At 38.5% G+C, this 72089-nt stretch overlaps 3 protein-coding genes across 3 annotated transcripts; 2 read left to right on the top strand and 1 right to left on the bottom strand.

Annotated features, from left to right (window-relative positions):
• The first annotated feature begins 16030 nt into the window (after positions 1-16030).
• LOC311070015 (ladderlectin-like) lies at positions 16031-17609 on the top strand. The gene is made up of 6 exons (XM_084093644.1): positions 16031-16099; positions 16234-16301; positions 16515-16594; positions 16871-16996; positions 17135-17246; positions 17418-17609. The coding sequence occupies exons 2-6, from the start codon at positions 16238-16240 to the stop codon at positions 17510-17512; spliced, it is 477 nt and encodes a 158-aa protein (XP_083949770.1). The 5' UTR covers positions 16031-16099; positions 16234-16237; the 3' UTR covers positions 17513-17609.
• A 10949-nt stretch (positions 17610-28558) lies between these two features.
• Positions 28559-31470, top strand: LOC311069477 (ladderlectin-like; the record flags this gene model as incomplete). Its single annotated transcript, XM_084092656.1, has 5 exons — positions 28559-28589; positions 30436-30530; positions 30814-30936; positions 31067-31172; positions 31330-31470. Coding segments are annotated over 5 exons (369 nt in total), but the record flags the coding sequence as incomplete, so codon positions are not given.
• Positions 31471-37071: 5601 nt separating this feature from the next.
• On the bottom strand, positions 37072-71426 carry ptpn20 (protein tyrosine phosphatase non-receptor type 20). The gene is made up of 47 exons (XM_084093266.1): positions 71360-71426; positions 68364-68511; positions 68107-68267; positions 66810-66875; positions 66461-66640; positions 66297-66372; positions 63513-63602; positions 62839-62914; positions 62613-62757; positions 62444-62515; positions 62116-62290; positions 61870-62005; positions 61246-61384; positions 61007-61159; positions 60657-60842; positions 60349-60508; positions 59703-59946; positions 59507-59607; positions 59279-59356; positions 59078-59185; positions 58880-58996; positions 57823-58022; positions 57629-57730; positions 57451-57544; positions 56661-56746; positions 55583-55772; positions 54240-54445; positions 53369-53464; positions 52850-53292; positions 51595-51913; positions 50693-50863; positions 50372-50546; positions 50021-50231; positions 49775-49812; positions 48947-49033; positions 48338-48402; positions 47302-47463; positions 47053-47227; positions 45832-45917; positions 45449-45522; positions 44789-44937; positions 44458-44603; positions 44152-44242; positions 40306-40640; positions 39796-40011; positions 39258-39320; positions 37072-38965 (listed from the first exon to the last, which is right to left on the bottom strand). Exons 2-47 carry the CDS (start codon positions 68485-68487, stop codon positions 38849-38851), a joined length of 6684 nt encoding a protein of 2227 aa, XP_083949392.1. The 5' UTR covers positions 68488-68511; positions 71360-71426; the 3' UTR covers positions 37072-38848.
• Positions 71427-72089: the final 663 nt, after the last annotated feature.

The following is a 72089-nucleotide window of genomic DNA, read 5'->3' as shown; positions in this document are numbered from 1 at the left end:
TTACAGAATACTGCTGACAAAACGACACTAACAACACAAAGTCAAATACACAACCAGTCAGTAGCTACTGATTGAATTCGGTATGAAAATGCAAAAAGTTCTGTATACTCTAAAAATACTTTTAGGTTCAAAACGGAGATAAAAATAGAACAAACGTTCTACAAAAGTGTCGAATTCAGTAAAAATAACCTGTTCTTATATAAGCCATTCTTCCAGGAACTTAAATGACTTTAAACTGACTTGTTGAAACTTGTACAACTTTGAAAAGTTGAAAATTGCTTAAGTTATTTTGATGAGTTAAAGCAATGTAAAAACATATGTTCTCATAACTTAATTATACATTTTTTTTTTTTTTTTACAGTGGTCACACTATAAAATCTGTATCTTTTTGAAACAGTACAAAGAACATGCTCTTTAATAATCAGCTGTCTACTTTGGTCGCGCTGTATGGTTTTGATTCACTAAAAGAACCGAGAGTCATTCGTTTAAAAATCTGACTACACTCTAAAAACTAATTCAGAGGACCTTTAGTCATTACTTAAATATATATATATATATTGTTGTGAAATAAAAAATCAGGTTCTGAGATACCTACTGTTAGACTTTTTACTTGTAATTGTTATTTTACTGAGCTGGGATGACACACAAATTATGCCTATTGATTAAATATACTATCATGACTTGTCAGAGTTTAACATTTTCAGTTAATCAAAAATGTATTTAATTTTAAGTTCTGTTAATGTAAACAAGTAATAAAAACTCAGTGAGTGTTTTAGCGCAATTTTCTGACGTCATGGGATCACAACACTAAGAGATAGTAAATCTTTTTATGTTTTTTTTTTTTTTTTTTTTTTTTTTTTTTTTGTGCGTTCCCGAGATTAGACCTTCCTTAACATAATGCCGAAAACCCGAAGTCTCTAGGTGGTCTGGTTGAGGAGGAGATAGAAGTGCAAGATTGGTGCGCACAGACAGAACAGAAATCATGAGTTAACAATCGCAATTTTGTCCGTTGGAAAATTGCGCTAAAAACAATTTGATGACGTGTAAACGGCCCCCAGTTTCCTTGCGCATATTTAAGGCCAGACGAGTGTGGCCACAGCTGAAACTCGCTAAATATATATACTCGCTATGGTAAGTAATTTTATGCTTACACATATTCGCATTCGCACAGGATTCTGTTGATGATAGCCTACTGTAACCAAATACCGAAATCTGGAAGTCCTTACTCTTACTAAATTTGAGCTGTATTGATAGTAGGCCTAGGCTATACGTTAGTCTGTGTACCGAGGTAAAATTAGCTAGTAGGCCTACCTGTAGCCTGTCACTGATTGAGTAGCTACACTATTTGTTCAGATACTTTGCTCAAAACCAGTCGGAGTTATGTAGGGCCCTATGAATTCCGTTTTAGTTTTCCAAATTTCGTTTTTATTGTTTTATTGCCCGCGCATGTTACACAAGCAGAGAGAGAGAGAGAGACCTCCGGCCGCGCGCGCGCGCACTCTCACAGTCTTCAAACTGTCTTGCTCTCCCTCCCTCCCTCGCGCATATTAACGTTAATCAAAATTGATATTACCATCAAAATTAATAGAGAATTGACACGATGGTAATGGGTCGGAAGACCCAAGTTTCACGTGAAGCATTCAGAGATTTTTTTAGTTACCGCTGCGCTGGGTGTGAATTGTACTAAAATAATAATGTATAATGTATGCTTTACGTTGTATTAGAAAGGACAGTAATTGTAATACAGTTCATTTAAATGTTTTGAAAGGGAAATATATTAAAAGATGAATGTTACATGTAGCCTATGTTTAAAAGAGTAATCAACTTCAAATCAAATCAAAAGGGCTCAACTTAACTCTTGCAGAGATCAACTTAATTATTAAGTTCATGTTACTTAGAAATGTGTTTTATTGTGGCCAAAAAACTTCACCTAACTGAAAACATTATGTTGGATCAACTTAATTACTTGCATTCATGTTGAAAATTATTAAGTTCATGTTACTTAGAAATGCGTTTTATTTTATTACCTAAAAGGTAATTCACCGTACTCAAAACATCGCTTTGAATTAATGTAATTCTGCCAGCAGTCTTAATGTAAAAATTCTAGTGGAAAACGTTAACATATTTTTTTTTGTTGACCCAATGTTTTATTTTTTATAGTGTACACTAATTGCGCTATATGTTTTTAATTCACTAAAATAGTGAATTGTTTTATGTTTCTTCACTTTATTAGGTTTCCATCACTGAAAATGTGGAGTTCCTTTCTCAGAGATGGTGGTGAGTCTTTGTTTGGCTCAACTGTAGAGCAAGATCATGATATAGACTAATAAAATATTTTTTATTCTACATTTCCCCCCATGGATCAGATTCTCCTTTTTTATGTTTTGTATAAAATTGCTAAACCAAAAGAGCTTCTTATCCTATTAATACTTCTTGTCTCCCCAAGCGATATTTTTGAAAACAAAGCAGAACAAGTGCGGCTTCACGTAATGGCAGTTGTTGCTTGTTTTGCTAACCCACTAAGATGGTTAAGGTCTCTGAAATGGCAGACTTTGCTTTAGGGTTGAATAAGACGTAGCAAGGCTGATGTGGTCGGTTACAATGCCTGTCGTTTCTTCCCGCTGTGCCACCCATGAGCTAAAATTGCTAATGGCCCTGCCATGTATAAATACCATTCTCTAGCTAATTAGTCACAGTCACCCGCTGAGGGCTGCGGTTGCAGCTCAGACTGTAGGTGAGGCCAAAGGCCCACGTTTTAAATTCTCTCCTGCAAACAATACATGTCAGAAAGCTTTATCATGATCATTCTTCTGCGGTGTTAGAGAAGTTGGTTGGAGCTGAAAATAGGGAAGCAAAAGTCGGAGAATTCATAAAATTGGAAAGTGTACAACTCAAGCTATTATAAGGCAAGAAATTAGGCCTCATTTGAAGAATAAATGCGGAGGAAGGACATTTTCTTTCTCGAAATGTGTAAAGCATAAGTAAACAAAGTGCATTGAATTATATCAGTTGTCACATTTTTGTTTTGTGGGTCAAGGCAATCACGAGTTCTGTGCTGCAATATCCTGCAACATTCATCTTTTACAGATTGCGATCTCATTGCGTATATTCATGAACCTGTAAGAGAAGCAAATGCATAATTCGTAGTTTTTTTCTTTCTTTAAAAAAATTCTAAAGTTTTTTCAAGCGATGGATGAAGGAAGCGAAGTCATTCAATTAATTCAGAAGGAAACTGGCATAATAGTCATAACTTCATCAGTGTCGCACCTTCAGTTGGATCTGCATTAGTTGCAGCAAATGCAAACACATTAGTCCCTGGCATATACAGAATATGGCAATGCAAATGGAAAGTGAGAATATTGTCAATGTTTTACAAAGAGAATAGTAGATGGCCTGGATCTTGCCTCTGGCATTTGTGCCCTCTCCCGCTTCTGCTATTAAAACATGATGGGTGGAGGAGGGAAACTTAATATTTCAACTCCGGCTAACAATTTGTGAGCTTCACACTTCACAACAAAGGCGACTGAAAGTTCTTTGTTGGATGGCATTAATCATGGCATTGAACCTCAGTGTTAACAGCAGTAAAAGGCAGCCATAAAAAACAGGGGTGCTTTCATTTAGTTTTTCGTTAAGATCTGTGGTCTCGGGGATTCTAGGCATTTTCTTTCGGTGATATTTCATGTCATCCCTGTTGTTTGCAGCGTCTCGGTTTTCAACGCCGATCGTGACTTTCTTTACTTTTGATACCTTGCTAATGTACTATCAACAAAAACTTATTTTGTGATTTAGTAGCCAGTCCAGTCCAGTCCAGTATCAAAACTTTACCATTAACAAACAACAATCAGCCATTTGAATTTGTTTTTTTGTTTTTTCATGTATAAAAATGTAAAACAGTCAATTTAATCAGTTCATTATTTCAAATTGTCAATAATCATAATATAATTTGAATTTGTGGTGGAATTTTTTTAATTTAATTAATGGATTTTTTTTTTCTTCTGTGGAATTTTTGACCCGTGCCCCCTTTAATTTCTTACCCTGCTCCAGAAAATTTTTCTTTTCTTTTTATGGGGCATAGAGACAAATCAGTTCTGACAGTCCAACTGATTTGAGAGAAAAAAGAGCCAAGCTTTGAATGTCTTCCTCTCAAATGGAAGGGGAGCCTCTCATGAAATGCCTGTTGTTTTTAGAAGCTTGGAAAAAGTAACAGACTGGCCTCAGACGCAGGGGGATTCCATATGTGAAAACACGTCACCTGGGCTTCCCTCGTCATCTTTTTCCTCTCTTTTGCTTAATTCTCTAATTTGTGCTGTTTTTGGACAAAGAAAAGGCAGCAGATTTTTACCAAGTTGTTATGAATCAATCAGTTGTTACTGAGGTAAATTGCTGGCAAAATGTAGAATACACAACATTCTAACCCGTTTGAAGTGCCTTTTCTTAGCTCTCCTTCCAAGTTGAGTTTGGTCAGATCAGAGGGGCTGATATGCCTGATTATTGACCAATATTTGGATGAAACCCGAGCTTTGGACTGGGGGCGACAGCTCTTCCTTTTGATTGGGTGAGTGATGAATTACAAGGAAGTGCAGTAACTGGAGCCGAATCTACCACACGATGAGAGGCAACTGTGTGTGTTTTATGTAGGGACAGACAAGCTCCCGTTTCCCATTGTCTCTGTCTGAGACTTCCATCAAACAGAGGGTTAATGTTACAAAAGTCTGAAACACTTGAGCAGTGTGTGTGTCTGCTAGTGACCATCACTTATTATTAATGAAGTGTCAACAGTGAAAGATGTGTGAGAAACATGCCGTCATAGTCTATATGTAATAAACTCCAGACACCTCATGCACTTCCTCTTCCTCCGCACACATAACACCACCCACTTAGAGAACTCTTGTTTATTTTTGTGCTGCTTATGGTATAAACAAAAAAATTGAAGTAGCCTAGTTCTAATATGGGCAAAAACATACAAAAGACAAAACCAATCAATCAGCTTGAGTTTCCAAAAGCACAATGTTCATGCTGTATATGAAAGCTGTGCAGCTTTCTAATTTAAGTAGATATTTTATGGAAAATGGTTTTAAGTCATTTCCTATCCACACTTCATTACACTCGAGAGTTGTCCATGGAAAACAGCACTGCAGTATTTTAAAGATGTTATTTCTACAAGCTCCTTAAAGTAAATCCTTAGGTCATTCTAATATGCATTTGCACGTACAAATCTCTTTCTGAAGCTCAGAAATTAATGCACAAAAGAGAAAAAAAGATCTTATCAAACTCATGCTGCTGCCTAAGTGCCAATGAGTCCTCTTGCGCCACCTACAGGTGCACATTAGTTTACCTTCATTTATCGATCCTTTTTTTTTTTTTTTTTTTAATTCATAATTTTCATTTTTGCTTTCATTTCTTATTTTTTTTGTATATTATACTACTCTGTCATCAAACAGGATGAAAAAAGCATCATAAAAGTAGTCCATGCCGCTAAATCTTCTTAAGTCATACGATAGCTTATTTCGTTAATCTTTATTCTGCTAAATCTCAAATAAAGAAGTGATTTTGTTAGTGATGCTGCTCAAATGACCCATGGCAGAACACATCTAATAAAGTCACTCACAGTCCATTGTGCAATAATTAGTTAACGCTCATTCACAACTATCAGAGCCTAAAACTGTCACCACTCGTGACAGAAACTGCTCAGCATCATTTGATTTCTGATCTTTGTCTCTCTATATGTCACAGAGATTTTAAAATGAAGAGTAAATGCCTGGCCCCTTTTGATACTGTAACTATTTTTTGCCTTTGTCTTCACTGATCCAATTAGCTGAAACAGGCTCTTTAATGACCGGGGAGATCCATCGCACACTTTGTGGCCATCACTTTTAATGCCTCAAATCAAATCAAATGGCAAATGAAGGCAGCAAGGAAAGGCAGCGCTCTCCCGTTTTTCGGGCGGAAAACAAATGACCCGAATTAAGGGTCTCATCAGTCCTGTCTCCCGGATCAGAGCTCCTCTGCCTGTCAAAGTCACATTTTAATCGCCAAGGTAATTTGAATTCACATTAATGAAAACAAATGGCTCCCTGAGCTCCTGGTGCTCAGTGTAATAAATTATTATTGCTCCCAACAATCACATCTCCTTGCATTTTTCAATTACACACCCCCTGTTGAGTTGCTCAAGGATAGCCCACTTTGATGAAGATAAACGATCTTCCCGGGACGTCGGAGTGTCTGCTACCTCATTGTAATAGTTTTCTAATTTAGGCACATCTTGCATGATGTGAGACATGATTTATCTGTCTATATCTCTGGCTTGACATCACAGTAATGTAATTGAAAGCAGGTGCTAATTACACCTTTGATTGGGCAGGAACATTAACAAACAGAGGACGGTGGCTTTATCAGGAAACCTATTTTCCACACAGCGATTTAACAGTAATTAACATCATGTCGGCAAGTTTTATTTATAAAAGTCAAAGTGTGGGATTTACTTTTTGCGAATGGAGTCTTTAGATTAATCAAGCCACTGCTGTTTCAAAGTGTCGTTGATGCCCTCTCCATCTGGCATTGTGGTTAATTGGCATCCCAGATTGCCCTACAAGCCAAGTAATCTGTTGTCCAATGTCACCATCCCCCTGTCTGTCACCGCGAGTGGCTTAGGTTTCCTGATCCAAGCTGCTCTCGGTCACTGACGCAAACCGGATCCCTGGGTGTATGGTGCACTGTAAAACAACTTTCAGATTTATCACCTTTGAAATAATATTTCTCATTCTTTATCTACAATAAAAATGATCGACTGGGCCAATATAAACAATAGCGATAGGAAAAAACATACAGAGTCCTGTGAATTGTTTAAACACGCCTACATCACACACTTGTGTCGGTGATTTATAATCCAAATACACGCAACACAGTGTACCTCTCAGAATCTCTGGAGAGCCGTATTAGTCCTGTCATCTATTCAACAAAGAACATGAAGTTCTGCAGGCTCGGATTGCAAGGGAACATCATTAAGATGTAATTGCTGAATGGTTAACATTGCAGGGCACTGGATTTAACTGCACTTTGAATAAAGGTGTTCATTCTAACAGAGCAGCCTTTGGGAACACGTTGCCAACCCACAGTGGTGTTAATGACAGGCACTCATTCAATGTCTCTCACTCCCTGGAAGAACTTACGATAATTGTTCTGGTCCCGTGGAAAAGCGAGTTTTTGAAGATGGGCCGAGACAGGGCCAGCCAGTGGGTCTAAAACCAGATGGTTTCTACCACTTAAGCTCACAAGCAGTTTTTGTCCACACAAAAATACCATATATGTTGTAATTTTAAAAGTGTTCATTTTTTATAATAGAAAAATTAAATATCAACTTCTTGTCTCCCTGTAGCACTGTCTCAGGCGTCTAACATTACAGGCGTTGCAGTTTATTTATCCGGCTACATCTGCAGTCCTCATGTCTCCTGCAAAAGGAGCATGGCATGTTCAGGCAAGTGATCAGGGACCCTGGGCATCTTTCTTTTGTTGTTTTTCAGAGTCAAAGGTCTCTTTAGTGTCCTAAGTTATTGTATATGTAATTTGTATGTAATTTTTTTTGCTTGTACTATAGCATAAAAATACCATAATATGTTTGCAGATATTTAGGAAACAGCACTTTTAGGAAAGTTCACATATTTGTTTCTCTGAAAAACAATGCTACAGCCAGTTATTTTACTTTGAAATGTACGTTCCGTGACGGAATGTCTGTTTTTGTTTTGGTCTGTGTGATTCCACCCACTGCCAGTTTACCCAATAGTACACCCAGGGTTGCCAGTTGGCGGAAAACAGTGTATTGCAGCCATGGAATAGCAAACAGACTAGGTCAGAGATTGCAGATTCCACCCGACCTAAAAAGCCTTGGCAACCATCTAAAAATCTCTTTAAACGGGGGCATATGAAAATGCATATATATAAACCCATCAACCCAAATGTCCTCGCCTTCCATTGTCAATTGTGCTCGCTCTTGTTGCGTCTTCAATCTGGCAACCCGCGTGAGCATCGAGTTTAAGGAGGAGGGGGCCAGGTAGGGGGCCAACTTAACCCAGTAGGGCCATCTTACCCCTCTTTTAATATTTTAGATTTTGTACTATAACAGCTAAATTTGCAAATGTTTCCGTTTATTTCCTATAATAACAAATTGTCTGCTGCATCATCTTCATGCTATTGCTAAACCTATATCTAAATATGTTACAATTTAAAAGTAAATCCACGTTTTTCTTAAGGCACCCCCATTCCCATATATAACTGTCAATTCTCAGTGTCAATCAACAATATCTGTCAATCACGGAACAGACAGGTCAGGTTAACAGGGGGTCAATTTGCTCTGTATCCTGCTCACTCAAAATGAAACACCATAACCACAGCTGCAACGACATTCACTTTTCACAAGCTTGGCCTCTTCTCCGCTGGCAAGCTTAATGCTGAAAAATAACACCAAATGCTCTTCCATTCAACATACAGACAGACGGTTATGTCTTCAGAGCATTCTCATTGAGTGACATGAAAAGGTCTAATCACCACAGAGGTCCTCCAGTGAGCACTTTTCAGAAACATTTTGGTTATTCCATTGACTTTACATGTCCTTGGAGAACCACTGAACCCTTTAATATGATGTAGATAAGGGTTGGCTTGCAGATGTACAATTCGTTCTACCTCCCAAGTCATCATGCTGGTAATGACTATTCTTCCATATTAGACTCTTGGCACAGCACAATATAAAGGGATTGATTTACCCATCTGAGGTCTAAAAAGTTTTTTTCAGTATTTATAAGGGTAGGTTTGTACATTTATGAGTAGTACCTCTGTTGGGACTGTTTTTAGAAAGGCTGGAGCAACAAAACAGTGTTGACAAAAAGGGTTATGCAAATGTTAAAGAAATGTTCAGATATTTAATCATGAATCAATATCAATAATTTATTCATATTGTTCATATATATGAGTATATCCCTGTTTATTTCCATTGTCTGTTATTGTTTGCTGTCAAAGTATAACCAATAGGATTCTATTAAAGTCATGAAGTCAGAATAACGGACCCTCAATTGAGTATATTTAAAAGAAAAGAGGGACTCGCCAGCAGTGCATCTCCTCCTCCCCAAACAGAGGAATTTGCTGGAGTATTTGGGCTGAGTACTCCAGCAAGTGTTTTTCATCACAGGCTGCAACCCAGAGCCCAGCTTACCATCACCCTGCTGCACAGAGCGTATGCCGGAGCCCACCGCAGATGGAGGGATTAAGCCTGCCACAATACCTAAGCCTGAGTGAGAGAAGAGGGCTGAGCCAGCCAGACCCCCAGAGCCTGAGTCCTACTGTCCAGCACAAAGTCTCCTGTACCCACACCGGTCATGTTCAGTCACAAAGTTCCCGCCCAGCCTCCCTCTTCCACCTTCTCGTTCAAACTCAGCCAGTCCGTCAGCCCTGCCTCCACTGGTTCCCTTCCAGCCCCTCGGCTCTTCTTCTGATGCCATTCCATTGTGTGGATCCACCTCGAGCCCTCAGTTCTTCAGCATCACCCAGGCATGAGGATCCCCCAGCTTCCTCCCTTGGCTCCACCAGATACCATCGTCCTTGCGGCTCCACTGGGCACTGTTGTCCCTCCGGCTCAGCCTTGGTCAGATGTCACCCTGCATGCTCCGTCTCTCCGCCTTTCCTCTGGCTCCACCTCGGTCCTCAGTCCTACTGGCTTCGCCTCAGTCCTCAGGCACCCTGGCTCCAACTCAGACGCTCATTGCTGCGGCTCCACCAGATACCATCGTCCTTGCGGCTCCACTGCGTACTATCGTCCTTCCGGCTCTGCCTTGGTCAGATGTCACTCTGTCTGCTCCGTCTCTCCACCCCACCCCGTCGCTCCGCCTTTCCTCTGGCTCCACCTCGGTCCTCAGTCATACCGGCTGCGCCTCAGTCCTCAGGCACCCTGGCTCCACCTCGGACGCTCGTTGCTGCGGCTCCACCAGATACCATCGTCCTTGCGGCTCCACTGGGCACTGTCCTCCCTCCGGCTCTGCCTTGGTGAGATGTCACCCTGCCTGCTCTGTCTCTCCACCCCACCCAGTCGCTACGCTGAACAAGATGCAGCCGAACACCTACATAGGTGTTAGTCTATCAATGTCATTCACGGAATTCTGTGAGACCAGGTTGCAACCTATACTGTACTGTAAACATGGACCATGTTACATACTGCAGTGAATTAAAACAACAGAGAACTGTCAGTCTTGTTTATTAAAGACACTTTACAAAAGAAAACATTGTATAACTTGTTGTTAGTGTTTTTTAGGTTGTTGTTTTATGAGTAACAACGTGTGTTTGTTGGGTTAAAACCTTTGCCAGTGTTCTGGAAGAATAAGTTGATTTGAGACATTTATGAAGTGTTTTGTTTTAGTGCATTTTGAATGTACAATTAACTGCTGTGCCAAGATGAAAATTGGTTAGGAGTGTGTGAAGAGTTTTGATAAAATGACCCAAGTATTGAGAAATGTGTCAAAAGTGATTGTAAAAAAAAAAAGTAGAGGCTCTGTTCTTTCTTTTGATATGATGCATAATGAAAGTTTTGTGAAAATGATCAAAAAAAGCTGCCGAGGAAAGAGTTAAAGTACAGTTAATAGTATATTTCAAGTATAAAAAATAATACTAAATGGGAACAGATTAGTATACTTAAAGTGCAAAAATAATGTATAACTACTAAACTACAGTAGTTTACTTAGAGCAATGGTTTACAAACTAAGGTACGCTTACCCCTGGGGGTACGTGAGGACAGAGGGGGAACGCGAACAAAATGTTTTGCCTTTCAAGTCAAATACATGACATCCAATCAAATTACCTCATCTTTTGCAGTCAAAACTGACTGCATCCACACAAGCAGCATGCATATGATAGGTAGTGTGCAGAGTATACTGGCTTAGCAAATTACGCTACATTACTGCCGTTCTCCACAATGTATTTTTGTAAAAGTGAGGTTTTAGCACTTACTAGCATGCAGAACATATAGCCTCTAGTATACTTCAAAGTGTACTTTCTTAAACTAAAAAAATTGTGCTATAAGTATTTAACTAGTAAACTATCAGTATATGTAGTATAGTCGCAGTACAAACCAAAAACGTAGTTGTACTCAAAGTTCACCTCTGTTACACTTAAAGTAATTAAAAGTATACTCTTATACTCTAAAAAGTGGGCCAATTTAGTCCCAATTAGTATTGAAATTGTGATGGACTAGCCATCTGTCCAGGCCAGGGTGCTTTCCCCTGCCTCAGGCCTAAGAAACTGGGATAGGCTCCAGCTCTATGACCTTACATCATCAATACACGACAAGGAACAATGCGAATAAGACTGCTATATATATATATATATATATATACACATGGATTGAACCCGAAATCTCCCCCTATACCTTCAAATAGGGCGCTATTTGAGGGGACAGCCATTTGTAGTGGTGTCCGAAACCATAGTGGACGTTATTGAGTGCACTCATTCAATACCACAATGTACCACACTAATGAGTGTACAACCTATGTATGCTCAACGGCTGTCCCAATTCACTCACTCATTTTCAAGTGAACAGTATTAGTGGACTAACGTAGGGAATAGTGAATGAGGGTTTAGGGGCCAATTTCGGAATCAGCCATGGACTAATCAGGGCTGGACTGGGACAAAAAATCGGCCCGGGCATTTTGGCCCAGACTGGCCCACTATATGATCATAAACACCACCCATCTTTGCACGCCCTTAATTATATGCATACCAACTCCTATTCCTTAAAACCACTAATGCCATGTAATGAATGAGTATATGAACGAGTGAGAGTTAACAGATTTTGACATTTATTAATACAGTTGAACTATACTCCACAGTGATGAATCCTAAAACAAGCTATAAGCTGCATTGGCATAGCAATACCAGTGTTTCTCACAGGATTTTTAGTAAAACTGTGGTGGGTGTACCTCGGTCCTTCTAGGGGGGTTCGATGGCATGCCTCCCCGTAAGACATTTTGTGCATTTTAATGTTAAATTCATCAATCTGGTGCACTTTGAGAGTTCAAAATTAAAAGCTCCAACCCATATTCAGTGTGCAAATTAAACAGAAAAATTCAAACCTCTTTTAGTTACAGTGTCTATTTACATTACACCTAGGCTACTACATAAAAATAGTTATAATATTAATCCAATGACAGTAATAGCCATATTTTGTAAAACAAATGCACTAAAAAATAAAGGAAACTTTCATAATTAGTTTTGTACCAATATCTATACTTGATAGAGATAAGCACATGATCTTTTATTTTGACGCAAACTGCATCAAGCTTTTATTTTGGCGGAAAACATGGTTTACAAACGCCTCTCATTAAATTTCTAGTGAATTGCGGTAATCGTCAACTATGCAGATGTGGAAATAATCTGTAACTGGGTTCCTACACTCATGACATAGCCTAAGGGTGCTTTCACACTTGGTTCGATTGCCTGTTCCGAACCCGAGTTCGATTGCTCCCCCCTCCCCCTGCCTCCGATGGACTGTGTTCACATTATATTATTTGTATCCGAACCGCAGTACGCTTGCGTCATCAAGCTGCAGCTGGCGCTTACTCGTGTTGCTTGGTAACCGCCATGAAAAGGCGTCAACATGGATAGAATTGCTCGTTTCACATTTGTTCTTCTTTTTTTTGAACCTTTGGTTTCGTTTTCAAAGAAAATATACAGAAACACACTTGCGTCTGTCTGCCGCAAAAGTATTAAAACATTTCCAAAGACAGCGGGATGTCTGCCCGCCCGCCGAAGACAATTTTTGTGGAGGCAAGCAGAAATCATCTCTCTGCTTGCAGTGCGTCAATCCCGCTTTTCGTCAAGGTAATAGACCCTTTTACAGTTGTTAAACACTCACGCACGCAGGCACGCACCACATTATATGTCATCAATAGCGGTTCACTTCCGCGATTTGGTACGATTGCGTTCATATCAGCAGCGAACCGTACCCGAGTTCATATGAACCGTACCCCAGACCACCTTTTTAAGCGGACTCGAGTACGGTTCGCGGGTGCGCACCCGAGTTCGGAAAACAGCGTTCACATCATCCAAACGAACCGAACTCTGACGTCATTCGAACCCGGGTGCGCACCAAAAGTGCTAGTGTGAAAGCGCCCTAAGTGTTTTAAAAGTAGTTCTGCTTACCGCGGGTTCTACATTTTCTCATCTCTCTCCTGATCCTCCTCACTATCATCATCATCATCACAGGAGCTGATGAAAGTCAGAAAACATATTTTGACACATAAAGTGTCCGCTTTAAGGGTCTGTTTTTTTCACGCTATTTCTCTGCACATTCCTTGCGTTTCTTCTCCATCTCGCTGACTATTTTGACAGATACACACACTGACTATGGGTGCTTTTCAATATCCCTCCTCGTCTCCTCGCTCCTCCGTCCTCCATCCTATGACAACGCGAGCTCAGCCATCTTGAAGGACATCTCAATTCTCTAATTGCACCGCGAGGAGTCGAGGATCGAGGAGTTAGGAGGCTTCCTGAGGAGTCATGAGCGAGGATACACAGGTGTATCCTATGCGGAAGAGTTTTATCGACTTAAACGTGACGCACGTCTAAATTCTCCTCCCCCTTCACATCGGTCACAATCATTTTAATTTATACTTTACCTTTGCAGTTTATATAAACCACACATCTCACATATTTCAACAGGGTATCTTGCTTTATTATTATTTATTATGAATTTCTTAAATAAACAAACTTCAACAACATAAGGGCAGATCCTTTGAGCGCTGCTGATGGCGCGATGAAGTGACGCTTGAGTGATCAAGTATTCCAATGTATAAAAAAAAGTTACATTCGAATCCTCCATCCTCGCGTCTTTTCCTTGCAGCCTTCCCTCGCATCCTACAGGGGGCAGAGCTGAGACGCGAGGAAAGGAAACGAGGATGCACAAATAAGAAATGAGAAGCACCCACTGTCACTGCTGCACGCTCGCTCATTGGGCCAGCCCAGTGTCAAGAAAAGAACCAATGGGCCGCTGATCTACGTGTTTCATGGGCTGGTCTGTCAGAAAAAAAACAAAAAAACTAACACTGACTTTTGACCAATGCATAACACCGGCACAAACCCAGCGCCGCCAATTAAGCAAAACAAAACGAATGGGCCGTCGATGTACAAATTTTATGGGCCGTTAAATTTTTTTTGATAATAATAATAAAAATTATGTATGAGTATGAGATGTATCGGCCCAAAAAGCACGTCGGCCCACCGGGAAAATGCCCGGTATGCCCGGTGGCCAGTCCAGCCGTGGGACTAATCAATAAACAAGGAACACCTTAGAACAATCAAACAATGAACCAATGAGAAAACAGGACACTTACAGAACAACAAATGAGAACATGACACATAAGAACTAAGTACGCAAACTTCGGACTTGCGTCCTTGGTAGTTCAGACTTGCCAAGTTCGACACAGGAGAGCAAATACTTTAATATAGGCTATATATATAAGTAGCCTAAAAGGTATAAGAAGATATACAATAAGAAATAAAGCAAACGATTCAATCAAAAATAAGTCATAGCTCTTTAGTAGGCTACAAAGTTAAAGTTATATAGCTTAAATAAATAAAGCTATGAAACTTCCCTTTGCCCTCAGCCAAAATGATGGCTGGGAAAATGATTTGCCAGGGAACAAATTATAGATTAATGAGACCAAAGATCGACCGTTAGATATACACAAGACGTAGGCTATTATATCTCAGGTTTAACCACTAGACTAGAGACATCCGAGCCAGTGGCAAACGTCAGAAGGACTACAGCCGAGGAAAGGCTATTCTCGGCGGGGTAACGCTGAGGCGGTAATCGCCTGGACCTCACAACTCTCAATTTTCAAATAGGTGCTATCTTCATAAATTAACCACAAAATTGAGGCTTAAACAACTACATTCTTGCCTGAAAACTCTTAAAACTACATTTCGTGACACAATAACAGTATAGCAGCCTATTTTTAAATTACCCAGGTTTTCTTTCCTGCTTACTGGTTGGTGCCAGATGCATTCTGGGATACCTGGCTGTCTCAAGTCCGCACAAGTCACCTCTCGATGCATCCTCGTTAAAAGGGGCGGATCAAGAACACATCCGGGGATTTGAACTGGACTTGGCTATAGGTATGAGTTGGAATGATACTTGGGCAGCGACTGATGACGTTTCACAAGTCCACAAGAACACAACTACAGACAAGAATGCTAGGGGAAGCACAAGGCATGATCACATGACTAGGAAACAGGAACCAAACTACATGAAACATGAACATAAAACAAAACCCCAAACCAAACGTGACAGTAACTAATTGGCGCAACCCGCAAAGTTGAAGCGTGGGTTAATTAAGTTAATGTAGCCTAAATGTGCAAGATATTTCACACATTTTTGTCATGTTGTTTACATAAGTTTCATATAAGAAATGTGTTACGTAATGCAGGGTCCGAAGATGAGATGGTTTTTAAGTTTTAAAGTTGAGAGCAGAGAAATACGCCTACACTCACACACGCATATAACCCATATTTAAAAAACTTTTTTTATAAAACGTATATTTATTTGCAACTGTTATGTTAACAGCAATAATAAGACATTTCTGTTGTAAGAACAGCTGATGGACAGCGTGCTGCGTCATGAGAACATCCCAGGTCAAGATAATGAGGAAATTGCTCCCTTCTAAGTGCGTTCCTAACGGCTACACGCACGCACTCCAAAGTCCCCACTGGGCTCTGCTTTCGAAGGGAGTAGGGCATAGGGATGCGCAATTCCGTTTGGAATTTGTCGTCGCAAACTCTAGGGGCGAGGGGCGGCTTCTAAAGCGTGAATTTTTAGGGGCGTGATATTTAAATGACGATTGTTTTCAGCCGGCACATTTATCAACGTCCTATCATTCGTACGATGGGATTGGATGCATACGAATGTTTCATGAATCACACGTGAACCCTGTTGTAAAATGATTTCTGCGCTCGTTTCTAGATTAATAAATGAGGCCCACTAATAAGCTTTAAAAGCAGGGCTCTTTCTGGAACTTCACAAAAACTCTCTCTGAGATTCTAAAAAGGCAACAATCTGAAAAGCAAGGTGAGTTTTTGGAACAGAAACCTACTGAATAAAATGTTTAAAATATCGTGTGCGTTGTCTTTAAAATACATTGCGAATCCACAGTGTGCAGCATATGAGTGCAGATATTTAACTTTACCTGCTTATTTTTTTAGGTTCATGATGGCAATGCTGAAAAGTCTAATGCTGCTTTTCTTCATCTTCTCCATGGGGAATGCAGACGGTAACAACACTTAATTGTAAAAACTCTTGCAAGTTTAAAAGCATTTTGGAAATGTACAATATTCCACTTTCTAATATTTGTATGATTAATGATGGATTTACAGTGTCAAAGAACACAATTGCACAAACATAAAATAATAAAGACATTCTATGCTGTGACCATTACAAAAGGCCTATAACATTATGTACTGGATGCATATTTATTTTTTTAAAGAATGCCCCTATGGATGGAGAAGTTTTGAACACCGGTGCTACAAGTACTTCTCTGATTCGGTTAACTGGATCACAGCAGAGGTAATGTATTAGTTACAACAAGGTGATTTGGACAACACTTAACATTAGGTGTCTTTAACAACATCTAAATAGTTTGGTATTATGTACTTGTGTTGATGTACTGCACGGGTCCCACACTTGAAAGGGGTTCCATCTCTATCAAATACATGAAAACTGATACTGAGCAAATAATTAATCAGGACACTTTGGTTGCAAATGACTAAAATATTGTTTTGAAGTCACTTATGCTTTCTGCTATAAACATTAGATTTGTGTTGATGCAACATCTCTCTTCAGAAAAACTGTCAAAGTCTTGGTGGGAATCTCGCATCTGTGCATAATGAACAGGAAAATGAATTCCTACTGGATCTGTTGCCTTCTTCTTCCACAATATCTTGGGTCGGTGCAAATGATGCTGTACAAGTAAGTTAAATTGTGCTTTAAACAGAAAAGGCAAAGTTTCTAATGAAGATGGTTTGTCTTCAAAGCTGAACTTGGTTAGCTTCTTCCTTAAGTCTGACTACAGAAGTGCACTTTGTATTCATTTTCTTCACTTATTAGGATAGAGAGTGGTTGTGGAGTGATGGAACTGTGTATGACTATACCAACTGGTGCTCTGGAGAACCTAACAATTTCGGTGGTCCTGAGGACTGTTTGGAGATCAACTGGACCAGTGAGAATGCACTTTTCAATTATAATTTCATATCATACGGTAACATGAAGTGACTCATTTGGATTTCACAATTTGCCTTAATTTGAACACTTTTTTTTCTTTTTTCTTTTAATCTTGACTCTAATACCACTGTAATGATCAAATAACTTACTTCATTATTCCACCCTACAGCTAACCATTGCTGGAATGATGCGTCCTGTACAAGCACAAAGAACTATCTTTGCGTTTCGGACAAGATCCTATTCGGTCATCCTGCTCCAGTTTGATTGTACTACATTTCTTATGGTTACAAAAATGTTATTCTGAAATCAAATCGCTTCTGAATTGTTTTGCTGAAACCCACCTCAAGTTAATAAATGCATTGAAGCAAATCATGTGCGTTGTGGACAATCAAATTAATGTATATTAAAAATATAAATGTATTGTATGGCAAGGTTTGAGGATATGATTAACGGCATTTAGTGATTTCATCAGGGAAGGGGTTTAAGCAAGCTGTACACAGTTGCTTCATCTTTGACAAACACTAGAATGCGTTGTTTCCTACAATGGATTGTAAGCATCCATTTTGTTTTCAGGCTTTTTGTTTTCGGTTTTCTCAAATATCCCATTACTAGTTTGGTGTGAGAAACCTCAGCAAATAAATCTGTGATTGTCTGAACAAATTAAAGTGACTCAAACAGTTTCAGACCATTTTCTAAACCTGTTTGACTGATTAGATCAATAGTGATTAATTCACTAGTCTGGCACTTTGTTAGTTCTTATTCTAAACCGCTGATAGAAAATCCACAGGGCATGTTGGTTCCAAAAACGCATTCGGGAGTAAACAACCTCAGAATGTTCATTGTTATCACACCAGACATTCTCAACTGAGTCACAATGTAAAATGATACAAACCCTGCGTCTCAATTTCCATGCTATACATCCTAAACTGTTTGTGAGATTAAAATAAGTGTGTCCCAAAGCATAGTATGTTGAAAAGAGTATGCCAGAAGTCCATGGATGGTCTACAATTTCCGGTGGATCCATACTCACTATAATGGTTAATATTGCCCACAACCCATTGCCCTTTGGAGGAGGATCCAGTTCAGAACTAAGCATGAGTAAAAAGTTTTCAGAAAACTACAAAACATGGCGGATGGTTTAGATAAAGTGGTTTGAGTGACTAATAATCAACATTTAAGCTGCTAAAAAATATTTATGCAGCCTAATGTTATCCGTGTTATATTTCATCTGCGACAACCTGAACTTTTATAAAGATTCGTTTGAGCATGAACTTAAATGTATCATTATGCATAAATTTGAGGAGTCTCTGCATGAAATACCCGTGACAGTATTTCAATGTGCTACTGCATTTCTTTCTGATACTGTTGGAAATTATGTAAATGCGGAAGATTTTATCTTTGGCAAGATGATTGACAGGTCAGTTTACGTGACAGGATGCGTGTAACTATTGGTGCGTTCAGGTCCTCCTGGGAAGTTTGTACGTACGAGGTGGGAAGTCGTGCTTATAACGGCATGTGCGTTCAAGTCACTTTCGTCGGAGCAAGATGGCGGAGTACTTTCTCTTAATTAATTACACAAAAATACAGTAAGGTTCTTAAACTCTTGTTCTAGAAAATGGAGAACAAAGAAATGTGCATCAGGTGTACTTTGTATTTTTATGTTCTCTTTCATAGGTTCACTTAACACTGCGGATAGCGCAGTGGGATATTCTCTGAATGTGCCGATTGTCTGAAGCCCTATAGAATCACGCCAATTCATTGGCTGATGGCGCTTGCGCAATCTGGCTCCGCCCCGACGCTCTTACGTCGCATCATCATGTATGCGCGCCATCATCTCCTCAGATTTCTCTGCCTTCACGAAGCGGTCACTTCACCCTTCGCTCTCGATTTTTCTAGCCTGAAAAACGGATTTCTTCTTCTTCTTGCACTTCAGCGACTGCATAAGTGGAACTCAGTTCTCCTTCCAGTGAAGCTGCAATGGAGTAGCGACGACCCTCACAGTAAGTGCGTCAAGTGTTTGGGTTTCTCACATGCGCGCGAGGCCGTTTTAGGATCGTCTAAATGTAAATTTTGTGACAATTTACTTCTCAAAACCCTCCGCTCTCGGCTCGCTGTTTTTGAGAGGGAATCATTCGTCGCGCTCCCGAGGCCTCTCGAGGATCCGCGACCTGGGGTTCGGATGTAGAGCTCGAGGATGTGGAGTATGAGCAGACGGGCCCCGCTCTTTCTCTCCCGAGCACGCGCGTGGCATGCCAGTCGAGTTCACTCACGATTATTAATGCCCCAGCCCGGGAGCACGCGAGGCGGTTTCTTTCGGGCTGGAGGACATAGATTTTACCGCGGCGTCCGACTCCGAGGATTTCGGGCCTGCTTTTGCCGACGACGTTATCCCGCCTAGCCGCCAGGAAGCGCGGCCTACTGCGGCCTACACAGAGCTCATGGACGTGCTTTCGCGCGCTACAGAGAAGCTCGCCATCGACTGGCCTGACGAGCCCTGCGAGTCACAGGCGTTGAAACTCGACGAGAGATTTCTCAGTGGCCCTAATTCTAGGCCACAACGGAGAAAGCTGCCGTTTTTCAGCGATCTGCATCACGAGATTTCCAGATCCTGGAAGCAGCCTTTCTCTGCGCGTCTCACTAATGCGGCAGCCGCTGATTTCACCAACCTAGTAGGTTCTGTTGAACAGGGCTATTCCGCCATTCCAGCGGTTGAGGATACTTTGGCCAGCCATCTTGCTCCGTCGTCTGCGCCGTCTTGGAAGTCATGTCCCCTCCTTCCCTCTAAAGCATGTAGGACTTCTTCCTCTCTTATCGGGAAATCCTACATGGCAGCTGGACAGGCAGGCATGACCCTGCACACTATGGCCATTCTTCAGGCCTACCAGGCGGATGTCCTAAAAGAAATGGATGAGGGTAGTGGTATGACTCCTGAAGCTGTGAAAGAGCTTCGTAAGGCTACGGATCTGGCTTTAAGGGCCACCAAGCATACCGCACACGCTGTAGGCCGCTCGATGGCAGGTGCGGTTGCTGCGGAACGCCACTTATGGCTTAACCTCACCGAGATCCGTGACAAGGAGAAAGTTTTCCTCCTTGACGCCCCTATCTCCCAGTCGGGTCTGGGAGAAGTGACCCGGCGCATCTCCCACCTTCCACGGTTTGGGGAGCCCACAGTCACCCGTTCCCCCGTCAACTGCCTCACAAGCGTCTGCAGCTGAAGCGGTCCGACAAACCGACCGCCCCAGCTGCCTCGAGCCGTTCCTGACCCTCTGGTCAGGAAAAGGAGAGCCCCTTCCACGTCCTCGAGGTTGGGACAGACCGCGCAAGCGTTTCTGCCCACCTCTAACCAGCTCTCCTTCCCTTACCGTCACCTTCATCACCCAGAGTGTTTCGAAGTGCAGGCCCTATTTTACCGTCTCTGCTCAGTCCGGCACGGGAGGAAGGAGACGCCTTTTGCTCTCTCCCCTCACCCCCGACACACTTTATAACTACCGGTCGCATCCTCAGAGACACTTTTTGTTTTCCTCTGGAGCAGACAGGCCTGGTCACCCCGACCCCAGCATTGAGGCCTCCCATCACGTGTCAGGACGCCAGGTGCTCTCCTACACGGCCAACCACTCAACCCCACGGTCATCAACACGACACCCTCACTCAGGTATGTCGTCTACATTGCAACACCCCGCTTCCTCTTTCACATTTCTTTCAAGAAAGGGAGCGCTTACAGGGGGTATCACCTTGGATTCTTTGCACAGTTCGGTTCGGCTACACACTTCAGTTCTGCCGCAACCCCCCCCCCCCCCCCCCGCTTCAACGGGGTCTTTCCTACTGTAGTCGACAGCGCCACAGAGGCTTCTGTACTACAGCAGAAAATTTCTTCCCTCCTTCTCAAGGGAGCGATAGAGGAGGTTCCTTCGGAGGAAATCGAACAAGGCTTCTACAGCCGTTATTTCCTGGTCCCAAAGAAAGGCGGCGGCTTGCGTCCCATACTAGACCTCCGCCGGCTAAATTTCGCCCTTTACAAAGGGAAATTCAAGATGTTGACGCTGAAAGCCATCATATCTCAGATTCGGTCAGGAGATTGGTTTGTGACAGTAGACCTCAAGGATGCCTATTTTCACATCCAGGTCGTACGGCGACACAGAAAGTTCCTCAGGTTCGCCTTTGGAGAAAGAGCGTTCCAGTACAGGGTCCTTCCCTTTGGCCTCGCTCTGGCACCGAGAACGTTCACGAAATGTGTGGATGCAGCTCTGGCCCCATTGCGGCTCCAGGGCATCCGTATTCTCAATTACCTGGACGATTGGCTCATTCTAGCCCAGTCCAAGGAGTTAGTTACCCACCACAGGGACATTGTCCTGCGTCATATTCAGTCTCTCGGTTTGAGGTTGAACTCGGAGAAGAGTGTTCTTACGCCAGCTCAGCGCACAGTTTTCTTGGGGGTGCACATGGATTCCGTTCTTATGCAGGCCCGCTTGGCTCCTGCACGGATTTCCAGTTTGACGACATGTTTGGCCCACTTCACGCTAGGCCATCGTGTTTCTGTGGGCACTTGCTGCAGGCTACTGGGCCTAATGGCCACAGCCTCCCCTGTGCTACCCCTGGGTCTGCTCCACATGAGACTTTTCCTGTGGTGGATGAAGCTCTCAGGGGTTCGGCCCACGGGGCCAGCCCTTCGCCTTTTGAAGGTGTCGCGCAGTTGCTTCCGCGCCCTGTCAACTTGGCGGGACCCCCTTTTTCTTCGGAAAGGGGTCAGCATGGGTGCGGTATTCCGTCGCCAGATGATTACGACGGATGCCTCTCTGACCGGCTGGGAAGCGTTTTTTGAGGGCAGACCAGCATGCGGGGTCTGGACTGGTGAGACCCTCTCTTGGCACATAAACTGCTTGGAGCTGAGAGCTGTCTTCCTGGCTTTACATCACTTTCTCCCTTTTCTAGAAGGGCACCATGTCATTGTCAGAATGGACAACATGGCAGTAGTGTCCCATGTAAACCGACAGGGGGGTTCTCGGTCGCGCACCCTGGACAGGCATGCGTGTCACCTTCTCCTGTGGTCTCAGAACAGGTTCCTATCTCTGAGAGCAGTTCATGTCCCAGGGATTCTGAACCTCGCAGCAGATTTCCTGTCGAGGCAGAAACTCCGATCGGGGGAATGGATGTTGAACCGCTAGACAGTGGCCCTGATTTGGGAGGTGTTCGGAAAAGCGGAAGTAGACCTCTTTGCTTCGCAGGAGTCGTCCCAATGCCCGCTTTGGTTTTCCCTGAGTCCTCCAGCTCCGTTGGGGATAGATGCATTCGCCCGCCCTTGGCCAATGCAGAAACTCTATGCCTTCCCGCCCATCAAACTGATCCAGGCGGTTCTGGCCAGAGTGAGGGAGAGCGGAGTCCGCCTCCTTCTGGTAGCCCCGTTCTGGCCGTCTCAGCCATGGTTTTCGGAGCTAATTCCTCTGCTGGAATCCTTCCCCTGGAGGATTCCAGTCAGAGAGGACCTGCTTTCCCAACTTCAGGGCAGGATATGGCAGACTCCTCGCCCAGACATGTGGAAACTGTACGTTTGGCCGATCAGAGGCCGTCGGCATTAGGTTTTGATCTCCCAACTGACGTTCAGGAGACCATCGCAAGTGCTAGAGCCCCTTCTACAAGGAGGCTATATTCCTCCAAATGGAAGGTTTTCGAGACATGGTGCTTAGCACATGAAAGGAACCCAGTTAACTGCCCTGTTGGCTCAGTGCTGGAATTCCTGCAGGAGAAGTTTACCTCTGGAGCGGCTGCCACCACTCTCAGAGTTTGCGTTGCAGCTATTGCGGCACATAGAGAATCGGACGAGATTCCCCTGGGTAAACTGAGGTTAGTTTCGGCCTTCATGCGTGGGGTTAGGCGCCTGAAACCGGTTCGCTCCCCTAGAGTTCCCTCGTGGGACCTTTCTGTCGTCCTAGAGGGTTTGACGGAGGCCCCCTTCGAGCCCTTGGAGTCAGCTCCGGAACGGATTCTGACTCTTAAGGTTTCTCTTTTGTTGGCTTTATCTTCTTTAAAGCGTATAGGGGACTTACAAGCTCTCTCTATTAGCGAGTCATGCTTGGACTTCGCTCCCGGCCTGGTCAAGGTTTCCTTGAGGCCGAGGCCAGGGTATGTCCCCAAGGTTCTCTCCACAGCGTTCCGCTCTCAGGTTGTTAACCTAAACGCTTTCCACCCTCCTCCTTTTTCTTCTGAGGAAGATAGGAAGCTTAACTTGCTCTGCCCAGTGCGTTCTTTGAAGTTATATTTAGACCGCTCAGGAGGTTGGAGAAAATCTAACCAGCTTCTGGTTTGCTTTGGTGCTGGCCGCCGTGGGCTTGCTGCATCAAAGCAGAGGATTTCTCACTGGGTCACGGAAGCTATCTCGATGGCTTACGAGGTGCGTGGTTTGCCTTCACCTCTTAGCATTAGAGCACATTCCACCAGAAGTGTGGCATCCTCTCAAGCTCTTTTTAGAGGAGCACTTTTGGAGGACATTTGTGTTGCGGCAGGCTGGTCCTCTCCGCACACTTTTGTAAGATTCTACAATTTGGATCTTGACATGACTCCGGGTTCCCAGGTTCTTTCTGTTTGAACCTTTCAGGGTTATTGTTTTATTGGTGCCAGTCATGGCAGCGCTCTTTGCTTGGCGAGTTTGGTATTCCGTTCCCACTGCGCTATCCGCAGCGTTGAGTGAACCTATGAAAGAGAACGTCTCTGGTTACTTGCGTAACCTATGTTCTCTGAATAGGGAACGAGACGCTGCGTCAGCTGCCAAGCTCCTCGTGCTGCTGACAGTTTTTCTTTTCGGCAGAGAAATCTGAGGAGATGATGGCGCGCGCGCATACATGATGATGCGACGTAAGAGCGTCGGGGCGGAGCCAGATTGCGCGAGCGCCATCAGCCAATGAATTGGCGTGATTCTATAGGGCTTCAGACAATCGGCACATTCAGAGAATATCCCACTGCGCTATCCGCAGCGTCTCGTTCCCTATTCAGAGAACATAGGTTACGCAAGTAACCAGAGACGTTTTTAATTAATTTATGAAGCCACTGCCAACTCATCGTTACATGTTGCATAGTTATATTATAATACTATCATATTCTGTGTTGGCGATTAGCTAACTGCGCTGTAAATAGAAAAGCCTGACAATATCACAGCTAAATACCTTTACATATTGTGTATTCCGCCATGTTAATCACTGACACGCCCCCAACTCGTAAAGATCGGAGCTTAGAGAAAATCCCGAGCTCCCCACTGGTATTTACGACATTGTGGTGGCGTTCAAGTGCGTTCAACGCGTAAATACGATCTATAAGAGATGACTTGAACGCACCATATGTGACAGAGCAAACGTTAAAAACGCTATTTTATGAAGTGATGTATGTGACGTATGTCCCAAAGTTTGTCTACTCATCTGCAACATGCTCAAAATTGAATTGAGATGCAGCATACATTTTTTTTTTTTTAAAGCCATACTTCTTCTTTTGTTAATTGCTGATTTACATATGGCCACCTATTTGGTTGTGGTGCAATCATTTTACAATCTTTTTCTTTAATAATCTTGAATCACTGCGAATAAGAACTATTTTGTTTGTTTGATTCTAATTATATAATAAAAAAGACTGATTAAAATAAATAACAGTCTGTGCTTGCAAAGACAACATGGCTGTATAAGTTTATTTTTTGTTTAGTCATTTTGCTTCCACATTGCTTGAAAGGTAAGATATGTCTTTTATTATAGAAATACATTATAGCATCAAAAAGTCCTGTTGCAAAATAAAAAAACACACGTCTGAATGCAGATCAAGGACGTGTGAGATGAGAAATATATAGCTATATATTAGAAATAAAGTTAACATTACCTTGTTTTAATAGCGCTTTATATTTCGATATAACTATATATTTAATATTGCGCACAATCTGTCACGCCCACTGGAGCCTCATCAATAGGTGCCCTAAACCTCATGTGCTGAACATCTGAAGTAAACTAACCCTGGACCAGAATCTGCTCCGGAGCATGTTGTGTTCAGAGAGTAGGTTGCTATGGCTATGAACTCTTAAAACTACATTTCGTGACACAATAACAGTAGTAGCCTATTTTTAAATTACCCAGGGTTTCTTCCCTGCTTGCTGGTTGGTGCGAGATGCATTCTGGGATACCTGGCTGTCTCAAGTCCGCAAAAGTCACCTCTCGATGCATCCTCGTTAAACGTACAGTATGGAATTTTTCGCCACTAGGGGTCGCTAACCTCTTTACAATAACAAAGGCGTAGTTTGATGACACAACATTTGCTAAGAATTATGGATCTTGTCGTCAACGTCAAGCCGACTGATCTAATAATGTTTATGGATGACTGAATACATCGATGCTTTTATCATGACTGTGATATGAAGCAGGTCGGGATTGCTAAGAGACAGCTATCAGCTCCACACGCGACGCGAGTCCCGCGGATATAAAAGGAATATGGACATTTCATTCTACCGAACTACACGCGAGTGCAGAATTACAACTCACAGGTCAGTTTATTAGACAAATTAAACTTGTGAGGTAACACAGCGCTGTTTCACTTGGTCTAACATTACACTAGCACACTAAACTGCATTTAAATGTTGGTGTTGAAATGTAACGTTATGTGTTAGTTTGTCTGTATGAGACTAGCAGTAAGCTAGATCAACATTAGAATAACATACAGATCATATTCTAACATTTTATCATTGCTGAACTATATAACATTGATTAGTTTTATGTAAATGTGCTCACTTGTTTAATAAAGTACATGTAGGAGCGGTTGAAGTCCTGGAATATACTGTCTATGGGAGCTCTAGGCATCTCGAAAACACTGTGCTGATATTGATTCTCGTTTTAGTTCTCCTTTTTTATCCAAAGTCTGCTTGCCATGGTCCATAATGTTTGAACGAAACAACAACAGCGTGCAAATAGACACTGTGAACTACAAAGTTGTCTGCGTCAGTCGCTTTGGTTACTATCAGAGGACTCTGGGTGCTATGACAGTACGAGCGGAAACCAGGGACAACGCGGATATGACGCCATTGACGGCGACAAAACGGAAATAAAGAAACGGGACATTTCTCGAATTAAATTACAAATTTCTCTTGGTTTGAAAGTTGTTGGAAACAGTCGGGATAATGTAATTACACAACTAAAAAATATATATAACATAGATATAGTGATTTTTGCTATTTTTAAAGCAAAAAAGTTACATATTGTGCCTTTAAAAGGGGCAGATCAAGAAAACATCCGGGGATTTGAACTGGACTTGGCTATAGGTGTGAACTTTGAATTGGAACAGTACTTGGGCAGCGACTGATGACGTTTCACAAATCCACAAGAACACAACTACGGCCCTGTCCCAAATGGCACACTCCGGACTTGTGGACTTCCTCAGAGTCCACACTGTGGTGACGTTATGTAGTGCAGACCTACAGGGCCCTTGGTGCGAGTCCACGAGGGCGCATTGAGAGGTATTTTTGGGACAGACTCGATCGTCACGCCGGAAATAACGGTCTGGTTGTTGTTGGACAGGAGAAATCACATTTTTGCGCTCCGACATCTTATCTCCATGTCAACTACACCGCCTACTTTTACAGTTATATTTGATATCGTGCATGCCACCTGGGCATTAGACTAGAGATACATCATGCTTATTTAAATGATGTATACAGCTGTACATAATAATACATAATGTTCCATTTGAACTAAGATTACAATTACACATAATGAAAATGTGCATGCATTTCAGATGAATTTACAGGTTTCAATATTCATACTATGTGACTCAGTAAAGCCCTGACATTCAGTTCTATTTATTTAATGAATCATAATGCGATCGTATTATTCAATGCGCTATTATTATGTCTGAGACATCAACCACTGGTTGATGACCATAATGTTTGTATAAACTGTAGGTAACAACTGGTAAAAAACGTAATATTGTCTTCTTAGCCATGTTAACAATTGTCTGTGAGCGAAATCTCCTCCCATCCGTTGTCTGATTGGCCTTTCGCAAGGATTCCTGGGTAGTTAAAGTGTGTGGAGCCTGCATCCATGCGGGCTTCGTGGAAGACCGCTTCAAGTGTACAAAGGGGGCGCTGCTGAGCACACTTCAGAGCGTTAAAATGCTGAATGGGACAGCCTACGGACTCGTAGACTCAGCGAGCACGCGCAATTTAAGTCCACGAGACCGAAAGTCCACATGAAGTGCGCCATTTGGGACAGGGCCAGAACGCTAGGGGAAGCACAGGGCATAATCACATGACTAGGAAACAGGAACCAAACTACATGAAACATATGAACATAAAACAAAACCCCAAACCAAACGTGACAGCATTGGCGCAACCCGGAAGGTTGAAGCGCAGGTTAATTAACATGAGCACTTAGATCATGTAAATGTGCCAGATATTTCACACATTTTTGTCATGTTGTTTAAATAAGCTTCATATAAGAAATGTGTTAGGTAATGCAGTGTCCGAAATGAGATGGTTTTAAAGTTTTAAAGTTGAGAGCAGAGAAATAGGCTTACACTCACACACACGCATATAATCCCATAGCCTATTTAAAAAACCCTTTTTTATATAAAACGTATATTAATTTGCAACTGTTATGTTAACAGTAACAGCAATAACAAGACATTTCTGTTGTTAGAACAGCTGATGGACAGCGTGCTGCGTCATGAGAACATCCCAGGTGAAGATAATGAGGAAATTGCTCCCTTCCAAGTGCGTTCCAAACGGCTACACGCACGCACTCCAAAGTCCCCACTGGGCTCTGCCCTTCGAAGGGAGTAGGTCATAGGGATGCGCAATTCCGTTTGGAATTTGTCGTCGCAAACTATAGGGGAGAGGGGCGGCTTCTAAACCGTGAATTTTTAGGGGCGTGATATTTAAATGACGATTGTTTTCAGCCGGCACATTTATCAACGTCCTATCATTCGTACGATGGGATTGGATGGATACAAATGTTTCATGAATCACACGTGAACCCTGTCGTAAAATGATTTCTGCGCTCGTTTCTAGATTAATAAATGAGGCCCACTAATAAGCTTTAAAAGCAGGGCTCTTTCTGGAACTTCACAAAAACTCTCTCTGAGATTCTAAAAGCAACGACCTGAAAAGCAAGATGAGTTTTTGGAACAGTAACCTACTGAATAAAAAAAAAAAAAGTTGTCTTTAAAATGCATTGAGAATCCGCAGTGTGCAAGCATATGAGTGCAGATATTTAACTTTACCTGCTTATTTTTTTAGGTTCATGATGGCAATGCTGAGAAGTCTGATGCTGCTTTTCTTCATCTTCTCCATGACCATGGGGAATACCTGGGCCATTCCACGAAATCGGTACGATTTGGACAAACACTTTTTTTTTTTTTTTTTTTTACTTGTATGTATTACTTTACTGAACATCCCACAACATTAATTACATATTTAACTTCCAGAAAATCATATTTTCCCACCTCAGGCATCAAATCCCTATTATTATTATTATTATTATTGGTAATTATTTTAATATGGGCACTAGTCTTCAACCCTGTTATGGACACTATGGGAGCTCTCTGAATATGATTATAAAATATATTTGTAATGAAATCAACATTTTCCTATTAATCATATGTCCCTCACACTAATTCAGTAATTGTAAAATTTACATATAATTTTACACTTATGCTATACTAAAGCCTGAAATGGGCACTTTTTGTGACCGCAACCTCATAATTTTTGATCAAAGATGTGGCTTAACTTCAGAATTTGAATTATTCTTTGATTGCTCTGAACATTTCTGACTAAGTTCAACAAACACTAAATTACTTATTCATAAACTTAAAAAAATAATTAATAAAAATGTAGGTGTGACGGGGTTGAGACTATAGGTTAACAGGGTTGGAGATGGTAACAGGGTTGAAGAGACAAATACAGCTAAACATACATAGTAGTTTTTTCTCAAATTTACTGAAAGATTTTCTATGAGCACTGTATTTCATTATGTAACCAAGAAAAACAACATATATAAATTGCAATTGCAACTCAGTTTTATTAACCCGACTGCAGGAAAAACAACAATAACTTTAAATCCATTAGAACATTATAAACTGACTAAATGGGTCATCAAAATAAAACGTATTACTTGTGCTTTTTTTTGATGTGTCTGTGTGTCTGGCCGAACATGTTTTTGTGTTTATTTGCATGTGCGCGCGCTTCGTGGCAAAAAAGTAACGGGGTTGAGTGTGACAGGTTGTTGTTTGTTTTTTGTTTTTTTTTCTTAAATGGCCACTGCTCTACATGTAGTGAACAACGAGAGTACATGGCATTCATTGTATTCGAAATCATGTATATTTTTGAAATGACAAAGATAATTTTCACAAGTAATAGAATTCTATCTTTATTTGATGTAACGGGGTTGAGTCGTTGAGCTTGACGACCACATTATCACAACTCTAAATAAGTTATAGTTGTAAAAGAGGGTGGTAACTTGCCTGTGTCTACACAGTGTTCAGAAGACTTCTATGATGTTAATTCCTGTTATTGATGTCACATAAGGATCTGTTCATTAGTTTTATGGGGGAGAATGATTTGTGTAACGGGGTTGAGGGATTACTGAGGGACGGAACTAAATAATGTGATTTTAATGAATAATCATGAATTTACTTAGAAAAAAAACATTACCAGCAAAAAAGCACAGATAGATATTCATGGGAATGGCAAACTGTATGGACTTTTTTTTTTTTTTCTAATTATATTATTCATATTCCTAGTACACTTTCAAAGAAGGCCATGAGGGACATGACAAAATAGGTGGTGTCAACTGAAAAACAAGAGAATTTCTAATATAAAGATATGTCATTATTTTTAAACTTTATTAAAGGAGACATTTCAATTGATACAAAAGCTTTTAATAATAGATTTTGGTGACCCAATAGGTAAAATACACTTAAAAAGGTCAGAGGGACTCAAATCATACCGGTTTCGTGGAATGACTCGCATGGTAACCAACACATTTCATTGTAAACTCTTGCAAGTTTAAAAGCTTTTTGGAAATGTACAACAAAAGAAGCTTTCCGCTTTCTAATTTTTACATGATTAATGAAGGTTTTACAGTGTCAAAGTACACATAAATAAACATAACATAATAAAAACATGCTGTGAATATTACAAAATGCCTATAATAACAGTATGTACTGATGCATAGATCCTGATGTGAGCGATTGCCCCCGTGGATGGGCCGAGTTTGGACTCCGGTGCTACAAGTACTTCTCTCGTTCAGTTGACTGGATCACAGCAAAGGTAATGCATTAGTTACAACAAGGTGATTTGGACAACACTTAACATTAGGTGTCTTTAGCAACATCTAAATAAATAGTTTGGTATTATGTACTTGTGTTGATGTACTGCATGGATCCCACACTTTGAAGGGGTTCTATCTCTATCAAATGCATAAAAACTGATACTGAGCAAATAATTAATCAGAACATACTTTGTTTGCAAATGACTAAAATATTGTTTAAAAAGTTACTTATGCTTTCTGCTAAAACATTAGATTTTGAATTGACGCAACATCTCTCTTCAGCAACACTGTCAAAGTCTTGGTGGGAATCTTGCATCTGTGCATAATGAACGGGAAAGTGAATTCCTACGGGGTCTGTTGCCTCCTTCCGCAATATCTTGGGTCGGTGCTAGTGATGCTCTAAAAGTAAGTTAAATTGTGCTTTAAACAGAAAAAGCAGTTTCTAATGAAGATGATTTCTTCAAAGCTGAACTTCGTTAGCTTCTTCCTTAAGTCTACAGTAGTGTGCTTTGTATTCATTTTCTTCACTTATTAGGCCGGAGAGTGGTTGTGGAGTGATGGAACTGCGTTTGACTATACCAACTGGTGCCCTGGAGAACCTAACAATGCCGGTGGTCATGAGAACTGTTTGGAGATTAACTGTGAGAATGCGCTGTTTTCAATTATAATTTCATATCATACGGTAACATGAAATGACTCGTTTGGATTTCACAAAGTGCCTTAATTTGAACCATTTTTATCTTGATTCTAATACCACTGTAATGATCAAATAACTAATTTCATTATTCCACCCTACAGTTAACCATTGTTGAAACGATGCGTCCTGTACAACCACAAAGGACTATGTTTGTTTAAAGGGAACCTATTAGATCATCGTGCTCCAGTTTGATTGTACTACATTACTTATTGTTACAAAAAATGTTATTCTGAAATCAAAACCTCAAGTGAATAAATGCATTGAAGCAAATCATGTGTGTTGTGGACAAATGAATGTATTAAAAATATAAATGTTGTATGGCAAGGTTTGAGGATATGGTTAATGGTATTTAATGATTTCATTAGAGAAGGGGTTTAAGCTGTACACAGTTGCTTCATCATTGACAAACACTGGAATACATTGTTTTCTACAATGGATTAAGCAAATTTGGATTTCATCCAGGGCTTTGTTTTCTGTCTTAAATATCCCATTACTACTTTGTGTGAGAAACCTCAGCAAATGAATCTGTGATTGTCTGAACAAATTAAAGCCACAAACAGTTTCAGACCTAAACCTGTTTGACTGATTGGATCAATAGTGATTAATTCACTAGCCTGGAGCATTGTTAGTTCTTATTCTAAACCGCCGATTAGAAAACCCACAGGGCATGTTGGTTCCAAAAATGCATTTGTGAGTAAACGACCTCCGAGTATGTTCATCATAATCACACCAGACATTCTCAACCGAGTCACAATGTAAAATGATACAAACCCCTGCGTCTCAATTTCCATGCTATACATCCTAAACAGTTTGTGAGATTTAAAATAAGTGTGTCCCAAAGCATAGTATGTTAAAAAGAGTATGCCAGAAGTCCCTGGATGGTCTACAATTTCCAGTGGATATTCAAAGTGTGGATCCATTCTCACTATAATGGTTAATATTGCCCATTGCACTTTGGAGGAGGATCCAGTTCAGAACTAAGCATGAGTAAAAAGCTTTCAGAAAACTACAAAACATGGCGGATGTGTGTGACCAACGGTTCAGATAAAGTGGTTTGAGTGACTTATGCAGCCTAATGTTATCCGTGCTATATTTCATCTGCAACAACCTGAACTTTTATAAAGATCTGTTTGAGCATTAACTTAAATGTATCGTTATGCATAAATTTGAGGAGTCTCGGCATGAAATACCTGTGACAGTATTCCAACGTGCTACTGCATTTCTTTCTGATGCTGTTGGAAATGATGTAACTCTATATTAGAGATAAAATTAACATTACCTTGTTTTAATAGCGCTTTATATATCGATATAACTATATTTAATATTGCGCACAATCTGTCACGCCCACTGGAGCCTCATCAATAGGTGCCCTAAACCTCATGTGCTGAACATCTGAAGTAAACTAACCCTGGACCAGAATCTGTTCCGGAGCATGTTGTGTTCAGAGAGTAGGTTGCTATGGCTACATACCCTGAAAGTTACCTCCGTTTTTGGAACCAAAAGTTGAGGTTATCCGCTTACTTACGGGTAGGCCTATGTCACATAACCTACTTTCTGGAATACCTCCCAGAAAATGTTTATCTCGGGTCAGAATAAAGTAATCTCCAACATCAGAGAAGGCTTTATCTGTAATATTTGACTGGGGCACCACAGTGTCGCTGTAACAGAAATCCACTGAAAACGAGTTGCAGTAAAGGTGAACTAAACAAGACATTGACTAAAGTAAACTTGACTGAGAACTAGGCTAGCATAGACATAAATATAAACATAAACTTGACTTAAGAACACTGGACTCAATAACAGGTTAGAAGGTCGTATAAGGAATATATATAGAGAGAGTATTAATGTAGTACACTTACATCATGTACTACTACATTAATATTAGTATACTTACAACATAAAGATACTTATAATATACTTTACTTATCAGTATTAATACAATGAACTTGAAGCATACTTATTTTTTTTGTAAGGGAAAGCCCACCAGTAAGTCTTTTTCAGGCCTGTAATGAATGGTTGTTCTGTCTGGGAAGTGTAAAGGACAATGTAAAAAACAAACGCACAAGCACCAGCTGCACTACATCGGCCCAGATGGGCAGATCCCCAGCATGCTCCTTTTCAGCAATCTTACTTTCGACTTATTGCAAACTGAATCCACAGACCTTTTGATTCCCTGATAGTTCACTTCACTTTCCACGGGACAGGAGCTGAATTGTCAGCGCACGTAAAGTTCAATCAGATTTACTTTCCAAAAATAACTCGTAGGCCTCTTTTTTTGCACTTAAATACTTTTAAATGTGTTGTACCATGTGCAATTTCCTTACTTTTCATAGTAATAAAATATTTTTTAAGCTAAAATCTATACTTCATCTTGTAGCATTCAAGAAACCTGGTCATATTTTACAGGCCACATTGGAAGCGAGCCCTTCCTGCTGTTAATCAGATACATGACTACATGGGGGATACAGCAGGTGAAACACTATTACTTACCCACTAGCATGCTAGTCAACACCTGCCCTGTTCTTCTAACCATCCGTAGTCTTCTGCTTTTCCCATCATTTCCTTTTTGTGACTATAAGAAGTCCATAAGTGAAGCTCCAGCTGTGTGTATACAAGGCATCTTCTGTCTGCATACAAGTCTCTGGTTGCTCTCAAAGATCCATTGGCTCCCTTTTATGAACTGATCCTTTGCTCTCCATAATTCACTGCAGATTCACAATATTCACTGCTTTTGTGGGTGAGACATCTAATTGCAAACAGAACTGACCATATTAGCACATAAATGTACACTTATTCTTTAAGCATATATTACAGTGATAACATATAACAAAGTACCATGCTATTCATAAGTCACCATAGCCTTTTACTCATCAGTAAGTTTGTATTAAAATGTATTTTAATTTTAAGACCAAATTTTGAACTGATCGAAACCACATATACGTAAAACGACATTCTCCCATCTGTGTTAGAAACAAGTTGGCCTGTTTTAGTTTAGCTTATTTTTTTAAGCGAAATGAAAACAGTAAGAAACCCTACAAAATAAGGCTATTATTTCTCAGTATAACAATGAAGTAAAATGGTCAATAGCCGTATGCACAGCTGGCCAATTAGAAATCCGAAAACTATCGCATACACAAAGATCTTTCTGAATGCTCTCAGAAGAGAGTGTGCGCGAAAAGAGAGCGCGTTATGATTTTTTTCTACAAACATAAAATTATTAATATTTATAAGGGTGGTTGATTATGATTTGACTTTTTTTAACTCTAGTTAGTGTGTAATGTTGCAGTTTGAGCATAAACAACATCTGCAAAGTTACAAAGCTCAAAGTAAAGGGAGATATTTTCTTTTACAGAAATCGCTTTTTAAAGACTAAAAGGCTGGTAGGGACTACAATGAGCTTCCTCACGGGTTAGTGACATCACTAACCCTAAAAATAAAATTTACATAAACCCCGCCCCTGGGAACACGATTTATAGATTATCATGACAGAATATGCTAATCAATGACTAGAAGATGGTTAACTCCACATCAGCAACATAAATTCATCAACTAATCATCCGGAAATGTCCTGTTGAATTCTACATGTTGTCACTTTTTCTAGAGTCTCTCCATCAATATCCGACTCCAGTTTAAACATAAAAGGCTAAATAGTTTCTGAAATTTTCAGTGGTGTCTGTGTGAGGTAATCGGAGCTGCTTACACACACACACAAGCTCATGAAGCTCCGCCCTCTGTGCCAGGAGCAGCAGCTCATTTGCATTTAAAGCAACACACAAATACAACTTGTTTTGCTCACCCTCAAAAAGTGACAATTTTAACATGCTATAAAAAATATATGTGGGTTATTTTGAGCTAAAATTTCACATGCACACTCTGGGGACATCAGAAACTTATTTTACATCTTGTGAAAAGGGCATTATAGGACCCCTTTAATGAATTAGGCGCAATGAGTGTTTTTGAAGTCTGAAGTGTTTTGTTTCTGAATGCTGCAAAACAGACTCTTTTTATCTGAGCTGGTTTGGTTTAATTTATAAATCAATTGAAGAATCTATTTGTATTAGCAACAGTAGCCTACCAATGTAATTCTGTGGAACCGAGGACGTTGACTTGTTAGTGCTGTATTACATTGTATGCTATTTTTACATTTGTTTCCAAAAAAATGATGTCTGCACTGCACTGTGAACCCAAGAGTTGGTGGATTTACAAGGTGGCTGTGAGATCATTTCCACACTCTTATAAATCACTGGCTCTCTCCAAATACCAATTCCAAATGACTTTACCACAACAATACACCCACTACAGTGCTGTCTTCTTGAACTTTTCAGCTCAGTGACAAAAGCAGCGGCTCTGGAAGTGTTATAAAACTGAAAGATGAGCTTGGTTGGGTCTTAGATTAATTTCTAAAGTATGTTCAAATTTCCGCACATGTGGTTTCAGTTGCATGATCAATGATTGGAGTATGTCAGAACCACATCCTTTGCCATTTTCCTTTTGCAAATGCACTAAATCAGTCCTTGCTAAAGCAATTGCTTTATGTCAGCGCCTTGATGTTGTCAAAAAATGTATTTTCATGGAATAGCTATTTTATTGTCACTCTGTAAATGGGTGTATGAGAAGATTGCCAACAACTACAAAACATTACAATTAATGTCAGGGATTCCATTCCACCAACACATTATGTTTACTATGAGGCAACAGTGGCGTTGTTGGTCTTTACTAATTGAAAACATTTGGAGAACACGTTGAAGAAAACAGAAGCAATAATGAAATCCAGATGGCTTCTTATTATTGCAAAACATGCCTAAAATCACACCAGCAAGGGAAAGAGTGTTTCATTTCCAACACATTAAGGTAGCTTCTCAACAAAGAGCGATTGTTAAATTAATGATAATAGTAATGAATGATAATCCCTAATTAATGATAATCCCTCCTGATGTGAAATTATCATTCAATTGTAGTTTAGCACAACAAAAAGTTGAAGACAATTTAAGCAACAGCTTCTATAATTCACAATATCAACAAGGCCTGGAACAGAAGAACTCGTCATTCGTGTTTTCACACAAATGTTTGGCTTTGAAGGCTTTCCTCCTCTTCCACAAGGTCAAAAGGCTTTCCATGCTGTCACAAGAGCCCATGTGAGAGCCGAGGTGGTATTTACTCTGCAGTAAAAGCAGAGTGGGAACACTCTGCCCCGTGTGCCATGGCGTTGGCTGTAAAGATTCTGTTTTTGTTTCTCCTGAAATTTATCATCCACAGTGTGGCCGCAATGACAACTGGAATCCTCAGGATGTGTACAGATCAAGTGCAGGAAGAAAGGCTTCTGAGCTGTGCTGAAATAATACAAATGATTCAGTGTGCTACTAGGATCAGTGTTGTAGATCTTTGTTATTGAATTGGTGGTGAATATGAATATTAGCGATGGAGAACGTAAAATAATTTAACAGTTCTGATTCCTCTTAACGAGTCCAGTTTCTTAACAGTTCCATTAAAGAAGTAAGAAAATAAGAAATGCCATTTCACTGCCAAATTATGAGATCATTTTAATAATAATTCAACTTAAAACTGTTTTTTTTAATGATTTTTCATTAATGTTTTTTTTCTTTTCATTTTAGAGGCACCATAAACAATACTTCAGTAAAAAAAAAGTAACATTTCATGGATTTATTTTTTATAAAATACTAGACGAAACTCATGTGCATCTTCAACTACACGCTGAAACCCCAGTAACGACAGTGATTTTAAGTCACAGTTAGTTCTAAACTCTATGTGTTGGATCACATAGAACCAGAAAAGAACCAGCTCATAAGAGACATTCATTATTTTGAAACACATGAAATACAATGATATACTGTTTTTATTTGTAAAAATGGGTACAGTAAGAGTAATAGGCCTACATTTCTGATACATATCATAACTATAGCTCATAATTGAGCTTTCCATCAAAGTACAAGGTTAATAATTTATAGTGAAATACAGTAATATAGTAGTTTGATCATGTTTCACAAAGCCTGTGGAAAATTAATGCAAATAAATATACGACTATAGATCAAATGGGACGATTTACCCCTTTTAAAAGCTCTGATGTGCTCATAGTCTATAATAAACTCAGTTTAAGACATTAGTGTGCTGCAAATTATTGTGCTGTTGCTTTGCATCAAGCTCAACAGTGTGAAGTACTACAGTATCACAGAATATTGGTCCATTGCCATTTCCAACCCATTCACACATTTGTTGCTTAATATTGTGAGTCTCATGTCTTACGATGGTTTACTGCAAGCGTTCTTTCTCCATTACAAGTGTAAGCAGATACTTGCTATGCTGTCCAAAGTCAAATACTGGTTTCCAAGCGATTATGCCTGTTGGCAGACCCTTAGAAGCTATACAAGAAGGCTGTGGTTTGTAATCTCTTAGAATCAGTCCTATTTCTTTGGGTTAAGTCCTCCTTCTCTGACCTAATGTCGACTAAGAGGTAAAACAGCTTTTTATTTTAGAAGAGTGCAGATAAAGAAAGATGAGCGGTAAACTGCCCACATGTAGAGAAATTAAAAGGCACTTTGCTAAAAGTATCTGTCCAGCAGCTGGTTCTTCTGAGAGTGTAAAAATCATTTTGAATGAAGATGACCTCTCTCGCGGCTACTAAAATCAGACACTGCAATACTGACAAATCAAAACAATGCAATTCTGTAAGAAAATCTGAAAATTTGGATCAGTATTTAAAACATACATTTTGTATAATGGTTTGAGGCTGAATAGTAAATTCTTTAAAATGTGAAAAATAAGTTAAGTGAATTAAATAATTAATGAATTGATTAATTCAATTAATTGAATTGAATTAATAATTATTGTGCATAACTTTTGTATTAAAGAAACAAAAAACATGTTCAAGGCAAAATGACTAGGAGTCCAGAAAGGCTATGAAATCAGTGTTTTTAAGCCAAAATGGTACAAAAATATATATCAGATCACACAAGGACTTTGCACAGTTGGGTTAGTTCACCCAAAACTGAAAATTCTGTCAGTAATTACTCACCCTCATGTTGTTCCAACCCCGTAAGACTTTCGTTCATCTTCGGAACACAAATTAAGATTTTTCTGATGAAATCAGAACGTAGGCTCACTATTGGGCGACGCTTGTCATGTGTGTGATGCTGGCCCAGAAGCGCTGCGCTGTTACACTACATGAACTCACTCAGAGGCCTGGCTCACTCACTCAAAATGAATAGTTGAATAAAGTCGTTATTTTTGCGCAAGTATTCTCATCGCTTGGTAAACTTAAGGTTGAGCCACTGTAGTCACTTGGACTATTTTAACAATGTCTTTACTAACTTTTCTGGGATGGCAGATATCGATTACATAGAAGCCTATGAAGGAGTGAGCGGGCTCTCAGATTTCATCAAAAATATCTTCCGAAGATGAACGAAAGTCTTACGGGGTTGGAACAACATGAGTGGGTGAACTAACCCTTTAATGAAAATATCTACCATATTTCCTATGGTATATTCAATATTCGATTAATAGAACTAGTGGTTGTACTATATCAGACACACACGATCAATACATCACCATGTCTGCCACTCCAAGACACATATATTGTTGCCTTTCTGAGACACTTGTAAGATTTTAAGGACTGTAAGGATGCGTTAATGAACAGGTTTCGGTTTGCCAGTGGTGACCATGAAGAAGTGAGATGCTTTGTAACACCTCCAGCCAGACTTTGTAACAAAAGAGGTATTGTTCCTGAAATCAGAGAGAAGAATGGCAAAACCTCTCCAGTAAGTTTACACAACTATACTATACATTCAGAAGAAGGGTAATGCACACAGAATAAACACAGAAGATAAGTATTGTATTCTTCCCAACTCCATTTTGATGCTAATTAAAAGCTGATTAAATAAATGAAAGCCAACTAAGACCAACTCATGACTGACAGTTTTTTTTTTTATTTTTTTTTTTTTAGAGACCATGTTCCCTAGAGCATTATATATTCACCTGAAGGAAACATTCTTACTGAATGTCGTGATTTACTCACCTTGGTCTGAATCATGCCATGCCGCTGGAGTCTCATTTCCTTTACTATGTCACTCACATTAATCTACGGGAGCAAAACAGAAGTACATAGATTTAGTTGCTCATAATCAATGTTACATATACATTACTCGCGATTGCGAGTTTATATCTCATAATTCTGAGGAAAAAAATGCTAAATATGACATTCTGGAAGACTTACTTTGAATGACTTTTTTTAATTTCTAGTTTCTCTCACAATTCTGATATTTTTCTCACAATTCAAAGTTTATATTTCAAAATTCTGAGGGAAAAAGACAGAATTGTGAGTTTATATCTAGCAATTATTACCTTATTACCGATATAAACTCACAATTGAGAGGAAAAAAGTCAGAATTGTGAGATAAAAAGACGCAATTACTTTTTATTTTTAATTCCGTTCGTGGAAACAATCTTCCATAGAATTCTGGCATTATTTACATTTAAATGAATTAAATTTTCATATTTAGATGATCTATTGTTTTAAGCTTAGTGTTAATGCTATACTTGTGCAAAATACCTACACTTAGGTCTTTCTCAATGAGACTGAGGATGACATCAGTGCAGATGAGGACTCCAGCTCGGCCAATGCCTGCACTGCAGTGGACTGTGATCGGCCCTTTAGAGTGTATAGCCCTCATGTAGCGAATGAAGCACACCAGCTGCTCGGAGGAGTGAGGAGTGCCATGGTCTGGCCATGTGGTGAACTTTAGATGCTTCACAAAGTGAACGCCTCCACTCTGGAAAGGTACACAGGTCAATAATGAGTTGCATTAAAATATATACACATGTTTTTGCTGGAAAAAAGCAGTTGAAAATGAAAGGACATTTCTTTTTGTTGCTAAGTACATTTCATTATTCTTAATACCTTATAGAATTTTGGATCTCACATAAATTTATCTTGTTTTAAGGATGTTGAAGGCATAGCCTGACTGTGATTTTTAAAATGGTGGATATTACACTGAAAAGGTTCCAATAAGAAAAATATATTTTTGGATGAGATGCAATATTTCCATCAGGTACATGCTCCTAACCTCTTTTTCCACCATCTTGATGACCTTAATGTGGAAATAGCCAAGCATCTGGTAGTTATCCAGGAAGAGCTGGTAACGGCTGGTTTCTTTGGGAACATCAAGTTTTTCGGGCCAGTACTTGTGGCATTTTACCCGGCCACGTTCCACCTCCTGGGTCATCATGGCGATAACATCAGACTTGTTCTCCCACACCATCTGCCAGAAGTTATCCTGAGTGCCAGGCAAAGGGCCCTGAGCGGAGATGTAGAAGAGTTCCTCTGTGCCCACCTTCATACAAATGTAGCTGGCATTGATGTAGCCCTCGTTCTCTCCGACAGGAACACGCGTCTTATCGTCTGATTGTTCAAACAGTAGAGAGAAACAGGGATTGTAGATTGTGATTAATTAATTTTAATACGCAGAAACACATTTGAAAAACCAAGCAATTACTTCTGCTGTAATGATAAATGTATTTGCCTCGGCCCAAAATCTTAGTACATTTGAGCTTGAACAGGCATGCATGTTATTTGGCAATAATATAAGATAAGAAAACAACAGTTAAACTTTCTATGACTGCTCAATTCCCACCGGGTAACTAAACCATCTAGTGCTTATTATGAAAACCAGAAGGAGCAGTATACAATTTTTCTGTTTTAAGATTCAGTCAAAATCCAGAAAACAAACAAAACTCTTGTGTATTTACTATCAAATGTATGTTTCCCAAACCACAAACAAATTTTTATTTGAAGCGTAGGTTGGAGATTTATACGAGGCATTCCAGTAATGAGGTGATTGCTGTTGTTGGCTCTGGTAGCCAACAGTGTTATTAATCTACAAACCAAGAATGCAGTGTTGTTGGTTTCCCCATAGAGGAGAAATTGTGTCCAGGTACAGCAAATAGCTCCAAATAAATGAAACAAGCTCTCAAGGTCATGGCGGCTGGAAAGCCAAAAGGAGTGAACACGGGGGAGCAGGGTGAGAAGAATGTTCTAGAGTATTCTCAAGGTGGCTTGTTGGTCAATGCAGCACACTTTAGACTTTACTTTAAAATAGCAACATTTATACTCTGAAATTGAATCTGTGAGATGAATACTGATTTTTTTGTAACTATATAAGTCCCATTTTGCTTGATTTTCTGTTTATTTAAGTTAAAATAATGACATTACTTTATCAATCAATACCTCAATTGAACGCCTCATACAGATTAAATATAATTTGATAAGATTTTTTAAAAAAAATCAATTTTTTTTACTAAGAAAAGCTGACATATACACTACACTATTGAAAAGATTGTGGTCAGTAAGTTTTTTTTGTTGTTGTTGTTGAAAGAAATTAGTACTTTTATTCAAAAACGATGCATTTAATTAAACAGTATCTGTATTTTATCTGAGTATTTTTACTTTTACTTCACTTCATTCCAACGCATAATATCCAACTGCATTTCATAAAAACATGTTGTGTCCCATTATTTTGAACTGTAGAAATGGTCACCCGGTCCAAGACACGACAGCCGTGTCCAATTCGTTATTTTCAATTAAACTGTTAAATCTGTTTGCAAATTACACTGAACGATTCATTCATGAATTGGACCGATCCGATTGCATCTGTTCTCGATTCAACAACTCATTGATTCAAATCACCGGTTAACAACTCACTGGATTCACAAGTCTGACTCAAATGAGCCAAGAATGGGAGATCCTTAGAGCTTGTAAGACATGTTCCAGGATCAACATATTTTGTTGATCCTGGAACAACATTCCTGTCTGAAAATTTTGTCCTAACCTTATCCCTAACCAAATAACCCATAATTTATCCCTAAATTCAGAGGAAAATGATAGGTGAATAAGAATGGTGTAGAAGGTTGTTAGCCTAAACTTGACATAAACTGTAAACTTGTCCCTTAAATCTGATTGGTTGATTGGAATTGTGTTCCAGGATCAACAAATATGTTGATCCAGGAACATGTACTTGGTGAAATCACGTTTACTCTCGAGGGATGAAGTTACTAAGTTACTAATGAGTTAAGTTACTAATGGCAAAATAAGTTACTAATTTTAGGATTTATTATTGTACATAAAAATCATATTTAGGTCATGACTGTAACTTGTTTGAAAGCTAAATCTGCTGTAAAAGGGTGAGCTGTTTAAACCCATTGAATGTGGGCATGTCCATATTTGTGTATTAACGTCTAAATTCACAATTACTATTTTTACAGTATTTTAAATTAAAATAAATAAATAATTCTAACTGACCCCAAACTTTTGAACAGTAAAGTATATATATATATATAGGCTACTATAATATAATATAATATAGCCCTGATCTTGAACATCATCTTCCCATATTTCACCTGCTATGAGTTCATCAGTCAGGTTCTGGTGAGATTAAAATTTTTAAGTAATTGTGCTCAAAGTTTCTGTTACAACAATAAGAAAAAAAATAGTTTAGGTAGGTCCTATTTGTTAGTAGCTTGTTAAGATGCTGAAGAGATTGCTGTTGTAACTCTCTAAAAGCGGGCTGCTTGCAAAAACATGTTCAACAGCTCAGAAAGGAAAGGGGCTGAAAAGTGAAACTGAGAGGGAAAGAGATGAACAAGGGGGGCATATGTAAGGGGAAGCGTATGTCACTGGAAGTAGGTAAATTCGTGTGGAGCGGCCTCCACAATGGGTGGCATCAGGCTTCCTGGAGAAGGTTGTGGCCCTTGAACTGCCTCCAGCAATAACAGTGGTTAAGTCCCAGGGGCCTCACACTTTTCAATCCTGGGCGCTTTATTCGGGGAACAGAAGCCCAGTGAGCTGCCGTGATAATAAACAAACACTCCGGGCCAGGCTAGGGCCAGTCTGCCCCCTGCCAGCACATGAAGCGCCTTATTGTGCCTATTCCGTACAGAGACCTGCTCTCTTCAATACAACTACAGCCCATTCTCTGCATACTCGTTCTGACACTGCACATGAATGGATGTTTCCCATTAACAGTGAAAGCAGATCTATGAGTCACACATCTCCTGTTTGACTTTACGTTTGCAGCGTTCTGTTATGTTTTAAACTAAGGGCAAACAACGTCTCACGCAGCCTCTGACCTCCTTACACTTCACACCAGCAAAAACTGAATCCGTACAAACAGGATAAGCGTGGCCGCAGTGTGAAAACGGCACCACATGGGTGAGGAGGTCCGGAAAGCCGCAAAAAGGTGACGGATAGAGTGTGAAATACTGAGTCAAACGGACGTCTACACCGGCAACGTAATCTAATATCGCATTGGTAGGACACCCGGGAGTAAATAACCAGGGATTGGTTACATTTCACTTAATTGGCGTGTCATGTGTTCCACTGTTTACAGGTAAATGTATACAAGGGTCATTCCTCTCTCCACATTCGATGTTGTCTACATTTAAATATTTGTTCTTTGCTCTAGAAATTTACTGTGTATATTTACAGTATATTTTTGTGAATTTATAGAAAAAAATGAACAATTTATTACAAATCATTTAATTGTACTAATAATATTATGTAATAAAATAATTTATGTGTAATAAACTACTATTGTAAAACAGTATACTCTGAGTTCATAGTGGACAACATGGATATTATTTTATTTACAGTGATTTTTACCATCAAAAATGACCAAGCCTACATTGATTTAACTGTAAAATGGCATACAGCTTTTTACCGTAAGGAATTCAAGGAATTACTGTTAGTGCACAGTTTCCTGGCAATTTTGTACAGTGTGTGGTCCATGTGGTTTCAGAATGGTGTGAAAATGTACCCCCAAAAACTTCTTTTATGAGAAGTGAGGCTCACAAACTGTAAAACTGCAATAAAAGTCCTAACTAAGGAGGGTTTGTGGAGGATTATGGGAGAAACTTACAGGGCAGGATATCCCTGTATCTGTTCTTCTCCCGGTTTTCGGGTGCTTTTCCAACCAGGCAGTTGTCTGAGGGTTTCAAATGCTCTAAAGCCTGGTAAAAAAAAACACACACTTGAATGAATCATCCTTTAAATTTGTGGTAAAATAGAAAAAAAATTGTATAAAAAAAATAGAGAAACAACAGATTTATATGAAAAATATTACAATAAAACAAATGTGATTGGATGTTTCTGCTTGTATCAATCAACGATATTTAGTCCTGTGAAGATATAGTTGTTTGTCTCGATGTAAACAACAGGAACTTACCATAAACTCTTTGATCAGATCTTGCTTTTCCAACTGTTCAAGGGCTTGGATGAGGGCTTTGACCTTGGAGCCAGAGTACTGCCCATTCTTAGAAGGAGATATGACTGAAAGACTGGCAAGCTCCTCTTCTGACACGATTGGTCGACCTTAATGTAATAAAGTTATTTTTAGATGCTTGGATCTACACAAGCCAATCATATCTCAGTATTGCCCAACTAATTATAGTCTGAAACTGTAGTTTAATAAAATGATTTATATCATACTAAAATAATGAATATATATTGAGTAGAATTACTAAGATGGTGAATAAATATGAAGATGTCTGATATACCTGTTTGAGGAATAGCCTCTGCTGCCGATGGCTGAGAAGCATTGTCATCATCATCACCATCCTCTTCCTCATCACTGCTCCAGTCGTCTGACTCGCTATGCTCTGCTTTCATGGCAGATTTTTCTAGATGCTGCTTCTGGGGGTCTGTCCTGAAGGGGGTACGGGGCAGGAATGAGCAGAGACCTTGACCACATTGCTACGTTCCGGGGCCTGTTATCATGCAAGGCTGATTTTCCTGCGATTTTTCCACCTAAAATGTAAAAAAGCTGCTAATTGCAAGTGCTGCGTACTATAACAAGTGTGGCTTGTAGACCAGCCTAACTAGAAGCCAAAGCTGTGATTATTGGGCCTGTATTTTATTATTGACTCTTTAGTGCCTCCCTGTGGCGATTCCATTTGAGAGCTATGTTAAAAAACAAACTAACAAAACAAAAACTGCAGTGAAATTCAGTCCTTATGATCTGGTTTATGTTGAGTAAAATGCACATTTACGGGTAAATAGACGAACAGTTTTTGCGGATGCTTTTTACGAAGTTTCAGCTAATTCAAACTTTCAGGTCTCATTCTGTACAAAACTCAGCACTCTTAGTGGCACATGTGATATAGCAGCTGCATGAACAAAAATGTGAGAAAAAAATACAGGAATTCAGTGACACTCACCTTTCTTGTAGCATGTCAGTAACTCCCAGAGACGGACAACACCTCTGACAGGTAGGTGTACAGTTTCGACTTTCCTACAGGCAAGAGATAGAAAGAAAAAGGAGAAAGAGAAAGAGAGAAAGAGGAGACAGGTGATGAGTTAACTCAGTTCGGGCCACCCTTACTGTCATCTGAGTTTCAGTGTTTTCCTCTGAGAGAAATTGGAGGCGGTGCTAATTAATTTTATGGCGAACCTTGCTAGGTGCAATTTATTAGATTAGGTTTTTGTCTTCTAAACTGTTCTGAGATGGACTTTCAGTTTACTGGAAAAAGTCATCATCTCAGTATTTACTTACATACTTCTATATTTACTTGACAGTAAAGTAACTGTAAAGTTTTTATACCTGCTCACATTCCCCTCTAAGTCCAGGACAATCTGAGGTCTGGAAAGACACGTGATCTGCATGTGCTTCTGTTTGTGCTCTAATATCTGCAAATGAAGCATACAGCAGGAGGAGACCATTAAAACATTAGAGTTTCTAACAAGTGTCAGTGCTAGTAGTTAAACAACAATATATCTGTTCAACGGGCAGTGTTGATATACAGATATCTAGAAAGGTTAGCAAATATAATGGCAATAAAATATATAAGCTGTCAAAATTGTGATTTAAAATATAATATTTTTTTTTTTTTAACAGAATAAATAACATGATACTAGTATTCAAATTGATCATATATTAATATTTTAATTATTATGAATTAAAGTATCACATTTTAAAAATAATCATATTTAACCACAGTAAATTAAAGCACAGTGAAGTAAGTTAAATTGACACACTATGATATACATAATATAATTTAATGATGACAAATGAGATGTTCACAGAATTGCTGAAATTATCGAACATGCACTACAATTCAAAAATGTGTGGCTTTTAAGATTTTAAGTATTTTATGCTCACTAAGGCTGCATTTGTTTTGTTCAAAAATACAGTAAACAGTAATCGTGTGAAATATAAGTACGATTTACATAACAGTTTTCTATTTTAATATATTTTGAAATGTAATTTATTCCATAACTTCAGTCTTCACATGATCCTTCAGAAATCATTCTAGTATAATGATTTGCTGTTCAAAAAACATTTCTTATTATTATGTTGTGATGCTTAATATTTTTGTGGGAACTATAATTCTTTGATGAATTGAACGTTCAAAAGAACAGAATTTAAAAAATATATATAAGTTATCTTTTGTAACATTATAAATGTATTTACTGTCACTTTTCATAAATTGAATACATCCTTGCTGAATAAAAGTATTAATTTCTTCTTTTTTTTTAATCATACTGATATTTTACATGATTATATACTCAATATTTAGTTAAAATTGTCAAAAAGGACCTGATGACAAAATTCAAACTAAAAAATGTAATATCCATTGCGAATGCTATTGGCATTAATTTGGCCTATACTGTATATTGTTCTATCATAATTCAATATAAAAATTATAGGTTATAGTTTTATCAACTGAACATGAATATATAAGTGATGCTGCCAGTCTGACATAATAGATGACCAAGTACAGTACAGACACAGAGACGGGGCTTGCGTATCAGGCTTGCTGACCTGCAGAATTGAATGTGCTGAATTCCTGAGAGGCCTCAGCAGGGGAGCTGGAACCAGAGCAGGTTAACATTGGCAGGATGTCCCTACATATGGTTAACTGAACAGTGCCCTCTGCCTTCCGCAAAATATCCACAACTTTACCGTGGTTCAGTCCTGACACAATGGTACCATTCACCTGCAAAACATACACAGATGTGGTACACCTTCTACACAGTTTATCAAAGAAAAAAGGAAATGATTTGCTCATACCTCCAAAAGGATGTCACCCACTCTTAGACGACCATCCTGCTCGGCCGCACCCCCGCAGCAAATATCCTTCACTCTCAGTGTGCTCCCATTGACCCCGCCCACCAGAGCAAAGCCCAGCCCACTTCTCTCAGGCTTGGTGAACTCTACCTGGAGGATACAGCTCTACAGAAAAAGAGAGGAACAAGGACAGAACAAAGGTGAACCAGACAGTAGCCACTGACTTCCATAGTAATTCTTTTCTCCTACCATGGAAGTCAATGGCTACCGTCAACTGTCTGGTTACCAACATTTTTCAAAATATATTCTTTTGTTTTCAACAGAATAAAGAAATTCATACAGGTTTGGAACAACTTGAGGGTGAGTAAATGATGACAGAATTTTCATTTTTGGGTGAACTATCCCTTCAAAATGGCACACAGATCCGATTTGGCTTTTTAAATCCAATCATTAGGACTAACTGTCCACACTGTCATTTTTCAAGTGATGAAATTGAGCCATTTGCTTAGATCAAATGGATCAATGTTCAGTAAGAGATTGGAGTTGAATTAAAGCGATTTTTTAATGTTTTTAAAAAATGGTAATATTGTCAAATATTATTTTTTCTATTTTAATACATTTTAAAATGTAATTTATTCCTATTATTACATTGTATGCTGTAGTCACATAAGCGATAGAGGCATTTAATGTGTTGAAGCATTTACTGTGTTCAACATTGCTGACATATTTACTGTGTTGTGTATAGTAAATTATTAAATATCACCTTTTGCTATAGGAAGAATTGTATTTGCTATTTGAAGTACTGTACTTAGACAGGTCCAGACGGACAAGTCTTCCCTGAACAAGCATCTACATGTACAGCCATTTTCTAGAAAAGGTTTAAAAGATTGCTGTTTGAATATTGTAATATTATTAATGATGAACTACATATCTAGATGATGATGATGATTACAAAGATATTTAGAGGTGAATGACATAGAGAGATTACAAAGCGAGAGTCATGTTACATCAGCCTAAAACAAGGCCGAGGGAAAATTACCTCCTGCTCCGATGGGATGGACAGCCTCTTCCTGAATTGCACGGCACTGTCAGCGACAGGTTTAGCTGTACCAGAAACAAGAGAAGGATTTTGTGTCAGAAAAATTCTAGAACTAAAACTAAAGACATTTTAGATGCATCTCTTTAACTGAGCAGGATCATTCACACTGAATGGTACATCAAACTCATTAAACAAATGCCAAAGTTAATCAGAGTTAATCAGAAATAAAGACAAAATCAACCCATAGTGCACAGCAATTTCAACCAATTCCCAAACTCACAAACGTCCCCCTCCTCTGCTGCCATTTCAGGGTGAGATGCGTTGATGACCTGCTCTGTGCTACGGTAGGTAAACTGTGCTAGCCTTTTCAAGCTCTTTCGGACCTCCTGGCTAGCGGTCTCCTAGCAACCCGGATGCCCACTAGATCAGCTGGCCTTTATTCGTCAGACACAAGAAAGCGCACTTTGATCGGCCAGAGGAGGCCATGTCCCTCGCTAATAATTAATCCTTCCCCCCGCTGCCCTCTGAGCAAGACATGCCATGTCTGTCAGCACAGATCTAATGCCACAACTCCCAGACAACAGAGACACAGGAAACCAAAGGCTTTACCATCCGTAGCAGCTGCCTCCACGTCAGGTGACACAGGCTCTTCGAGGCGAGGGCAGACTTTTTTCTCCTTCTTCCATTCAAAAAAACCTGAAGAGGAGAAAAGGGATAACTTGGTAAGGGATAAACAGATGTTTTTTGTTTTAAATAAGCTACTCCAGAAATCAGAGTTTGCTTCATATTACATTTGTGAGAAAATCTACATCAGATTTTACAACAACAACCTGGCATCATGGCAACAAGTTTAGCGCCAATAACATTTTCTTGAGAAAATGTAGTTATTTGTTCATTTTTTGTATATAACACATAGTATGAATAGCTTTTAATCTAATACTTTTTGTATTAATTCTGGTGCCCATATCAATATGGATAAATAGAGTGAAAGTTCAAAATGACATCAAAATTAAGCGAATCAAATATTATTCAGGGCTGACACAGTGTAAAGCACTCTAATAAGAGTTGACACTTCGCTCAAAATGTGGCCGTGTCCAGTGAAGCGTGCAGTGAAGGCCTGGGCTGCTCTGGACCTCCACTGGAGCAGCTCTCCACCTCATATCTGTCACTTCAGACTAGACTGAAACACGTCGATCACGACTGCCCTCTGCAGCCCAGCCGGAGCCTTCACACGCCCAGAGCGAAAGAAAACACACCCCACTGACAGCCAGAGCAGTTACTTCGCCCATGGGAAGGTTAAAGTGTCTATGTAACTCCATATATGACTAAATAATACCAACAAACACACTCTCAAAGTGAAGAAATAAACATATATTCTGTATAGATTATGATTCAAACAATTATTGCTGTAATTCAAGAAGATCAGCTCAAATGTACCATTCCATGCATCCATTGGTATCACTGGTTGATCATCTCTGAAAGAAAGAAAAAAACATTTAATTAAAAAAAATGAAAAACGTACACAAACCTTACATTTTTAAGAACAATCAACTTGGATGTTTAAGTCATTTCAACTTATATTACATTAAACTAACTTAAAAAATTTGTTGTATCTTGTATAACTTTTATAAAAAAATGTTACAATGTACACTTCATATAATTAATGTTTTTAATCAATCTCACCTCATGGCTTTGAATCTGACTTTGCGTGGGGCGCTTTCACACACTTTCACCGCATCCTCCACTGTCATTCCCAGGGTGCACTTCCCACATATGTAAACAATCTTGTCATTGGGCTGGATGCTGCCCTCTTCACTAGCAGGGGAGTTTGGCACCACCTCCTGGACATAAATTCCCTGCCACTTGCTGCCAATGCCCCCTGTTAGCTTAATACCTGCACAGACAAATGCAAAAGTATCATAATTTTGAATTGAATAAAAAAAGTCAGAAGGTTACTGTTTCTAAAACTATCACTTTTATGATTTTATGATATGATGTTACCCTAGTTTCCCCTACTATCAAGTAATTCCTCACCCAGTTGTCCAGATGGAGTCTTGGGAATGACAATGTCCTGGAGGGTGTCAGGAGGTGGTGGAGGCAGTAAATTTTGCACAGCTCTCCCCAGCACCATGTGCAGTCTTTTGGAGGAGCACCTGAGGATGCCAATTGCCACGTCATCTGCCACGTTGGTCACATTGTGACCGTTCACCTGACAAATACAAGTTGATAATGCCAATTCAGTCTTAACACAGGAGCTAGAACTGTGCAATTGTGCACCACTGACAATCAAATCAAATCTTCAGAAAGAGATGGTCACAACTGTGATTGTGTTTCTAATTATGAGAAAAGCTGTACCATGACAAGTCTGTCTCCTGCCCTCAGTCTGCCATCTGCTTTGGCCGGATTATCCAGGACATCCTGGATATAATAGCAATTGTCCAGTTTACTCCTGGTTATTGTAAAACCGAAGCTACCACACCACGATTTGGTCAGTGAGACAGTCAGTTCAAACTCCTTCAACACGTCCTAAAACAAGACAGAACATATGAGAAGGTGAACAACATGGCTATGCTACTCCACTAGCTAGACCAGCATTAAATTATGATGATGATGATAATAATAAACTTTATTTTATATACTGTTGTGCTTTATTTTATAAAGCATGCTTCTCAAGGCGCTTACACAGAAAACAGAAAAACAAAAGTTAATATGAAAAAAAAAACCTATTCCAAAAATGTCTGAGGATTTAAATAAATTAAATATAAGTAGAAATTCAGAGTTTGGGAGCATTAACCAGCACTGAAATGCTGATCTAAGGACTTCATCAATTCATAGTTTTCATGTGACATGACACCCGGATAGGAATGCCAAATTGGAGGGCAAAACAAGGCTAATGCACTAATACAGTGATATTAATAGACCAATTTCAATATATACCTTAGATTCAATAAATACATATATATACCTTACCATATATTCTGGGTTCATCTGTATATAGTATGCATCATCAATAAGTGTTTTTCACATTAAGCACTTTAGAATGTCCCACTGTTTTTAGTGACTGAAATCACAAGTGTCCAAAACTTTGTTTACATTTTGTTGACATACTTATATTTTTCCTCTTTTGAGAGGTGATCTAAATATTCATGGAAAATTGACAGGCCTGTGCTGCAGTTCTATGGATGTTTTGCCCCCCAAGTCTCAGCGCCAGCCATGTGACTGGAAACTATGAATAGGCAAATGCAATCAGACTTCACCCTTCTGGGATCTTCGTCATCATCTTCATCTTCATCATCGTCCCAGCCGTTGTTGTTGCTGACTGAGGGGACGCTGAGCTGGGCAGGAGGTTCTGCTGTGGAAGCTGCTTGAGTTGCTTGCTGGTAGGATGGAGGTGTGCTTAGCAATTCTAGAGAAAGAGCTGGTGGAGCGGGCGGTTCACTGGAGAAAGCACTGGTGCTTCTGGTTGGGGGAGAGGGTGCCATGGAGGTGATGGTCAAATATTCTTCATCAGCTATTACAGTCAGCCCATTAGCTGTGAAACTTGTCATGCTCTCTTCCACACCTTCAGTTGTGTGACTGTGAACAGATAACAGGGAGTTAATGTTTGTTTGTGCCAAAACATTTAAGTCATATTTTAGCCTTTCATGAACATTGTCTTGAATTAAGCAATGAAGAAACATCCCCAGTTTGTCGTAACTATAAACCACATGTGACAGTTGACACAGCATTTTGTTGATTTTTATTTATTTGTACTAGGTAGCCCCACCCAAATGTCATTGGTCACAAAGCCCACTCCATATAGCTACATATTAAACATTAAATATGATCTGACTATGTTGCAATGTGTAGCATTTTTGTGTTCAGTGTTGACAGACAAATTGCTTTTCACTGGAAACATATCAAGTCCCATCTGGTCACATCCCCAGCATAGTTGAATTATGATTTTTTTTTTTTAAAGAAATGTATGCTTTAATCCAACAAGGATGCATTTAATTGACAAAAAGTGACAGTAAAGTTATTTATAATGACATATATTTCAAACAAATGCTGTTCTTTTTTTACTGATCAAAAAAAATCTCATTGTTCCCACAAAAATATTAAGCAGCGCAGCAGTTTTTAACATTGATAATTGAGACATTTAACATTGAAACATTAAGAAATGTTTCTTAAGCACTGAATTAGCATCTTAGAATGATGTGAAACTGAATCAGCTTGGCCATCACAGGAATAATTTACATTTTATGTATATTAAAATAAAAAAATGGTTACTTTAAATTGTAATAACATTTAACAAAATTACAGTTTTGACTGTATTTTTGATCAAATAAATGCAGACTTGATGAGCAGAAGAGACTTTTTTTTTTTTACGTACTAAACCCAAAACTTTTGAACGGTAGCTCTCAAGCTCTTTATTCTCAAAAAGAAAATTTGATTCAACACATTTACATTTAATTTTAGCATCATATTGATAATTTTATACATCATATCACATAGAAATAAACAGGCCTTTACCTGGTACAAGCTGAGACATGGTTGCTTTTTGAGACGACATCATCTTTCGACTCTTGCTGATGGGCTGTAAATGCTGTTTCAGGGGCTGCTGGAGTTGGTGCTGTGTTAGCTGTTGTCACTTTAACAGTACTTGGTGTTGGGGGTGGAGTTTTGTTCTCATGCTCCTCCCTCACTATGGCATGAGGTTTTAATTCTCCAGCTTCTCTTGAGGATGGACGTGAAGGTAGGGGTGGAGGGGCTGATATAGTCGTATCCACCATCTCACTGTCTTGGCTCTGTTGGGTCAAGGGGATCTCCTGGGTTTGATCAGTGGTAACTTCTTTCTTTAGACTCATCTCTATCGCCCGCTTCTTGAGGAGTTCACTGAAGTCTGGGGCAAAAGACCTCGCCTGCATGTCTAGAGACCTGGATCTCAGTGCACGGGTTGGAAATGTGTCAGGACCCTGTCAAAAAGCGATGTGAGTTTGAAAAATAACATGTCAAATTATGTTTCCCAACAATGCAGAAATAGGATGTTACCAGATAGGTGTCAATATCGCTGTGTTCCTCCTGTGAGGGTCTGCAGATTGACAGCCTGATCTCAGATGGAGATTTTTGGAGGAGATGCAAAACTTCCTGCGGTGATAGAAAGACATAAGCTACCGTTAAAAAATTTGGGGTTGGGAAGAATGTTTTTGAAAGAAGTTTCTTATGCTCATCAAGGCTGCATTTTTGATCAAAAATACAGTAAAAACAGTAATATTGTTCATCAAATATTGTTTTCTAATATGTAATTTATTCCTGTGATGGCAAAGCTGAATTTTTAGCATCATTACTCCAGTCTTCAGTGTCACATGATCCTTCAGAAATCATTCAAATATACTGATTTGCTGTTCAATAAACATTTCTTATTATAATCAATGTTGAAAACCATTGTGATGATTAATATTTTTAATATTTTAAATATTAAAATATTGAAATATTAGGATATTTTGATGATTAGAAAGTTCAAAAGAACAGCATTTGATTGAAATATACATTTTGTGTAACATTATAAATGTTTAGTACTGTCACTTTTAAGTAATTTAATCCATCCTTATTATTAAAAATTAAAGTATTCATTAATTTATTTTAAAAAAAAAGGATTGATTAACCTTTTGATGCATTAATGTATCACAGTTGTTAATGTATTACAGTTGTTTTATTTAATCCAGCATATTGTATTAAACTGAATAAAGTACAAATAAAAACTTTTGGTGGATTAAAGGCTTAACTGTAACATGTGACAAGTTTTAGAAACTAATTGTGTTTCTTGGCCACACATACACATTATGTTGTCAAGAATCCGAAATGTATTATGCTTTGATGTGTCCAGTCTTGGAATGCTGGATATAAATAATGCATCCTTTACCTCATAGGACAAGCCTCTAACGGGTTCTCCATTGACAGCCAGGATTATGTCTCCCTCCTTCAGATGCCCACAGTCCCCTGCAGGCTGACCAGAAGAAAGGCTCTTAATATGCACCATGCTGCCCTCATCAGGACCCAGCTCAGATACGAGGAAGCTGAACCCCAGGCCACTGAGACTCTTCTGAAGCGTCACCTCCCGGATGTTATCTGCCACAAAGAAAGAGCGGAAATCTCTCAATTTGTCGTTAATATTGGGTTCAGACACACACAAAAACCAGTGAACAGTTAAAGGGAGAGTTCATCCAAAATGAAAATGTCTGTAATTATTTTACTCATGATGTTCCAAACACGTATGACTTACTTTCCTCTGTGAGAATTACAGTATATCCTTGCCACTCTTTAATATAATGAAAATAAATGAGGACTGTCACACAATGTATTGTTATTTTAGTATTATTTATACAGTATTATAGTATTAAATAATAATTTGAATTTGCTTTTATTTTTTATATTGTCAGTTTTCAATTCAATTTTAGTTTAAGCTTTAGTAAATTTGTGATGTGTTTTTGTTGTAGTGGTACTATGTAGTTTTGTTTTTAAATAATTCTATTATTAAGCTTTAATTTATTTTTATTTCAGTTTTGTATTTGTCATTTTAGTACTTCAACTTAAAATGATTTGTTTCAGTTACTTACCAAAGCAATCATTTTTAAAATGTCTAATTTTCGTTTAAAAATGTTTGTTTGTTTTCATCTAATATTTATATTTTATTGCAGCTTAATTTCAATAAACGAAACTGATTTCTAATAGTTTTGCTTAACAATAACAACACTGATCATATGACATCAGAAGATTCAAAACATCAAACTGACTACATTTATGGTGCTTTTGCATTCTTTTTAGCCCCAGAACTCATTCACTTTTATAAAAATTTGTTATAAATAGTGTCCAAGATACTCTTCAAAATTCCCCTTTTGTGTCCCATAGAAGAAAGAAATGTGGTCACACTTTAGATTAGAGTCCAATTCTCACTATTAACTAACTATTAACTACAACTTTTGCCTCAGTAAACTCCTAATTAAATAAAATACATTTTTTAAATATTTTTATTTTTTATTTTTAAGTGTTGTTACTTGAAAAGAAACAAAATTTTGCATGTAAAGGTGACTCTAACATTCAGGCTTGATGCAAAACATATGCAAAAAAGTAGGCCTAACCAATGTTCCCCTGGACAAGATCTAAATTTGGCTGGGTCTTTGGGTCTGGCAGCTAGCACAGGGTCGCTGTCAGATTCAGTTGAAATGTTTTGCAGTGTTCTCTCCCCCTCTCTGATCCCCATCTCACCATCTGACACAAATCTGAAGTCCTTGGCCCTGACAGACAAGGGTGTTTCCATGGTCACATCTCTCCTCAGGGGGGTGGGTGCGCTCTGCACACTGAGATGTGAAGGAGATCTCTGTCTCTCCAACCTGGATGAAGCACTGAAAGTGTCCAACACCACCGGAGGCTCTCGTTCAAGAACCAGGCTCACCACCTGAAAATAACACTCTCATTAAAGCAACATGTCTTGTTATTTTACTGTTAAAGACAATGGTTGTCCCATCAGCTGCACGCCTACGGTGAACATACCCATGTCATCAGTTTGCTTAGCACACGGCCTGTTACCTAATCAGTGCATGCGGCTGAAGACTGGTCAGCTTAAGTGTTATAGTGTGTCAGTATGACGACGCACAGCTCAGCGTCATACCCCAGAAAATCTTATTAGCCCAGACAAAAATAACGACCAACACATATGCTTTCACAACCATGTGTCACTTTAGATCTCTCTTTTGCGCAGTCTGAGAACCCTTAAGACACAAGGGTTGCTGGTGCTGTTGTCCTAAAGCAACTGACATGCTGAAGAAAGGGCCAAAGGCCCTTCAGACAGATTGTGACCTCTGTCTCGTCCTTGTGCTAGAGTTCACATCTACGGCTGTTACTTCTCAATATAACGACTAAGATTAAACGAAAGCGACTGCTCTTTAACTGTTTGAAAAAATGCAAGTGCTCTGCTACAATAGAACTGACTCACATGGCATGTTAAATAAAGCTGAAAAAATCAAATAAATATTAGACGAAAAACTTAAATTAAAAAACAAATAAGTTCTAAAATTACTAAAACTGAAATTCACATAACTTAAAGCTAAACTTAAAACTAAAACTATTAAAATTACAAAAGCACATACAATTATTTAAAAAACTAAAATAAAAATAAAATTCAAAATATTAATAAATACCATAATATACTCTCAGCAGAAATGGTCTTACATAACTTCTGAATCATGAGCACTAGACTTATACTGTAGGCTCAATCATATGCAACAGTTAACTGCATAAACGGTTGTGATTGTACCGCTCAAAAGTAAAGCAAACATGTCAGTACCTCTCCCGTTCTCTTTAGGCACTCCACTGCCTGCCTGTGTGTGACGGAACGCAGGTTACAGCCGTCCACCTCCAGCAGCCTGTCACCTGTCACACACACACACACAACACATCACTGAGCTGTCAACACCAATCATGCGTCACAAACAGTAAGGAGCTGCATGTTCATGCTCATTAGCATGTTAGGAACATCTGAGTCATTTTTGTACATCGTCAAGGAGATGACAAATATGCAAAGAACACACAAAAAAACTGGAACACACACCACTACCGTTAAAAAGTGACAGTAAATTCATTCATTTAAAATTTTATATTTATAAATTGTTCAAATTTAAAAATGTTACAAAAGATTTCTGTTTAAATGCATGCTGTTCTTTTTAGATATCTATTCATAAAAGAATCCTGAAAATAAAAAATATGAAGCAGCACAACTGTTTTCAACATTGATAATAATAAGAAACGTTTTTTTAAAGCATCAAATCAGCATATTAGAATGATTTCTTAAGGATCATGTGACACTGAAGACTGGACTAATGGCTGCTGAAAATTCAGCTTTGCCATCACAGGAATAAATTACATCTATACATACATATATTAAAATATATTCGCAATATTACTGTTTTACTGTATTTTTCATCAAATAAATGCAGCCTTGGTGAGCACAAGAGACTGACCTTCATCTTACAAAAATTAGATATTTAAAACATTATTTTAAGAAAAGTGTGACTAATAAAATATTTTGAATTCAGAATATTTATCATGTTTTATCATTGGTAATGATGGATCTTAACCTATCTGTATTCTTCCATCTTGATCTGCCGCTCCTCCTGGCATCACACTTTTGATGTAAATTCCTCCATGATGTACATTAGTGTTGATTCCCCCCTAAAAATCATTTAATAATAGTATCATCATCCATGTTTTAAGATTCAAGAATTGAAATGAATGCCACACAGAGTAAAAACTCACAGCAACACTGATTCCCAAGCTGCTGTTGATCTTTCTGAGCTCCATGTAGATTTCTTCACCTGGCTTCAAGCTGAAGCTAGAAGAATTATTAGACATCCCATCCTAAATAAAAAGTCATTTTGGTTAAAATCAGTATTGTTTCATGTCAGATTTTTTTTAATAAACTGGACAAGCTGCATCACTGTAAATCACACCTGAATGTCCAGAATCCGCACCACAGGTATGTGCAGCCTTTTGCCCATTTTAGGAGCCATAATGTTGGAGAGTGTCTCCTCCAGCTCCTCCATCACAGGCCTGTACTCGGCACTCAGGGTGCTTTGGGAGCCAAATCCTTTTTCCAGCATCATCCCTAAATTACTTGCAGCCAGTGAAGTCTTACTGTCCCGAAGATCCTCTAAACATAAACAAAAAAAAGAAAACATTTAACCAGACAGTGGTTAGCTTTGTCAGTTTTCTTCCTTTTAAAGGTAAAGTGAGAAATTAATTTCATCAAATGTAATTGAAAAATAAAGATATACAGTAATGGCTTGCTAATAGTTGTCTCAGCATATTAACTCTTTCCCCGCCAGCATTTAAAAAAACAGCATTTAAAAAAAAAATTGCCAGCCACAGTCAACTCAGTTTTTGATCATTTTCTCACAATTTTCCTGGCCCCCAGAATATTACTCTGTGTGAATATCTGAACAAGCAATATATCAAAAGAAAGAACATTATTCTAGCTTCATGTGGGTAAGTTTAATAAAAAAAAGCAACATTTTGAGCAAAAAGCTGAGAAAATTGTGTTTTTGTCAAAGAATACGTCTGGATGGTATTCAGAAAGATGATCAAAACATAGATGGAGTAGATCGGGTCCATCAACACCCCTAATGCTTGCACAGTCCTATATTTTGTCCTGGGTCGACATTTTATTCAGTAACATTAGGCAGTTTTGGGTTATATGCTGATGTTTGTGATCACGTTATTTGACATATGCATATAATTACATATGATATCGCTTGTTTCTGCATCTACTTCGCATGTGTTTTAATCAGAAGATTCAGTACTCTTTTAGAAGATGTGTAATAGCGCCCCCTACCGCATAACAGTGACAACACGGAGACCTGGAAAATTCCGTCAATGGCGGGGAAAGAGTTAAGCTGGCATAAGAGAATGTATTTTTTCATATTGAAAAATTCCGCACTTCACCTTTAGTGAAATAGTATAAAGACAGATCATGTGAACAATATGGAATCTCATGTTATGAAGACGTACGTTTGGGTTGGGACACTATGAGCTCCACTTCATCCGGGCTGTTCTGCAGTATGGCAGCAGCTATATTAAACGCCACCCCCTCTAGACTGATCTTATTCAGAGAGATCAGCCGACCACCTAAACAGAAAAGAAAAAGGCTTTCAGCTTCTTTTGTTTGTTTCTTTGGGGATAAATGAGGGAAAAGGGTCAGGATTTTACCTGGTCTGATTCTGCCGTCCTTATCAGCTGGCCCGTCCGGAACGATGGATGCAATGAAAATTCCCAGATCTAACTTCCCTGTGTTGTCCTCCCCGACTATTACAAAACCTTTGCAACAAACAGTGATACATCAGTGTTTTGGAGCAGGTTTACAGCAAGTGCTTCATGTTATATAAAAGATACTTGCTCATTTTTACTCACCGAAGCCAAGTTTGGAATCCTTCTTTAACGTAACGCAGATCATTTCTCTCTCCGGGGTTGTTCTTGTTGGTGTGTCCACTGAGAAAAAAATATATATATTTAGTTGAAATACCCATTTCTCCTATCATGTTAGGTTGAGAATAACTGTTGTTTTTAATGTTTAGGGTGTTATTAAGTTGAAATGTTTATAATCAGTTCCCATTAGAACTTTAGAGTTTCACTGTTTACCTCTTATAGACGAGGTGGTGGAATGAACCTCTGAGTCCTGCTTTTGCAAAGAGACATTGGACATGATGCGATAGATTGGAGGACTGAAAGTGTCTGGTGGGCTGCAAGGAGGAAAGATCAACACAATAGGCCTTCAATACATATTTGGTTTTGCATTAGGATTTGAATGATGTGCAGAGCAGATCCATTGACACACCTGCTGTTTTGGCTCTGGTCTTTCAGTTCACTTGGAGCTCTTGGTTCAGAAATGTAATTTACTTCATTCTGTTGTTGAATCCGAACTCCGATTTTTGCGGACAGGTCATCGCAAGACTTGCTAATGGAGTCATTTCGTAACACATTCAAACCAATATTATTGAGCACGATCTCCGAGCAAGACAGCCTCTTTATCTGATCGTGTCGAGCGCGACATATTGATGTATATTTTGCTACGTTGTCATCTAGAATGAGAGATAAGAGAAATAATGAACTACCTGTTAAGTCCAATAAATTCAGGTTATTTATGATCCTAAGAAAACTAACAAATCTTTTCCAGCTGACAAAAACAATGAACTAATAAAAAGGAAAACAAACAGGTTTAAAATGCCAAATTATTATAATAATTGTAAGATTTTTTTGTTGTTGTAATTTTATTTATTTATGCAAAATGTTAAAACAACTTTAAACAAAAAACCTAAAATCTGATTCCATTGAAGCATAGCATGCTCTTTGGAAAAGATAAACATATCATTTGTAATGATAAAAGTGTGTTAAAATTCTATTTGTATGAAAATGAGTCCAGACTGTTGGACTCTAAGTATTCAACTTCAAATGACACTGTATACACAAATGATTTTACACACCTGAGGCTAAACAGTAGGTCAGCTGACGAGAGGTCATCTCACTGTGAAACTTGTGCTGGGCTGAGCAGAGGTTCAGGAGGTACTGTGCGATCTTTGAGCTCTCCGTCACAAAAGAGTGCTTCTTCCCACTCGGGCTGCACTCAATGGTAAATTTTCGTCTCTGTGGCAGGAATAACAGAACATGATTAAAACCTTCACAAAAAAACATCATGTAGGTGTTTTAACTTGAAATAGCATGTTACTGGACTAAATGAAGTAACAAAAAAAGAGCTATATATAAGCCACACAAATAACAGCCGTAAACTCACACTTGTTGACAGACTGTCCGTCTCTGTCCAATGAAATCTGCGGCTTAACATCCGAGAATTGTTCTTGACTTCATATACCAGAATACCTTTGGCACAAATTCCCAAAACCAGCTCTCCAATAATAGGTTTCCTTTCACGGGCTACTCTGTGAAACAGCACCCCGTACTCTGGTAGCTGCTGTGCAATCTATAAAGGCATGAAAGACACATGAGGTAATGAAAACTATGATCCAACATCCAAATAATTTGAAGAAAAGTACAATTATATTGATCTGAGAGTACATTTGTTTTATTGTTAAGTTTTATAAGCTTTAGAAGAGTCATTTTAGACTGAAGGCCGAAAGAAAGAACCTTTAAGAAGTCCATCTCAGCCTCCTCTGGAAGCATCTGGGCATTATTGGCATGCAACCTTGGCAACTCCTCTCTCAAACAGGGCAAGGCCACTTTCTCTGTGACTCTCTTAGAGATGTACTGTTCCGTCTGGAAATAGTTCTTCCCGTAAACCTGAAAGAGTCAAAGAGTTTGATTTCTCAAAATACTGTCTAGTTAGGTCAGTTGAAAATTAAAATGCTCATTAATATCTGACTCACCTCAGGCATATAATCTCCAAACTCAGCCTGCAGTGCGAGAGCAGCAAGAAACAATGCAGTCTCCTCGTTACAGTACACTCTGTCCTCCAGAACGTCTCTCCTCAGCTGGAGATAGTATTGGTGTCGTGTAAGTCTATGCCTTTTAAAATGAAAAGACAAAAACAAACAGTGAGCATTAGAATAAAAGGAGAAGATTTCATTGCAAACAATTAGGAATAATGGTTATTAAAGGCCCCATGACTTGACAAGAGCAGTTTTCTTTCATAAAAGACTTCTTTAAATGTGTTCAAAAACTAGAGGTCAGTAAGATTTTTTTAATATTTTGAAAGACTCACCAAGGCTGCATTTGTACCATTTTCAAATGTTTTTACTGTCACGTTTGATCAATTTAATGCATCCTTGCTAACAAACCTTTAAACAAACAAAAAAATCTTACTGACCCCAAACTTTTAAAAGGTAGTGTAGGCCTATATGTACTAAAAAGCAGCTTATTTTTGGAGTACACTACCACATGGGTGACCCCAAACCTAACAGACATTGATAAAAGCCTGTTATCAAGGGGTCTTTAAACAGACCATCTAAATATGTACTGTATATGTTAACAGTAAAAAAAAAAAGACATACAATATGTAGGAGATGTCATCAGGGAAAAATTTGACACGGAGAAAAAGGGTAAATGTTGCAGAAGCCACTTTCTTCCAGTAATCTGGGGCAACCTTTGAGATTTTTGTCTCAGGGTCCAAAAAGAAATATTCACCATCTAAATGAGAAAAATGTAATTATTCACTTTTGCAAGAAAGCTCAAAGTGTGGATAATATAAAGACGTGATTCTCTTTCAGTCATTAACAACACACACAAGACTGCATTACCATCAGTGAAAGCAAGGCCAAAGTAAAAGTGTTCCACAAGATTAGCATGTGCCACAACCATGTCGAATACATCTCTCCCGCGGGACTTGATGTCACATTTCACTGCCACACACTGTTCATTTGGCATGACCACGTTAACTTCCCTTTGAGACAAGCCTGACTTGCCTTTCTTTGACTGTATCGATCGAAAGAGAAAGGGAGAAGACAATAAATATACAGAGACACAAACTCTGCAACCTTAGAATGCAGTAAAGCTGAACAAAAGTGCTGAACACTTAAAAATGAAGTTCATTATACATGTAAGCAAAAATACGGAAACAGAGTTTACCACTATAGATCCTGGCAGCTCTAAAACTATTTGAGGTTCATCAATCATCCTGGTAAACTCAGGTCCAAGACTCTACAATTAAAACATGGAACAAAAAATTAACAACTATTAAATTAGCATAAGATGCAGCATTCATATTATAGGACAACACAGATATTAAGCACATTACCTTAGCTTTCCTTTGGGAGAGGCTGACTGCAGACTCACTAACAGTAATACAGGGACTAGAAGGTCGGGCTTCACTCTTGTTGAGGCATGTACTCCGGGACAGCCAACAACTTGTGCTTCGTCTGTGGTGAAGCCCCAGTGGGGATCTGGGATACCAAAGTATCAAAGAAGATTGTCATTAACCAGCACTAATAGCTCATTTTAAAGTGCAAAACAAGACTACCAACCTGTTTGAGCCCTGATTGGATGTGGTCTGACTAGGTCTACTTTTGAGAGACCAGCTTTTCTGTTGATGGGAAATTTCTGGAAAAAAAAACAAAAAAAAACAAATCAGCTAGGTTGAATACTGAAAATAAGTACTGTATGTCTAAATGCTGAGCAAAAATAAAAAATAAAATAAAATAAAAATATAAGATACACAATTTAACAAACTGACATGCAATCTAAATATCTGACAAATTGATGTTAAAAAATTGGGGGTCAGTGAGAGTTTTCTTTTTAAAGAAGGATGCATTAAAATGATTGAAAGTGACAGTAAAGACATTCATAATGTTTTCAAATAAATACTGGTCTTTTAAACTTTCTATTAATCAAAGAATCTTGAAAAAAAAAGTATAATAATAAGAAATATTTCTTTAGCACTAAATCAGCATATTAGAATGAATTCTGAAGGATCATGTGACACTGAAGACTGGAGTAATGATGCTGAAAATTCAGCTTTGCCACCACAGGAATAAATTACATTTTAAAATATATAAAAGTAGAAAACAGTTATTTTAAATTGTAATAATATTTAACAATATTGCTATACTTTTGATCAAATAAATGCAGCACTGGTGAGTATAAGGCTTCTTTCAAAAACATAAAACACAAGCTTTTGAAAAGCAGTGTATGAGCTCACCTTGCTTTAGCTCAGAGTCCAGAGACAGTCTGCGAGTCTCTCCTGTAGCTCCGTTCCCCTCTGTATAACCAGGATATGGTCCACGCTTACCTGGTCCAAGAGACCTGATCACTACCGTCACAATGTATACTGTGCACTCATTGTATACACACAGCAGTTTATACTGCCCATTGTTGCACAAATAAGAGCTCTGGAAAGCCGCCAAGCATATTAGCACTATGTTTATAGGTTTGCATTGAAGCATCAATGCCTTGAGCCTGATTACAACCTTTTGTAATCCCATGTTCAGGTTTAGGTTAAACTGTTAATCCAATTGTGGACACTATTTTATTGGTGCAATGGTGCTTTCTTACGCACATGTTCGTCAAACCTGCAGGGTTTTACTGATTTAATATAATATAAGGATAAACATTATAATCCAAGGACTATGTCTGGATTAACCACTGAAAGGTTTGTTAAGGACAGGTTTTAAGACAAATGTGTGGCATCAACACCCACTTAGACCTGTTATGCAAAGGATCTGACGTGCAAAGATTGTAACATGACACGATAAAACTCTTCTATAAACAGTGGTGTAAAAGTATTTCTACTTTGTTACTGTACTTAAGTACGTTTTCAAGTATCTGTACTTTACTAGAGTATTTTTATTTTGGGAAAGTTTTACTTTTACTTCATTACATTCCGAAGCACAATATTGTACTTTTTACTCTGCTACATTCCATAAAAACTAGTATGTTTGCATAGCATTCCTCTTAAAAGGTTAACACATCTTGCCCCATGTGACGTCTGTACATTGTATTTTTATGGCTCAGACTGATGAAGAGCCACTGGGCTCGAAACATCACCTGTGGTGAGATTTTTGGAGCTGTGGTGTGGCAACTTTTCCTTCCTTTTTAAAAAATTGTTTTGTGGTTGAACACCCTCATTGAGCTTTTTTCCCATTAGATATGCACACTTTGTGTTGAATTTTTATTGTTGCCACATTTACACAAATTTGATTTCCCCCAAATTTAAAATACTATGGTATATTATTTAACTTGTTTGCACACTTGAATTATCAGTAACTTAAATTGATATTTTAGTTTAATGTTTTGATAGTGTATAATAAGTGCTGTTAATAAAATAAAAGGTTTGTTTATTTGCAATACATATTTAATGTATGCACTAATCTTTTTCATTAGTGCAGACTACTGACTAGTCTGATTAGTCCTAGCTAGATATAAATACATAACCATATAAATATATGGTTCATCAATCAGTACTTTTTACTTTTAATACTTAAGTACATTAAAAATCAAGTACTTTTGTAAAACTGAAAATGAGTATACTTTTACAGGAGTAATATTTTAATAGGGTATCTGTACTTTTACTTATGTACTTGATTTGTGTACTTCGTCAACCACTGTCTATAAATACCTGCTACGTAGACTCATTATTACATATCAAAAAATCAAGTCAAATGTACATGCATTATAAATACTTTAAAATGTTAAATAATTCAAATATAAAAAATAACATTTTAAAATATAGCTGCAAGCAGCAATTAAGGGGCCAAGCACCACAGAGGCAGAATGAGGAGCTAAAAATCAACTAAAAAAAGACCAACTGCAAAATAAGTAAAGACATTTGGAGATGGTTTTAAGCAAAATGGTTCCCATAAGCCCATAAATACAAGCCCATAAATACAAAAAATTGTAATGTGACATAATTGCTTGTTATTACTTTTGACCAATAGGTGGCACTGACACCAAATTGATATGGTGTGGTCAGTGTTTGGTGACAATTTTTGAAATTTTCAAACTGTTCAGAATAAAAAAATAATAATAATCATATTTAGTGTCCACTATGTGGCACTGCGTCGAAACTGCATCAGGTCACGATTGTAATAACAAAAACAAAGTTCAGTCAGAATATGCTAAAGTGTTGCAGAGATATAGCCTCATGTCCATTTTGGCATGTTGTTCTGAAAATTTGCTCTCACGTTAGAGGAGAAAGTTTTGAGGAATTAACTTGAATTCCATGGGTTTTATTTTATTTATTTTTTTGTCAGCAAGGTCTAAGGATAACCTGATTACATTTTTGTGAAAATCAGAGCAACATAGATACCAATTTTGTCATAGTCAGCTAAACTTCCTGTCCGCCATTTTGATTTTTTTTTAAACCTATTTTTTCGTATGACCAAAAGAATCTATTAAGAACAGTTTCATTACAATACGCAAAATTCAAAAATCAAAAGCTATTAGCATTTTTTTAAATTTCATAATAATTCTTGACCTTAAGGTGGCGCTGCCCCGAAACTTTTTGAGTACCTTCAGGGCATGGTGCCAATGACACTTTTGCTGAAAATTCAAAATGGCGGAAATTTTTCATTAACAAAAAGAATTGTGTTTCAAGCCCTTACGGTTCAAAAGTTATTAGCATAAATGTAAGTAAAACTTTGGACAGTTGGTGGCGCTAGAGGGACTGACATAGAGACTCCAAAATTGCTATGGTTAATGCTTGGACTGTCTTCTATATGTGTGCCAAATTTCACAACTTTTTACCATACGTTCTATGGGCTGCTATAGACTTCAAGAGCTGAAGAAGAAGAAGAACACTAACGGATACAATAGTTGCTTATGCACCTTTGGTGCTTGGCCCCTAAATATTACAAAATATATAATAATATAAAATAATAATATGTTATTATTATTAAAATTACTATTACTTATTTGACTACACTTCTTACAGTATTTACACAACTATAAGTGGATAACAGAGGAATTTGAGATTCAAGGTTCCTACCATGAAGTCTTTCTCTGATCATCTGACTTTTCCCACTCAACTGCACAACATTTTCAGTTAAAGCAGCTCGATCCACCTGGAAATCAAGATCTCATGAACTCCTTGGCTACCACTTTTATAAATTGATCAGTTTTTCAGGTATAAACGCTTTTTTTTAAACTCACAGAGTCTCGGAAGACATCCTCTACCAGCTGTTTGATGACTTTGTTAGGAGGAGGCAGGAGAGACGCTTTGTGGTGCGATTCACACGATTCCAAGATGGAGTTCAGGTTGGCTCGCCGATGGGCCATGTCCTCACACATGCTCAGGAGAAGGCAGTTGAGAGAGTCACTTAGCTGAATGGGCTAAACAAGCAGAAAACACATTTCCACAATATTTTCAGATGGAAAGTAAAGGTGATAATGTAGCTAGCTTATTCTTCACTGGTATTTGTTCATTCTTGTTCTTATATATGGTTACTTATCATCTTGTTTTTACTTTCTTATTTCTTACCCAGATTTCTGTGAAACTGACCTGGTTTTGAGGGAGATGATAATCAACTGACCAATACAGAGTCATACCAAGAGAATACACGATTATCTGGAAGAAACGACACCCAAAACATCAGTATCTCTTCTGTGAGCATTCAACTTGAGTACAACAATAAAGAAGAACACTTTTGTAAAATAAATCCAACCCTCTACATTCCGACTAAATTTCACACTAGGTCAGGATTTTCAAACTGGGATCCGGGGACCCCCCGGGGCGTCGCAAGGGGGTCTGTGGAAAAGTCTAAAGAAAAACTGTAAAATGTAAAGATAAATAAATAATAAGATTAAAATAAATAAATAAAAATGTTGATTAATATTCAGTACTGTGCAAAAGGCGCGTTAGTATTTTCACACAGTTAAAGTTTTAAGCCAGTTATTTATATATTTTGCTGTAGTGTGTCAGTAGGAAATATCAGTTTCCATTTCCAGGTTTCTGGTTTTCAGGTTTCATGTGATCGCAGACAGACTCGATGATGGTGAGATCAGATCTCCGTGTGGACCATACCGGCTGTTGTTAGACTCCTTGTGCATACAAAAATCTCACTGGATTATTACAATTAATGGCAAAATGAATGTTTGACATGTAAACTGATATTTCATGCTGACACACTATAAATAACTGGCTTAAAACCATTTTGGGGGGTGAAAATACTAACATGCCTAAGACTTTTGAACAGTACTGTAAATAAATAAGATAAAATAAAAGATAAATAATACATTTAACAGTACATTACTATAGTAAATAATAATTTTAGATTTATAATATTAATTATTTTCCGAGTGTATAAATCGGGTGTTTATAAGAGATGCCTTTTGCATTTTAGGATGGGTGTCCCTCACACGAGTGAGATCTAAAAGAAAACCCCTGAGAGTTGTGACTAAATAAATAATGTCTGTCGTTAGCTATTGGCTAATAAATTAAGTGCTACATTCCACTTGTGAGTGATTGAATTAGGCCAAACCCTATACATATACAAGAGTAAGTTAAGCAGATTTTCACTGCGTTTTGTGTCCTATGGTGGCTTTAGGGCGCCTTCCCACTGCCTGACAGGAAAGAGTGCATTAGCTCATTTAAGAGGGTCTGTATATTAATATATATCTGTAAATAATGTCATTTTGTGATGAGAAGCTGATTTGATTTGAAATGTATATTAGCTAATAAGTGTTATATACTGTATATGTACAAGCCAATGCAGTTTATATTGCCAGTGTGTCCGTAGAAATCAGATTTTGCAGGTTAAGTGCATAATAACCTCCTGATGTCGCTGAATGAAACTGACCTTCTCCATGGCTAGTTTGGTGGAAATGGCACGGCCTTGCAGCATCTCTGGGGCTGTGAAGGCACAAACCTCATCTGTCATCGCACAGTTCTTGAACGCCAGTGTCCCAGTCGCAGACAAGAGCAGTGATGCAGGAGTTATAATGTTGCAGATATTGTGACCTAGAAAAACAGACCCACATTCATTTAATTTTGCATGGACTGCACTCTTCACCAGCAGGAAAAAAAAAAACACTAACTGCAAGGTCAACATTTTACCTTTGTAAGACAGGTCTACAAGTGATTCAGCCGAGCCCAGCAGGAGGGACCAAACCTCGTCCTCTTCCAGCGGTCCTCCTCTGGCTTCCAGCACCTCTGCGAGGGTCACAAATGTGCTGCTCATCCTGCAGAGTCGCGAGACGGATACCTGAGAAGGAGAGACACAAGCTAAATGGCTGATGGAGGAGGGGACATATCTGTTGAAAGAAGAGGATGGAGCCTAAACAAAGTGATCAGCAGGGACTCTGCTCTCATCATCAATGTTTCATAACAATATTGTGTAATACACATATTTATAATGTGTGATGTGTAAATCTAAATCTGTCTACAATGATCTATTTTTATCTTTTGCTGACTTCATTCCAACTATCGAAAGAACAAGTTTAGGCGAGAATGTGCCAATTGTTTTGCATAATCACTGTAGGTTGGACTTCAGAGGACACCTTTTCAGATCCTTTTTGGAGGAAAGCAAGCTACAAACATACAGATTTTAAATCTTTTACACAAGTTATGCCAAAAGATTTTAGCCAGTTTTCCCCCTATATGAAATACCTGTTTATATCCTGTAATTCTAATTCACATCTATATTTTTTTTCACCTGCTACAATATTGAACAATACAGAGTTGCCTGAGGTCTTTTCATTTATTCCAGTGTGTTTCACTGTAATTACACAAGACAGAAAGCAGGGGGAGACATTTCCTATCAACTGCATGCCATGTACATTCCTAAAACTAATCAATAATATGCACTTCTCAAAAGAATGCCCCAGTTAGTACATAAAACTCTTTTTGATTTGGTGTTCAAAAGTACAAAAATCTAAATAGCTTGCTAGAGCACCAATGAAATTAACTTCACTATACACGCCTTTTTGGTATATGAGGAAGATAATTTAATAAACCATTAGTATAGTGACTTTTTCATTCATTTAGCTGGTCTTTAAGTGTTTCATTTTGCTGTGATGTGTCATGAAAAAAATGACAGTACTGATTTTCTAAGCACAGTCCTAATGTTATTTAGCATAATTCATTATTTAAAATAATAATTACAATCATGTCTCTCAGCTGATGTCTCAAGCCCTCCTTTCAAGCCATGATACAATCATTTATTTATTTATTTAGCAAATGCTTTTATCCAAAATCACTTACAAATAAGGAATTCAACAAGCAATTCGTCTTTATGAGGCAGTAACATGAGAAGTAACATGAGAACATTAGCAATATAATCGTCAATTCAATTCCCAAATCAACAAAGTCTAATCCTCTCCTACATTTTCACATTGCATATACTTTTTCGCTCTTAATCATGTCACATTGTGGAAGTGACATTTTCAATGCTGTTAATAGAAAACTGTGATTACATTTTTAAAGCAAGGTTACCACAAGCCAATGCACTAAAAAGAAAGAAAAGTTAAGGATTACAGTAATCTGGCACGAGAAGTGGGACATAAGAAGATGTCCATAAGAAGATGCCAGGACCTGGATAATAGGTGACTGCTAAAGTAAATGTGCCAAGAAATGTCACCAACATCAGCCATCAAGGCTGTAATGACTCTTATGACATTTATTTTTTTGCAACCACTTTTACTCCAGGTAAAGGTCCAGGTAAAATGCTACACTGTCAAATTAATGGAAGCTCTAATAAATAATGATATTCCTGTAATTACTGCAGCAGGATCATTTATATAATACATTTAAATATATAAAATTCATTTAAATAAGAGGCAAAAATGAATGCTTGTAGTTTATTTCAAAACCTTATGTTCAGCTCTCTTGAAGTTTATTATATTGAACTAGATCAGGTCTAGGTGCCAATACAGGCAGATTACACAATAGTTAATTACATATAACCTCTGTTAACAGGCTGACTCAACACTTTTGTTAAAAAAAATTAAATAAAAACCTCACTAAAATGTATCCAATTTATGGATACCTGATGTTGTTCACTGCCTCAACAAGTCAGATCAGACAGAACTACAAATATTTAGGTTAGACACACACACAAACAAAACATACCCCTGCTATAATGAGCTTGAACTCCAAAGAAGGTTAAGCAGGACCTGCAGATGTGTGTGTCTGAACATTACAGGAAGCCTTGAGTTTCTTTTTGTAGCCTTTCAGAAATAGCATGCTTAATTTTGTCTTAGTTTAAGCATACAAATGCTAAAAACACTTAAATAAATAAACATACCAATTATATGAGTCAAAATCTGCTGGGTTAATTAAACGCAACAAATCATGTAAAAATGTATCATCTTTTATTGGCAAAATTTAACAACATTTCATCAAACTTTGATAACTGCCTTAATATTTTAAACAACTGAGAAGATATGATCAAACGACATGTTATAAAAATCACGTCAAGTTTATAATATATATTACATCAGCATATAAGAGTCATATAAGAGCAAAAAAATAATTAAAGCCATTTTTCCATTATTACCCCTTAGCAGATTTTAAATTATATATATATATATAGAGAGAGAGAGAGAGAGAGAGAGAGAGAGAGAGAGAGAGAGAGAGAGAGAGAGAGAGAGAGAATATAGGCTATTCAAAATACGTTTGAGCTCTCTCAGACTCAGTATTGGATGTTCAACATGTAAATTCTTCTGGACAAGACACTAAATTCTCACTGCATTCCTACAATAATCAAATTTGAGGATATACCAATAAACAACACAGTCTTTGTGCCACATACTGACAGGAGCAGTGGTCAAATAAATAAGCTTACCGGTTATATATAAGGAAAGTAAGAGTGAATTTTCTTTATCCTTCTTTTTGCATTGTGTATACTCACTGATCGAGAGGTTCGAGGCCTTCCCTGACTAAATAAAAAGTCTGAGATATACATCACAGCTCAGCACAACCAAGTCAGCATTAATCAGTTACAAACAGAATATGTTGTTTAATCCTAACATACAACTTCATGAATTTTAAATCACACTAATTAAAGCTACTAAGTGTAATCTTTCATTTTAGGAATATGAATAGATTTTTACCTTCTAGCATTCAGTGTATTAGGTCCTGATCTCCCTCTGATGCCTTTAGTCCCAGTGCACACACTTTAATCCAGTGGATCACTACATGTTTCCTTTACCTTCTGTTACCAAGCACCACATGTGACCCAGCCTTTGCTCCAGCATACTGCAGTATTGTACAACCATACAAAATGCATTTAGCTACTGATCAACTACTCATGTCTAATCATTAAGAAGCAACGGATGTCTGTGGGTCTTCGAAACTTTTTGCAAATTGAACAACTATTCTTAGACTACAGCTAAGAGCTCAATTGGATTAGATGAGCAGTGACAGAACAGGATGAAGGAGTCAGCAGGAACATTTTTTTTTTTGTCAACCTTTTAGGCTTATTTGAATATGTAGCATTTCCACTGATGTCCTTTATTCCTCCCTTACAATGAATTCACAGAAGAATTCTAATTCTTTTTCACCACATCTCATGTCATGTATTTTGTTAAATAACATTCTGTAGTACAAATTACATTTAAAACATTTTGGGGAATATAATGGCTTTTAATAAAAAATACTATTTTGTCTTGCTAACGCTAGCACTTGCTAACACTTTTTGCTTAAATGTAAGCAAAAAGTGTGCACATGTTTAAGTGTGTGTATCTAGGATACACACAATTAAACATTTGCACACTTTTTGCTTACATTTGCATCTTGACTGGAACTTACAATAAAAATGCATATAAAAATAAGTGGTGTTTA

This window comes from Abramis brama (assembly GCF_963993115.1).
Source record: "Abramis brama genome assembly, chromosome: 19".
Classification (NCBI taxonomy): Eukaryota; Metazoa; Chordata; class Actinopteri; order Cypriniformes; family Leuciscidae; genus Abramis; species Abramis brama.
The sequence above is the reverse complement of the archived record's forward strand: the minus strand, read 5'-3'. Positions and strand labels throughout refer to the sequence as shown.

Excerpts from the sequence above, each read along its gene's own strand:
- LOC311070015 (XM_084093644.1), top strand. The coding sequence starts at position 16,238 with ATGATGGCAATGCTGAAAAGTCTAATGCTGCTTTTCTTCATCTTCTCC. Across the intron at positions 16,302-16,514 it reads CTCCATGGGGAATGCAGACG|AATGCCCCTATGGATGGAGA; the intron begins GTAACAACACTT and ends ATTTTTTTAAAG. Across the intron at positions 16,997-17,134 it reads GTGCAAATGATGCTGTACAA|GATAGAGAGTGGTTGTGGAG; the intron begins GTAAGTTAAATT and ends TTCACTTATTAG.
- ptpn20 (XM_084093266.1), bottom strand. The coding sequence starts at position 68,487 with ATGAGCAGCACATTTGTGACCCTCGCAGAGGTGCTGGAAGCCAGAGGA. Across the intron at positions 66,373-66,460 it reads AGGATGTCTTCCGAGACTCT|GTGGATCGAGCTGCTTTAAC; the intron begins GTGAGTTTAAAA and ends CTTGATTTCCAG. Across the intron at positions 45,918-47,052 it reads CAGCACATTCAATTCTGCAG|ATATTAGAGCACAAACAGAA; the intron begins GTCAGCAAGCCT and ends CTTCATTTGCAG.